The sequence below is a fragment of the Oreochromis aureus genome, linkage group 3 (genome assembly GCF_013358895.1).
Source record: "Oreochromis aureus strain Israel breed Guangdong linkage group 3, ZZ_aureus, whole genome shotgun sequence".
Taxonomy (NCBI): domain Eukaryota; kingdom Metazoa; phylum Chordata; class Actinopteri; order Cichliformes; family Cichlidae; genus Oreochromis; species Oreochromis aureus.
In genome coordinates, this window is record NC_052944.1 from 116,568,095 (window position 1) to 116,640,183 (window position 72,089).

The 72,089-nt window shown below is 39.8% G+C and overlaps 1 protein-coding gene, 1 long non-coding RNA gene and 1 pseudogene across 2 annotated transcripts; 2 read left to right on the forward strand and 1 right to left on the reverse strand.

Annotated features, from left to right (window-relative positions):
* Nucleotides 1-27,260: 27,260 nt before the first annotated feature.
* Nucleotides 27,261-37,138, forward strand: LOC120435115 (G2/M phase-specific E3 ubiquitin-protein ligase-like). Its single transcript, XM_039604085.1, has 10 exons — nucleotides 27,261-27,420; nucleotides 28,433-28,485; nucleotides 29,411-29,717; nucleotides 30,808-30,881; nucleotides 30,996-31,047; nucleotides 32,068-32,370; nucleotides 32,467-32,645; nucleotides 35,530-35,699; nucleotides 36,682-36,896; nucleotides 37,029-37,138. The coding sequence occupies exons 1-10, from the start codon at nucleotides 27,261-27,263 to the stop codon at nucleotides 37,136-37,138; spliced, it is 1,623 nt and encodes a 540-aa protein (XP_039460019.1).
* Nucleotides 37,139-43,886: 6,748 nt separating this feature from the next.
* On the forward strand, nucleotides 43,887-45,662 carry LOC120439034. The gene is made up of 3 exons (XR_005612331.1): nucleotides 43,887-44,294; nucleotides 45,013-45,170; nucleotides 45,604-45,662. It is a non-coding gene; the product is annotated as an uncharacterized LOC120439034 (long non-coding RNA).
* A 22,403-nt stretch (nucleotides 45,663-68,065) lies between these two features.
* On the reverse strand, nucleotides 68,066-71,386 carry LOC120435116 (annotated as a pseudogene).
* Nucleotides 71,387-72,089: the final 703 nt, after the last annotated feature.

Sequence of the window (72,089 nt, forward strand, 5' to 3'; positions counted from 1 at the left end):
CTCAGGATATCTACATCTATCCAAATTCAGTCATTACCATACATCCACACTAATGTATTCAAACTGTATTTATACTCTCGAAATAAGCAAAACCAACCTCTTATATACAGGCATTTAGCAAACAATAGTCATAAAGCTCAATACTCTCGAAACTGAAACCACCCTCTCTGCGCATCACCGCTGCTCATTTGCATTTACACACACCATCAGTGCACATCCAGCTGTGCACTGACACACAGAGACTGATCTTACTCATAGATCTCATATTTTTATATTACACAGAGACGTCTTATATTTACACTGCACAGATTTCTTAGGCCTCTACAACCTATATAATTTTGATAAATTTACCATAACCGACTCGAACGGGCAAACCCCAGGTTTTTTATGCGACCAATTCACCAGACCAGACTCGAACTGCTCTGTCCAGATTTTCTAGCCCTAACTTAATTTACCGGTAGCCAAAAAGCGCAAGAATAGGAGACTCGAACTCCTAGCAATTTTGGAGATTCCCCAGTTTTCCCCGCTGTCGACGGTACTATCCCCACTCTTCAGGGTAGGTCAAGGATAAACGTCTTTATCCAGGAGGGAGCGTTACCTCCGAGAAAAATGCGCTTCTTAACAGACGCCGCTGTCGTTCTAGAAGAATTTAGAGTAATTTGAAACAACAATCTAAGCCCAAAACAGGATTAAGATTGAGGCAGATCTACCTTTGTGGACATAGGGGACTCGAACCCACAAAATGACCATCACAAGATAGACCCAATGTCCAGCGGGACTTGAACCCACAAAATGACCAAATTTCCCTACTTTCTACGTGAGACTTGAACTCACTTCAACTCTTTTCCTTTTCTTTGGGACTTGAACCCAGTACTTTTACTTATCACTTATCATCATCATCATCATTCATATCATTACTTCAACCGGTAAACCTCATAAAAATTTCAGCCAACTCAAAACAGACATTCACCAGTAATTTTCAGTGAGTAGACTTCAATTTTGTCATATCCAATTCTAGCACATTTTGGAAAATTCAACAGGTATGTGCCTTACCTTTTCTTTAAGCCGGCTTGTCTCTCACTTCAGACCACTGACTCGTATCTGCCCATCTAATCACCACGGACCCTGGATCTCTCCATCTACACCAAACCTCCCTCTCTCTCACCCGGACGATGCCCCAAATGTTAGGGGTTCAAAAGTATTGAGAGAGGAATCTAAAAATAACCACAGATCCAGGCGTGTGCAATTTAGACGGCATTTTAATGAATACACATATGCGGAGCCAATACTGTTCAGATTCAGTATTGGACTAACTACAATCGTCAGCACAAAGACTTTATAGATGTGAGAATTGTACCACCCCTCTTCTGTTGTTAGGCAGATTTAAACAAAAAGCATCGTCACTCCAAAACCACAATGACTCTTCACATAGTCTAAAACAGAACATCTTCTTGGTCAACGCCAGGTGCTTCCTGTCAGCCTGCCTTCGTTGTCGCTTATCTTCTGGGACATCTGTTGCACTTCCTGTAAGCATCTAACAATATGCCGACAGAACTTGCACTTACAGCAAAAGTACATCTTAACTTTTCACCTACTCAAGTCAATATACTATGGTGTGTACGTGTGCGTGAGTGTGTGTGTGCCTGCTGTGTAGGCTATGTCTGTGTCATGACCTCTCTATTTGTGTCTGTATGTGTGTATATGTCTCGTCTGTCTGTGCGTGCACAGAATGTGCATCTGCTCTCTGCCCTGTACACAGAAACACTGAGATCATAGAAGCATTAAAACATTTACAATTATAGATTCAACCCAACCATTTAAAGTGGTTCTTCTTGGACCTGTAATAAAGACTATAACCATATATTTGAACATCTGAATGCATCTGGGCAGGCAACATCACTGTTAACATGAAACGGTAATGATGATTATAAAAGTAGCAGCAAATAATAGCAGGAAAATATTTCTCCTCCCAACAATAGTCATTCTTCTGATGTGCTGCACACTTGCAAATTGCTAAATGTCGCATCACATGAGGAGTTTCCTCCCATGTAAACAGATGTGTGCCATGATAAAACCTTCTCCACACACTAGAAACAAGAAACTAATTTCAACCGTTGTTACATCTTATTCACTTATTTTATAATACAGTTATTTTTCAAATCTAATATCAATCAACTAATTTGCACATCAGCTTATAATGCGCTAAATTGACAGGTCAACAGAAATGCACGTTCAAAAGATTATCACAAAAGAGAATTTCCTCCATACAGTAAATTACTTGTGTTGCATCAATCAAGCAGAAAGCATCTCACAATTTATTGTATTACCAACTAAATTTATTGTCTGGTCACTGCTTGGTCATACCAGACTCTCTCTGTGTCTTTATTTTTCCTTCTCTGTTTTCACAAACGCGTTTCACCTATTGTCCTGCAAGCTGGAGAGTTAAATGTCAGTAGTGGGTAAATTCAGCAGTTGATAACAAAACTATTAAGTTTTTCCTGTTTTAACACCAATGTGAGATATAGAGGCGCACATATAGTGTGTGCTCTAGTGTAAGCTGCTCTTCATTGCATGTATGTGTGTTAGTACGCTTGCATGCAGGGCCTCTGGGCCTGTCTCACCCAAAAGGGCATTTTCTTAACAGTTGCCTTTCACTCGCGTGTGTTAAGAAAGGCAAATGTGCTTGTAGCAGTTGTGAGATTATATTACATTATACCTGTAATCAAAATGAGTGAATCATGATACTGCTGTAGGCCACATCATACTTCTTGTGTAATCAGTATGTAGTTTTAGTTTGCATCACACTTCTTAGTTAAAAGAATGTGAAAATCATTAGATTTATTAGATAGGTTTGTATTATCCTATACTGCTGATTTACTGTGAGTGAGTTACACTGTTTCATGACATTTCATACTGCCGAGTTATGAAGAGAATATTGTATTCAGAGAGTAGGGGCCTCTCTCTTTTTTTTTTCTTTGTGATAGTAAAGAGAACAGAGCACATGCAACGGAGCGTCACCCCACCCTTGGTGGAAGCAGAAAAACAGGGAGCCAAGGTCATAACTCAGGCTCACAAAGAGTCAGAAAGAATGTGAATACTTAGTTTTTTGGCTGTGGCGCATTTTGTATGGCTTCTTTTCTTTGTTTAGTAGCTTTCTGCCTTCACCTGAGGGTGTGCCCTAAGCATGTGACTTCAGGTCTCCATAATTGGAGTTTATTTAAAGATAAATAAGATGATTTCATATACTGCTCGCAGATCATGCACTAGACGGTATGTTGCAGTATTAGCCTGCTTCAACACTTAAGCAAAACATCACTCTTTGTTTTATTATTATCATTATTATTATTATTATTATTATTATTATTATTATTATTATCCTGTCTCAAAACAGAAAATGAAATTGTAGTTGTTCTTGGCTGAGAAACACAAAACCTCTCTTTTTTTTCTCTTTTTTTTTCAAAACAAGAAACTAAGTTTTAATTTTTCAGCCTTGTCACATAAAACAAAACAGACAACCCAGCTCTCAGCTGGCTCTGGACTTATCATCATCAAGGACGCATGGTGAGAGCTACTTCAGAAGTTACAGTGCTCATCACTCAAGCAACATTTAAAAAAAGGAACAAAAAACAAAACTCAGCACACTGCACAGAGAACAACAACAAGACACAACTGAAGGTGTTGTTCTTGTTTGTTCTCCTTGAATTTTAGAATAAAGTTATTACATCTGCATTAGTAAATCATATGCCTAATCATTATGTGCCACTGTGATCCACAAGTATGATCACAAATTTATTTATTTTTCAACCCAACAAAACAAACAAACAAAAACAAAAAACAAATTGCCGATGGCATGAAGGCTTTACACACATGAGTCAGGACACAAAAAGAAAAAGAAAAAGCTGCTGCCAAAAACAAAGCAGAAGTGTGAGGAAAAAACTGAGCTCACAGACAGCTGCATGTGTGAGCTTTAATATGCAGCTTCTGCTCTAAAAAACAAATGAAAATAAAAAATGTGTAACTTGCTCATCAGCTTGGTAGTGTCCACATATTTAATTCATTTTATTCAGCTTCTCAAACCTGTAGCTTTAGCTGTTGTATACAGGGTTTGGCTTATTAGTTGTTAGTATAGGTTTGCTCTTCATCTTAACAAAGTCTCATCTAAGATGACAGGTTTACAAGCAGGTCAAGTGTCTCTATGCACCTGATTAGTGTAGTTATTTCCTTATTTTCTTCATCTCCTATATCATTGTACTGAGTTTGAGCAAACCTTAAGCTTGAATCAGACTACTTTTAACAATCTTCCACCTCACATCATAATTGACTGAGGTGCCTCTTCCTATTAATAGTATGTCATTATTAATGTTATCATTGTATTGTTTTTCCTTTTTATAACAGCAACAGTATATTACAATACACTACTTTACTACTAATATACAATAGTATATTAGTTTATATTTTATTATGTATCCATCACGGGTCTGTGTGAATCTGCAGCTTCACACCTTCCCAAGCTGGAGACATTTTCCTTGGCTGAACAATGACACAGCCTTAATATGCCTTATGCATCTCTCTTTTTATTTGATATATTTTGTGTGAATTATCTGGTTTCACGCATTCTATTCATTCAGCTTGGTTGTCTTCCCAATTTTGTTTCATTGCTTTAATTTAAGTTAACCTTAATTTAACCTTTTGTTTATTCCACTTCCTTCCTCTTTCCATGCTTTAAAATACTACAACTCTTGTGTATGCTTTGATTTCTTTAGCTTCCTTTTCAGTATTTATTTCTGCTTGGAGGGTTTCTTATAATTTAGTTAATGCATTTTCCTCCCACGTGGGACATTTAGTTTTCTTTGGATTTCTCCATCTATATGCACTAATTTGTCCGGCGCCTGGACATTTCTTTTCTAGCCACTGCTCGTCAGCAGTGAGTTTTGTTGTTTTATTACCCATTATTAGTTTATGCTTCTTTTAGCGCTTAGTAATACACACACACCTGCGGCGCTTTCACTGGCACGAGAACAGAGAGGTAGCTGACACGCCCTTCTACTTTCAAGCTATTCTTGAAAGCGGTGTCACCTTTACGTGATGAAACACGACCTTCCTCTCAGTTCACCAGTACTTCAGCGACCAACAGTAAACAAATTAGTGGAATAGTTCAGCCTCCTTATTGTGCTGTAAAAATCAACTTATTCCACCAACATAAACAAACAGTATAGAACAAACAATTTTTAGAGACGCGCGTTATCTTTAGCTACCAGTCCTCAAGACGAGCTTAATGCTTCCAGCCCTCTGGGCGAGCCTATTTTACCCTCTGCGGAGAGCTACCAATCCCTCTGGATGAGTTCTATTTTATTTCATGGCTTCCAGCCCCTCTTGGGTGAGCCTATTCTCTAAGTTTCGTTTTTCGCTTTTACGCAAACTTTCACTGTCTCAAAGTTTTCCGTCTTACCTTAGTGGTGGTTTCTTCAGATGCACCCGATCAGCCCCCGACGGTGCGGACCGCTTGTAAAACGTTGGCCAAGACCCGAATTCACGTCCTTGGACTTTATCACACACCTAGTGCGTGAGCTGTCGACAGACTTCAACGTGGGCTTCTCGCACCGACGGGATCTGGTGAGGTGCCTCTTATGGGAGCTGCTTTAAATAGCCCGTCCCATCCGGCTCGAAGGACCAAGAAATGTTAAGGAAAATCCCAAATGGCAAACTGCAAATATAAACAGAACACAATGAGACAGCGTAATAAATCACATGTACATGGGTGAACGTCTCGAGAGAGAGTCACACAGTGTACCTTTTTATTCGTGCATTTATAGTCACTGGTGCCCACACAACAGGGCGGCGTATTTTCGCTCTTCTCAGAAAAATGACTATACAACAGTATGTGGCTATCTTACTGGAACATTCCGTTCCTCTTTTTATCAAGACATGTTACACAGGCGTGCTCTCCCGCCCAGCAGGCCGTCCAAGGACGAGCTTCCGGCAAGCAATATGAATCACAAACAGCAATGCATTTAATAAAAATCTTTTTACATTTGCTCAGCTGCAGGCGGTTATTTAAATGTGTGTTTCCTACTTCACACTAACATAGTGGGACAAATCACGTGTGGCAGAAGGAGAACGGAGTAGGCAGTGCAGTGATGTGAAAATTAGATTAGATTAGATAAAACTTTATTAATTGCTGTCACAGTCCTGAGTTGTGTGACCCAGCGTGTTTTGGAGTTTTTACGTGCTTCTGAGTTTTTATGTGTTTTGGAGTTTTTACGTGTTTTGGGGTTTGTACGTGTTTTGTCTCTAGGGGCCACCGTAAATATACTTTTATTTATTCACTCCACATAAAATGTAATAAATAAATCATATAATACAAAAACCAACTAGTCACAGTTCAACTTTTAACTATTTAAATTTTCAGCTTTTTCATTTTAAACAAATTTAAAATGAAACAACACAAAACACTGCAAACCACAACACAATTAAATATAAATTAAAATATGAAAACAAAAAGAAGTTGCACATTCTCTCTCATATGGGCCTGCATGAATAAACTTTCTGAATCCTTTATCATCCGCAACTGAAAATAGTTGTGGATTATTACTATACTTTTCTAATGTGATGTTGTTGTCCCTGGCTCTCTCTCTCTCTCTCTCTCTCTCCCTCCCGCTCTGTTCCTGTGCTACTGCCAGTGTAACTACCGCCCCTCCCCCCTCTGCCCAGTGCAAAGCACAAGGCTCACATGCGGAGTGAAGCGGAAAAAAAGTGCAAGAGAGGGTGAGAGAAAGAAAAAAAACCCCACGGCTCGCGATAAGGAGCCGGCTCGCGTTGTTCACGTCAAAGATCCGGCTCTAAGAGCCATTTTGTTCATGACAGACACATCACTAGAACAAAACAGTGGTATTTACAGCGGGAAGAACGGTAAAAACGGCGTTTTCTACAGACAGCGCTAGCAAACACTCTTCGCTTGTGAGCGAATAAAGAAAAAGAAAAAACACCCCTTTACTATTGGTGTTAGAGTATAATGTAAGCCATACTTAACACAAACTACATTTTTTGGACTGGCACAAATAGTTTGTGTACCTTCTTATTTGATGCAGCACACCTGATTGTTCTGTAAATAGATTCAAATGGTTATATAATAAACACCTGAGCCCTTGTCTGCATTTTTAGGTAAATAGTACCATGTAACTTTGTTGTTTGCAAACTTGTGCATAAACCTGAAGTTCCCAGATACTTTATTAACAGTTTGTCTTCAGGAACTTTACTGTTTGTTCACCTCATGTTTGATTTCTTCACACAACAAACTGTGTGTGTTTGTATTTCCAGTCTCGCCATTAAAGTCAGTGTGTAAAGTTTTCCTGGCTAACATCAGCTGTGTGCAGCTTAGTTCTAGACAAACAGCACAAATCTGCCGCTTCATAGTTCACGGTAACGGACTCACAGCTGGACCAACGAGGCCGAGCGTATCCGGCATTCTGAGCTACGTTCGTGTTGTGTACTTATACGCTGTATCCCAATTCAGGGTCTGCAGCTTTGAATTTTATGCTGCAGTTATTGATCCATCATGTGTTCATTGATTGACACTTTGATGATGACTCCTGACATCAGAGATGTGAATGATGAAGATGGTTGAATGTGTGCTGCTTTGTTTTCATGAATCACATTAAAAACACACTTACACTTCCTCAGACCTGGTCTCAACCATTGGACTATAGCAGGCTCCACCCTGAAAGGTGGAGGGGGGTCAGACCAGCACCATCTCTTTCAGCATGTACACATGGCCCTTACATGGCTCTCATACACATACTGTTACACACTGATAAAGGAACAGTCCAACATTTTCACAAATACACTTCAATCCACACGTGGATCAAATGCTGATGATTTGGACTCATCCTGGATCTGTCAGCACACCACTGTATTGAATGAAATATGACTGATTCAAACTGTGACCTTCAATATCTTCATATTCCTCTTCTGTTTAGCTGGAGAGGTCACCTCCCTGCCTTTGCTGCCAGCTGTTTTTCTCCTCTTGGTGTCAGTGCGGTTACTGTACATGACCTCTGACCTCTGAGTGAGTGCTGCGTTGTTTTCATTTGTTTTAATGCCACCTGACAGTTTCTTTCTTTCTTATCTTTTTTCTTCTCGTAATTTTTATAACTAATGTATTAGTAATTGGACTCTGCAACCATGTTCTACCGTTTTGTGCTAGTTCTTGTCGTTTTTCTTAGTTTTTTTCTACTTTTTTCACCTGTGTCTGGGGACCCAGAGCAGGGATCCTTTGTTTACAGTAAGGATCAGCTGTTAGCGCTGCGTCCGGCAGTGGAACTGCCGGCGGACAGACTCGACATTCCCAGCTAGCTGAGGAAGAAAAGATGGGGGTGTTGTGCTGGGAAGGAGTGCCATCGCCCGAGAAGGAGACATTATCGACCATCTCTTCCTTCTGTAATCATTGGAAACGTAGGATCTTTGCCCAATAAGATGGATGAACTCACGTCGCTAACCTGGTCACAGAGGGAGTACCGGCAATGTAGCATCATGAACCAAGGGGAGGTGGTGAGTGACAGGAGAATGGCGGCTAAGCTGTCATCCCTGTTGGACAACATCTCCCACCCCATGCAAGAGACTCTGACAGCACTGAGCAGCTCCTTCAGTGACTCATGGCACCCACGTGTGTGGGACGGAGAGATTTCGCAGGTCTTTCCTCCCACTGCTGTCAGACTCCACAACAAAAAGCCTTCTGCAGCTGATCAAACCCACACATGTGCAATAAGACTGTTATATGTGCAATTCTTTTTCTGACAAGTTGTACTTTTGTATTTTCTTACTCAGTTGTATATAGCATTTGTATTTTATTTTATTCTATTGTATATAGTATTTTATTTTATTTTATTCTATTGGATTCCAGTGTTTTCTAATTTCTGCTACATAACTTTGCACTTTTGCTGTAACAAAACAAATTTCCCACCGGTGGGACTAATAAAGGTCATCTTATCTTATCTTATCTTATCTTATCTTATCTTATCTCATCTTCATGTTCTGATTTAACAGCAGATTTCTCCACATGCAATCAGAGAAATTTCTGCCTCTGTCACTCAAACAGTGGACCATATATTTGTTTTTGAATATTTCATGTTGAAACTATTAAGTGTATTTCCTCAGCAAACACTCCTCATGCTAGTGCACTGAATGGTTCTGCTGTCAGCTGACATCACTGAGAGTCACCTATCAGTCTCCTTCGGTCCTCTGAAAGTCTGAAAATTCATTTGTCATTAAGATTATTTCACCCCAACAGTAAGGAATATACTTTTTTCTCACATGTTCATCACTCGTACTCTCGTCGGGATTATTTTTTGGTCAGCAGCTCACTGCTGAGTGACATTTCAGACACTGAGATTCACCCTATAGCTGTCAGCGATCATGCTCCTGTATCTTTAACACTAATTTACAAGAATAATACTATGCCAAGTAAAAACTGGAGAATTAATACATCACTGCTTAAAGATGAAGACTTTATTAAATATTTTAAAAAGAGTGGACTTCATATTTAGACTTTAATGACATTCCGAATTTCAGCATCTGTTGTATGGGAAGCAGGAACGCTGTGATGAGAGGTAAAATAGTTTCTTTCTCATCACATAAAAGAAAAAAAACTAAAATATTCAGGAATTGAAAAAACCATCAAATCTCTAGAAGAAACCTACGTGTCACACCAAGATCAGGAAACATTGAACAAAAATCACGCAAAACAAAACTAGTATTAAATGAGATAATTGATAAAAAAAAAAAAAAAAAAAAAATTTTTAGTAGAAAGACTACGCTTACAAAATTATGAACATGGTAATAAATCCGGTGCATTTCTAGCACACCAGCTAAAAAAAATAAATAAAAAACAACCATATGTGCTGTTCAAGATTTATCTGGGAACACAATATATGACCCGAAACAAATAAACAACATTTTCAGGGATTTCTGTAAAATGTTGTATTCACCACAAATAAACCCATCTAAAAAGGAAATTGATCAGTTTTTGGACAGCATAACTCTTCCAAAATTATTAGACACTCAAGCAATGTCACTGGATTCGCCACTGACGCCAGATGAACCAGGCAGGGATGCCCACTCTCTCCTTCACTGTTTGCAATTTTTATTGAACCACTAGCAGCAGCAGTAAGACAGAATTCAGTAATTAAGTGCATAAAATGCAAGAACATGGAACATAAAATCAGCCTTTATGCGGATGATGTGTTATTTTTTCTCCAAAAGTCACAAACCAATATCTCTGGGGTGATTGAATTGATAAACTCTTTTGCAAGAATATCAGATTTCTCAATTAACTGTTCAAAATCTACAGTCCTTCCGATTAATTGCTCCTTCCATAATTCTTCTTCTACACCACTGCAATCGGAAATATAAAATATTTAGGTATTAATGTTTCTCCCAAGCTTGCAGATCTAACTAATTTAAACCAAAAATAAATTATTTATTCTCAATGATCCCAACTAAACCGCCACCAGATTGGTTCAGATCTCTAGATTCATTTATGTCCAAATTCCTTTGGAAAAATAAGCCCCACGTATAAGCTTAAAAACACTAAAAAAGACCAAGGGTAAAGGAGGATTAGAACTACCTAACTTTCAGCACTACTTCTTAGCCAACAGGCTTCAATTTATCTCAGGATGGCTAAAACATACCTTCTTAGTCTAAGGAGCTTGGAAAGAAAAGCATCTGGACTTCTTTGAGTTGCTTGAAGACGTTTCACCTCTCATCCGAGAAGCTTCTTCAGTTCTAAGGGTCAATGGTGGAGAGTCCCAGATTTAAACCCAGTGGGAGTTTCCCCAAAGAGGGACAAAGGACCCCTGATGATCCTCTACCTAATCACATGAGCCAAGGTGTGAAAGTGGGTGGGTCCCAATCAGCCAGGGTTTCGGGTGAGCTCATTGTGAAACCTGGCCCCACCCTATCATGTGATTTCCTGAGGTCAGATGGCCCAGGATGTGCGTGGGCATTAAGGCGTCTGGGAAGGGATCTCAAAACTGGATTATAGATGGCAGACAGTTGGTGTCGTAAACCACCGCCTCTGTTCAAAGATGGTCGCTCACAGTGGGCGTAAATGGCTTCTTTCACTCCTCTTTCAAACCATCTGTCCTCTCTGTCCAAAATGTGAACGTTGGCATCCTCGAAGGAGTGACCTTTGTCCTTTAGATGCAGATGAACTGCTGAGGCTTTTCTTTCCAAGCTCCTTAGACTACGATGACCTGGATGACTGAGAACCTTCACAGACACATACCTTCTTAGACGAACCTTGGCTAGATGTAGAACAAGCACTCTGCAATAATCTAGAGATTTCAGGTCTACCATTTATCAGCTCAAACATCCAATGTCATGAAAGCTTCAAAAGCGTCAACATCAGCTGTTCTCTGACAGCATGGTGGGAGTTTCTAAAATTGATGGAGTCTTCATTAATCCCATGCAAACGTACACCTATCTGGAACAACCCTGACATATTACAAAACAATAATATGATAAACTTTCCAGATTGGAGTCGTAAAGGAATCAAATACTTAGAACATATATTAGAAGGAACAGAATTTATTCCATTTGACAGACTAGTTACACAATATGGGATCAACAAGAAAAGCTTTTTAGAATATCAACAAATGAAATCCATAGTAAAAAAGAAATTTAAACCCGGTCAAGTCTAACTACAAACACCACCAAGTGTGGTACAATTTCTTACTCTTCAATTTTCCTGTTGACTCCTGGGGGAGCATAGGTCCGCAACAACACCACGCTAACTGACTCTGTTCTGGGCTTCTCTCTTCAGCTGGGTCCACGTCATTCCGGCTGCCTTCACTTCACTCTCGACAGATCTTCTCCACGTCTGTTTGGGTCTCTCCACTTTCCTTTTCCCTTGTGGGTTCCAGTCCAGTGCTTGCCTTGCGACGTTGTCGAGTGGTTTTCGAAGTATGTGGCCTATCCAGCCCCATTTTCTCTTCTTGATGTCTTGACCGACCGGGTTCTGGCTGGTTCTCTTCCACAGGTCTGTGTTTGAGATCTTCTCAGGCCATCTGATGTTGAGGATGTGTCGCAAGCACTTGTTGATGAAAATCTGTATCTTGCTGGTAGTGGTCTTGGTCACCCGTCACGTCTTGGACCAATACAGAAGGACTGCTTTCACATTGCTGTTGAAGATGCAGATCTTGCTGCGCTGAGATAAGGCTTTGGAGTTCCAGATGGGTCACAGGGTGTTGAATGCAAGCCTTGCTTTATTGATCCGGCTCCTAACGTCTTCATCTGCGCCACCATCGCTGTTGACTATGCTTCCTAGGTAGCAGGAAGCGGTTGGTTTCACCAAGTCTTCTCCCTGTAGCTGCAGTGGATGTTCTTGTTGGTTGTTCAACCGCATCACCTTCGTTTTCTGACGTTGATCTTCAGGCCGATCTTTTCTGCCTCCTCAGCTAGCCAGGTAAGCTTGGACTGTGCATGTTGCTGCTTATGGGACAGAAGGCTGGTGTCGTCTGCAAAATCCAGGTCATCCAGCTGTTTGGTGAGGGTCCACTGGATACCGGTGTTGCTGCTCTCTGTGGTTCTTCCCATGATCCAGTCCATGACGATCAGGAAGATTGTCGGTGACAGCATGCAGCCTTGCCTCACTCCGGTTTTCACTGCGAAGTGGTTGGTCAGTTTTCCATTGTGGATGATCTGGCAGGACGAGTCTTCATAAAGCTGTTGGATGATGTTGATCAGCTTCTGCGAAATTCCGTAGTGCTGCATCAGTTACCACATGGTCTCCTGTCGACGCTGTTAAAGGCTTTTTCAAAGTTGATGAAGGTTGTTTACAAGGGAGACTGCCATTCGATAGACTGCTAGATGATGAGCAGCAGAGTGGCGATGTGGTCTGTACATGATCTGTCTTGTCTAAATCCTGCCTGCTCTGATCTCAGTCTCTTGCCCAATGCCTCCTTCAGTCTCTCTAAGATGATTCTGGTCAACACCTTGCTTGGTATGGACAGCAGCATAATTCCTCGCCAGTTGCCACACTGGGATAGGTCGCCTTTCTTGGGGAGCTTCACCAGGTACCCAAGCTTCCAGTCAGCAGGCACTTGCTCCTGTTCCCATATGTTCACTAGGAGCGGATGTAGCATCTCCGCTGCTGCTGCCTCGTCTGCCTTGAGAGCTTCTGGAGGGATGCCGTCAGGCCCTGGTGCCTTTCCATTTTTCAAGGACTTGATGGCCTTGGTGATCTCTGCCTTGGTTGGTGGATTGGTGTTTATACAGAGGGGCTCTTCTGCTGCTGGTGGTCGATTCAGGATCTCTTCAAAATCTTCCAACCATCTTCTTCTTTGCTCTTCGTCACTTGTGCTGGTTTTCCTATTCTTGTCCTTCACTGGCTTACTTGGGTTGAAACTCTTTCCTGACAAGGTCCGGGTGATTTCACACGCTCTCTTCATATTGTTCTGCTTGACTGCTGTTTCAGCCTCTTCTGTCATACTGTGCACAAATGGTCTTTTGTCCCGTCTGGCACTCTCGTTCACTTCTCGGTTCACCTCCCAATATTGCGCTCTGAGGTCTGTTTTCTCCTGTTGATCTTGACATCTGTTAATTTTCTGCTTCACCTCCTTCTTCTTCTCTATCTTCTCCCATGTCTCTTTTGTCATCCACTCTTTCTGCTCCCTCTCCTTCTTCCCCAGTACAAACGGCCTTCCAGGTCTTCTTTATTTCTGTCCAGTGGTTCTCTATTGTCTCTTCGACCAGATCCCCCAACGCCTCGAACCTGTTCCTGACTTCACAGTTGAAATCTTTTACTTTCTTGCCGTCTTTCAAAAACTGTATGTTGAACTTATGGTGTGGTCTTCCTGAAGAGTCGCAGATGGATCTCAACTTGGTCTTCAGTGTTGCCACTAGCAGCTGATGGTCTGAGGCTGCATCTGTGCCATACCTTACTCTGACGTCCAGCATACTTCGTCTCCACTTGCAGTTGATGGTGAAGTGGTCGATCTGGTTGTCAGTCTTCCCATCTGGTGAAGTCCAAGTGGTCTTATGGATCTTCCTGTGTGGGTAGATGGTGCCACCTATGACTAGGTTATTGAAGGAACAGAAGTCTGTGAACAGCTCTCCGTTCTCGTTGCAGGTGTCTATGCCGTGTCTGCCCATGATGAGTTCTCTGTCTGTGTTGCCGCCTCCCACCTTCATGTTCAAGTCGCCCATAACGATCTTTACGGGGGCGACCGTGGCTCAGGGGGTTGGGAAGGGCACCTGTAACCGGAAGGTCGCCGGTTCGATCCCCGGCCTCTCTGTCCTGGTCGTTGTGTCCTTGGGCAAGACACTTCACCTACCGCCTACTGGTGTTGGCCAGAGGGGCCGATGGCGCGATATGGCAGCCTCGCTTCTGTCAGTCTGCCCCAGGGCAGCTGTGGCTACAACCGTAGCTTGCCTCCACCAGTGTGTGAATGTGAGCGTGAATGAATAATGTCATTGTAAAGCGCTTTGGGTGCCTTGAAAAGCGCTATATAAATCCAATGCATTATTATTATTATTATTTATGCCTCTTCGTGGAGTCCGGTCGAAAAGGGATTGCAAGGAACTGTAAAAATCTTCTTTTTCTTCTGCTTGTGCTGCATTAGTGGGTGCATAGCATTGGATGATGGTGATCTTCCTGCCCTTGGAGTTGAACCTGGCTATCAATAGTCTTGGTGAGATGGGTTCCCATGCCATCAGCGCCCTCGTAGCCTCTGGCGCCAACAGTAGCGCGACTCCTTGGGTGTGATCGTGGTCCACGTCCTCGTGCCCGGAGTAGATTATGGTTTCACCTGAAGACAGTCTGGTCTGGCCGCTTCCATTACATCGGGTCTCACATAGTCCAAGATCCTTGATGCTGTATGTTCTCATCTCACTGGGCATCTTCCTTGGAGGACTCAACCGGGGGTTGCGGTCATGGCCTATTAAGGGCTCTGTTGGCTCTTAGGTGATGGTTTCCTCGTGGCTGCATGCAGCGGGGCGAGGGGAGGGTCTGTGCTGATGGACGTGGGTTACTGGCTTGCCCCTGGGTGGGTCCGGGATGGGCGTGGGGTTCTGGGGGTGCTGGGGCACTGGCTGGGCCTTGGGGGCTTGGGTCCTGGTTGGTGTGTCGCCGGGGTTGTGGGCGGGTGGGTGTCTTGGGGCCCAGCCCAGGCGCAGGGTGCCGCCAGTGCATCGAGCCACCTGGGGGGCTCTTCAACTGGTGGGGGAGGCTGTTACATCTTGCAGGAGGTCTCCTCTCTTCAAGAACTCAGAGATATAGGAGAGGTGGAGGAAGATCTCAGCCTGGGCATCTATTGTCTTGTGTAGTCTGGAAGACGTACTTAATTACTGTATTCTGTCTAACTGAATCCAGTACCATTGCTTGAGTGTCTAATAATTTTGGAAGAGTTATGCTGTCCAAAAACTGATCAATTTCCTTTTTAGATGGGTTTATTTGTGGTGAATACAATGTTTTATAGAAATCCCTGAAAATGTTGTTTATTTGTTCCGGGTCATATATTGTGTTCCCAGATAAATCTTGAACAGCACATATAGTTGTTTTTTATTTATTTATTTTTTTAGCTGGTTTGCTAGAAATGCACCGGATTTATTACCATGTTCATAATTTTGTAAGCGTAGTCTTTCTACTAAGAATTTTTTTTTTTTTTTTTTTTTTTATCAATTATCTCATTTAATTCTAGTTTTGTTTTTCGTATTTTGTTCAATGTTTCCTGATCTTGGTGTGACACGTAGGTTTCTTCTAGAGATTTGATGGTTTTTCAATTCCTGAATATTTTAGTTTTTTCTTTCTTTTTATGTGTGATGAGAAAGAAACTATTTTACCTCTCATCACAGCTTTCCTGCTTCCCATAGAACAGATGCTGAAGTTCGGAATGTCATTAAAGTCTAAATATGAAGTCCACTCTTTTTTTTTTTTTTTTTTTTTTTTTTTATCAATTATCTCATTTAATTCTAGTTTTGTTTTTCGTATTTTGTTCAATGTTTCCTGATCTTGGTGTGACACGTAGGTTTCTTCTAGAGATTTGATGGTTTTTTCAATTCCTGAATATTTTAGTTTTTTTCTTTCTTTTTATGTGATGAGAAAGAAACTATTTTACCTCTCATCACAGCTTTCCCTGCTTCCCATAGAACAGATGCTGAAGTTCCGGGAATGTCATTAAAGTCTAAATATGAAGTCCACTCTTTTTTAATTTTTTTTTTTTTTTTTTTTGTCCCATTTGGTTCTTAAGCCGTCAGAATTGTTGTCTGAAGACCAACAAGGATACCAAATGGATTTATTTTGCCAAATGGATCATCATGGCATTGCCGTATTGGTCCATTTGATCAAACTTTGTTATTTTTATTTATTTTATTTTCAGTTGTTACAGATGGGACAGACATGACTGGGGGATAGGAAAGGGAGAAAGAAAGAGAGGAAGGAAAAGAAAAACAGAAGGAAAAGGGACAGTGAGAAAGGGCACTTACAAAGACAAAGAGAAAGGAAAAAAAAAACTCCTGGATCACCTGTTGAGAGAAAAAGGAGAAGACAAGCAAAAAAAAAAACAAAAAAAAAAACAAAGCAACATACTAAACACAACACCATCACGTTAATCTAGCTAAGTGTGAACAGCAGTAAATACTAAATATTGAAAGTTGTTGTGCAGCACACAGGACAGACAGCGCACAATGTGCTTTGAAGTAGCAGCTAAGAAAGGTGTGGTTTGTCTACGAACAGTGAACACCCGTGTGTACACCTGTGTGGATCAACGCTTGTATACAAAAAGGTATCCCCATGTAACGGTCTGCTAGAGGGTGTGGAGGCCCATAGCCCCATCCCCCAGGGCATGAAGCAGGCATGGAGGAGATCCAGGCTCCAGACATCCAGAGGCCCCAGAGTGCGAGAGCCCAAGGAGGACCACTGGAGGGGCATCCGTGCCACCTTCCTGGGAAGGGCTGAGGAGATCCCCAGACGAGGGGTCACCCAGTAGCCACGGAGCAGAAGCCAGAGGGGCTGCACCGGCGTGCCCGCCGGCTCTGCCGGCAGCCAGCTGTGCCAGAGTGAACCGAGTTGCAGGCCCGGGGGCCGGGGCCCGAGGCCCCTTTGCTCGGAAGAGGCCTGACCGAGCGACAGGCACCAGGCCCCGCCAATTAGCCACCGGGAGTGAGCTGGTGCATACCTGAGCGCCCAGCCCCGGACACCAAGAACCACCAATGCACCAACCCCTGAGGGCATCAGTTACCAGCAGGGAGTGTGGTGAGGGGAGATAGGCCTCCACACTTGGAGGGCCTGGGAGTACCCAGGAGGTGGAGTCTAAGACCCGACCTGACATATAGACACAGACAAACAGGCACACACAGACATAAACATGCTTTCCCACCCTCATGCACACATATACAAACACTCAGCACTCACCCAACGTAGGGACAGACATACATAGACATGTACACACAATCATACTCCCCAAACATACTCTATGCCCCGGGTCCAGGTACCCTCGCCCCCAGAGGGGGAAACGGCACCCAGACCCAAGATATGTGACCCTTTCCCCCGGGGTGGAGGCAAGCAGACCGCCCAGGCTCCGCAGCAGCAGGGAGGCCAATCGGACGGCCAACACCTCCTCCCAGCCCCCGCCCGATGGCTAGTAGAGAACGGGGTGTGTGAAGACCCCATACCTCCCTCCTCCCGCTCATGTGTAGTGTTGCTGCGTGTTGTTCTAAAGTGCATTTAAAACAAGGGAGGGCATGGTGCTGCTGCCAGAGAGCAGCAGGTGTTAGCACGGCCCCTCCCGAGAACCCTCAATGTCTACATGGATTTAAAATTGAGAGGTGGGCACCGGCGCCAGAGGTAGGGTTGAATACACAGACCGTCCTCTGGACGCCGTTAACCTGGTCACCCTCAAGGCCCTACATATATATATATATATATATATGTGTGTGTGTGTTATGAGAGTGTGAATAATGTGGATGTCTAAGTTGTGAAATAAAATTGAGGCGCAGGTGGCCAGAAGGGGACAGAGGGGGGAATGCCTCCCTGCACCCTGGTGACACACCCGCCTCCTTAGGGCCAGCTCCCGGCTGACCCCAGTAGGCACCCCGTCCTCTAGTACCCACCAAGGCAAGGGAGCCCAGGCCCATCCAGACCGGGGCCTATGGCAGCAGCACCGCTAAGCCCTACAGGACCTGGGGAAGCCCACCCCACCCCACCGCAGAGAGAAACTATACCCACCCCAACATTCAATCATCTCCAGACTACACAAGACAACAGACACCCAGGTTAGGTTTATTCTCCACCTCTCCTGTGTCTTTCCCCCACCTGCAGAGTGGACTTCTGCTAGGACTTCTGCTTTTTAAAATATTTAATAAAGTCTTCATCTTTAAGCAGTGATGTATTAATTCTCCAGTTTTACTTGGCATAGTATTATTCTTGTAAATTAGTGTTAAAGATACAGGAGCATGATCGCTGACAGCTATAGGGTGAATCTCAGTGTCTGAAATGTCACTCAGCAGTGAGCTGCTGACCAAAAATAATCCCAACGAGTAGGAGTGATGAACATGTGAGAAAAAAGTATATTCCTTACTGTTGGGGTGAAGTAATCTTAATGACAAATGAATTTTCAGACTTTCAGAGGACCGAAGGAGACTGACAGGTGACTCTCAGTGATGTCAGCTGACAGCAGAACCATTCAGTGCACTAGCATGAGAAGTGTTTGCTGAGGAAATACACTTAATAGTTTCAACATGAAATATTCAAAACAAATATATGGTCCACTGTTTGAGTGACAGAGGCAGAAATTTCTGTGTTTGCATGTGGAGAAATCTGCTGTTAAATCAGAACATGAAGATGAGATGAGATAAGATAAGATAAGATAAGATAAGATGACCTTTATTAGTCCCACAGGTGGGAAATTTGTTTTGTTACAGCAAAAGTGCAAAGTTATGCAGCAGAAATTAGAAAACACTGGAATCCAATAGAATAAAATAAAATACTATATACAATAGAATAAAATAAAATACAAATGCTATATACAACTGAGTAAGAAAATACAAAAGTACAACTTGTCAGAAAAAGAATTGCACATTGTTAAGGTTCAAAAATATATTGAGAGAGGGAATCTAAAAATAACACAGATCCAGGCGTGTGCAATTTAGACGGCATTTTAATGACACGTGTGAGTTCAACAACCCAATCAGTATTGAACTGTCTTGCCCAAATCAACACAAAGACTTTATAGATGTGAGAATTGTACCACCCCCTCTTCTGTTACTAGGCAGATTTAAACAAAGCATACGTCAGCCCAAACCACAATGACTCTTAACATAGTCTAAACAGAACATCTTCTTCGAGTCAACGCCAGGTGCTTCCTGTCAGCCCGCCTTCGTTGTCGCTTATCTTCTGGGACATCTGTTGCACTTCCTGTAAGCATCTAACAATCTGCCGACAGAACTTGCACTTACAGCAAAAGTACATCTTAACTTTTCACCTACTCAAGTCAATCTACTATGGTGTGTGCGTGTGTGTGAGTGTGTGTGTGTGCCTGCTGTGTAGGCTATGTCTCGTCTGTCTGTGCAGCAGATGCTCTCTGAACCTTAGTTGACCTTAACTCAAGCAACCAGGCTCAAGCCATCTTGTGTGTAATGATCTTAACTTCTCTTTAACTTTGCAGTTAAACTCTGGTTTCAGTTTCACTTCTGCAAAAGCATGCAACTTCAAAAGCCTATAACTTCCTGTCAGCCTGCAGTCCCATATATTTGAACATCTGAGTGCCTCTGAATGCAACATCACTATTAACATGAAATGGTAATGATGATTATAAAAATAGCAGCAAATAATAGCAGGAAAATATTTCTCCTCTCAATATTCCCACTCTCGACCTCTGGCACACCAGAGGTCGCAATACATTATGTTGGGTCACTCCTTGGCCCATTCCGCTGGTTCCCTGTCCACCCATGACGTCATGGACATTGGGATCACTGTTCTTAGCTCTGACCCTCTCTAGTTCTCTTTATTCAAACCTGATTCAACCTAATATTACTCAAAACATGAACCTCATTTTGTATTTGGTTTTTGACTTTTATTTTTATATCTTAATCAACCGTACTCAGCATTTGTAAAACTCTTACAAGCACTGCCTTTAAGAGGATCAAAGGAAGCATGTCTCTGCTTATGCTTCCTGTTGGTTCCTTATCTGATTATCAGCATCCTATGCACAAAACTGTAGCTGCTGCAAGTGCCTCTCACCTAAAGTCACCTCTCCCAAGAAAATATATCAAGAGAATCATTATACCTGCTTATTCTATTCTACTTATTCTACTTATTCTACTAAAGGATAAAAAACAACCATTTTACTCACTAAGTGTAAGCACATTATCAATAGCTCCTAAATAAATTACATCATAGCTAAAAGCTGAACTCTAACTGTATTTTAGAACTCACATTTCCTGTGTTTACCCTGTTTTAATATATCATTTTATTTCATTTTGCTGCTCTTATTGTAATGGTACATTCTAATTATATTTTATCAGTCATTATATTTTATCAGTCTTAACCAAAATACATAAGCTTTCCCCCCTTTGGTCCTGGTTTAAAGCAAAAACTTAGTCACTTCAACAAGCATTTATTATTTTGTAACTACATTTTATAGAAGAGGACTAGTTTAGAGCTGCATGTGTTATCTCAATATTTTACATGTCACCCCATTTAGTTACAACCAAACTCCTATTCAGTTCCTCATTCTGTCATTTGTTATTGGGTCAACTCAAATTCAGTTAAAAGCTAAAGGAATTTCAGGCCCTAGGCCTCAAATCCATACTGTCCTGTGTGTTGATGAACTCTATATGTCTGTAAGCGTGTGCAGCCTTCAATGCTCTGTCATCTTGCACAATAAATTGCTCGGACATCGCGCCGAACAAAGCTTCTGACCTTCAGTTATTGACTTGAGCAACATTTCTTTAATGAGCACAAAATGCAATGTGTATGAAATCATTCCTGTGTATATAATCTTCAATACTATTCATTTGGGTCAGTAACACTTCTAACATCCTCATCAAAAGCTCTCCTTTATCCTAGAAATAAATCTATTTACTATCCGTTTCTAAAGCCTACATTATAACAACATTCTAACATTATGTCACTGTGACCACTTATCCTAAAAATCAAAAAGAAATCCCACATTTTCTACTCATAAAATGTTCACTATTTTCCCCAAAGCATATCCTTTATTCCCACAGTTTCCCTTTAAGTTTTATATACAGCAGCGTATGAACACCAGCATTTTATCTTCTAAACCGAATTCAGTTCATTTTAATCCTTTCTTTAGAATTAACCATCTCTGCCCCAGTTTTACCATATTTGAATTCTCAAAAACCCAATAGTTAAAATCATACTAAAACCCATTTCAAATTAAACAATTTAAATCTTACATCCCTCTCTTTTTTTGACACATCTCATGTGGCAAAAAACTCAACATGCTTCACCCAAGCTTAGGAAAGTAAAAGGGAAAAAAAGTTAGTCATATCATCTCTCCAAACACTTCAGCCATCTTCCTCTCCGGTATTTTGCTCCAGCCCTGAAAACCTGTGTTTAAGGAACAAAATCAATTTAATTATTATGTCAAATCTTCTCAAACTCGCTGCTCCATCGAATCTGGATCCTTGGAATTTCCTGGAAACAAAACCTGTAGTTTACATTTCCTACTCAACTCTCCCTTTTTGATCCCGTCTATGTCATAACAAAAATAAACTTAAACAGAACAGTTATTAATCATGAGTTACCCCAGTTAATGGTAACTTGAATTTCATCAAACAACGTTTCCCTTTTAGCATTTAGCATTCTATAATGTAATAACATAATCCAACCCCAGTAAATAATTACCTCAAAGTAAACATCAACATCCCAAAATCAGCATCCCCAGATTTAAGTCTCCCACTTGTCCTTTCATTTATTTCACATTCACACATGATGTTTTTGCTGATACTGCAGCCTTCCGCGCACGTCAGATGCTCCACATCAGCAAAATGAGCCCAATCATTTGTTTTATTTCGTTTTCCTTTTTAGGAAAATAGTTCTCTATACTTTTGACTGGATTGAATCGCTACAATCCCTTTTTTTAGACAGAGACTTCGCCGCCCATCAGTTTCCTTCTCAGCCAATTTATAATCGATAACGCCCACCTGATTTTCGTACTTGATAATTTTGTCAGCGCCGTCCGTTCACTCTCTTCCAGGCCTGCTTAGAACAAAAATGAAAAAAGAGAGCTGATTATTAGCTCATCAAAGTACAAAACAAAATCACCTGACAGGTTTTTTCCTGAGTGCACTTACTACTACAAAAATTTTTTGGGGCCCCTCTCAGACATATCCATGTCTTAATCAAACACCCTCTCTGGAAATAAAACAACAGCCTCCAAAATCTGAAACAATCTTAAATTTCACCCGTTCAACACACCGAACACCTCGTCAAAAGATCAAAGACCGTTTGCACAATGTCTCCCTTCCTCACTCTGCCATGTTTCCGTTCAGCACAAGATAAAAACCAATTTCAACAACGTATCCTCCATAAATTATAAATTTCCTGTCCAAATCTGCCCCTCTGAACAGACCTGACCACCGTAATCAAATATCCTGATACTTTACCATTATATATTTCTCCCAACACTCTTCAACAGCCACCGCTCTCTCTTGAACTGAACTGAAAGCCTCCGACTCACACGCACACAGGAAGTGTCTTTGCTCCAGCAAATTTGCATAGTGGCTGACAGCTCAACAGCCAACTTGACAAGGGAAATGCCTGTTTAAACCTTATCACATTATTTAATTATTTTCATTTTCTTTCTATACTAATCACTTACTTTGATCACCCAGTACAAGAGCACTCCTACAGCTGCTTTTGAGTTATTCCACAACTCTATTTTATCCAAGTGTTTTAAGGGTATTTTTCTTCAACATTCACACCATTTTAACACTCATGAAATTAACAAGCTGATTGAATTACATTTTTTGTGTGTTCTTAGCCCGGTTTTAATCACTATCTGTGCATTACTCTTCATGAGCTTATCTCTGTAGGGTTAGTGCATTTTCTGTTTGTATGTGTGATTTTTTATAAATGTTTCTTTGTGATCCTTGTGATCTTGTAAATGTTCCTTTTGCAGTGTTTCACACTCCTTTTGACAGGGTGTGTTTTCTCTCTTTGACTCATCACTGGTCATCGTTAATGACATTTCCCCTTCGTCTGTGCCCAGTGGCCTTACCTGTTAAGTCCCGTCTCCTCCAGTGACTCCAAGGTCACTCCGGGACTTAGGTTCAAGCAATCGTGACTGCGCCTTGCCTTAGGTTGTCCCAGGGTTTCGAGGTGGGATCTTACCCGTCATGGGCTGTCCAGCCTTCCATGCCCGCCTACTACAGGGGCCAACTGGGCAAGGGTGTTATCAGGTCTGGGGGACACACTGGTTCTTGAAATTAAAGGAGTGTAAACTGCTTTCTTTATTTCATGTATGTATTAACTTTCCAACAATAATTTCACATGTAACAATTCGTGTACGTGCGTTTTCAATTCATTAATGTAATTGTTAGTTCATGTATTTATTTCTCTCGGTCTGTCTCTTTTCTAAAACCTGTAATTAATATAATTTTATTACTTTATTACTTTTTCTTAAAACATGCATTCGCTTCATCTTCTTAGAATTTAACTCTGTCTATTTCTCTGGGTGCTCCCCTGACATCATCAGTCACACACACACCTTCCTGTTTCTGCAGGCAACAGGCAGACTCTGTCTCCCTTTAAATTTCACAGTCTACAAACAATCAGTAATTCTACTAAATCTTGATCCAAAAACAATACACTTTCATTTCATTCACACACATTTAACTAGAGCTCTTTCAAACATCAGGACAATTAACACTCCTTCACACACAGGACCATTCTTTAGGTCAGTTTTATAACATCAGTCACCCAATAATCTCTTAACTGGGTTTACCAAGTGTATATACTTATGTGTTTTCAATCGGAAAAAATAAACTCAACCTGTCATACCATCACTCATGCATTTCTTGAATTAAAAGCACTTTCAAACTTTAAAACATCCTACTTCACATCCCAAAAGAAATATATTTCATACACCTTTAAATGTTCTAACCTCTTTCAGACGCCATAAATCATCTCACACACACTGCCTTTTCTCTCACTCAGAGAACTCACGCAGAGTCACTCAAATCAAATACTGACAGCATTCACACAGTTAAAATCACACAAAATACGCTTTCATACGAGTATTTTGGACATGCCTTCCATGATCAGAAAGAGCAAGTCAAAAGAAAAAAGAAACTGAAACCTCTCATCATTCTCACAGCTTCTCACCACACACACCTAACTGAAAAATAAAACACACCAGCATTTCTGGCTCAAGATATATACATCTATCAAAATTCAGTCCTTACCATACATCCACACTAATGTATTCACACTCTCTTTATACTCTCGTAATACGCAAAACCAGCCTCTTAATTACAGGCAAACAATAGTTATAAAGCTCCATACACTCGAAACTGAAGCCACCCTCTCTGCGCGTCACCGCTGCTCATTTGCATTTACACACACCATCAGTGCACATCCGGCTGTGCATTACTGACACAGAGACTGATCTTACTCATAGATCTCATATTTTATATTACAGACGTCTTTAATTACAACTGCACAGATTTTTTAGGCCTTGTCGCTCCTACAAATTTCGAAAAATATAACATAACGGCTCCAACCGATCAGTCCCAGACTTTTTGTGCTCAATTCACCAGGGCAGTCCCAGACTGTCCTGTCCAGATTTCTAAACCTAACATAATTTGCCAGCATACCCAATAAGCGCAAAAATAGAGGACTTGAACCTCTAGCAATTTTGGAAATTCCCCAGTTTTCCCCGGCTTGTCGTGCCGTACTATCCCATTAGTCGCCGCTAGGTCAAGGATAAACGTCTTTATCCAGGAGGGAGCGTTACCTCCGAGAAAATGCGCTTCTTAACAGACGCCGCTGTCGTCCTAGAAAAATTTATAATAATTTGAAACAACAATCTACACCCGGATCAGGATTAAGATTGAGGCAGATCTCCCGTTGTGGACATAAGGGACTTGAACCCACGAACTGACCATCACACGTAGATCAAATGACCAACGGGGCTTCACCCCACACAATGACCAAATTCCCTATCATTCTAAGTTCACTTAGCAGTCCAACTGCCTTAACTCTCTTCATTCCTTTATTCTCATTAACTCAGTACTGTCACTTATAAACTTCCATTTCATTATCATTACTTCAACCTTCAACTTTTCACCAAAATCAAAGCAGACATCTACCAGTAGTTTCAGTGAGTAGACTTCAATTTTGTCATATCCAATTCTAGCACATTTTGGAAAATTCAACAGGTATGTGCCTTACCTTTGTTTAAGCCGGCTTGTCTCTCACTTCAGACCACTGACTTGTATCTGCCCATCCAATCACCACGGACCCTGGATCTCTCCATCTACACCAAAACTCCCTCTCTCTCACCCGGACGAAGACCCCCAAATGTTAAGGTTCAAAAATATATTGAGAGAGGGAATCTAAAAATAACACAGATCCAGGCGTGTGCAATTTAGACGGCATTTTAATGACACGTGTGAGTTCAACAACCCAATCAGTATTGAACTGTCTTGCCCAAATCAACACAAAGACTTTATAGATGTGAGAATTGTACCACCCCCTCTTCTGTTACTAGGCAGATTTAAACAAAGCATACGTCAGCCCAAACCACAATGACTCTTAACATAGTCTAAACAGAACATCTTCTTCGAGTCAACGCCAGGTGCTTCCTGTCAGCCCGCCTTCGTTGTCGCTTATCTTCTGGGACATCTGTTGCACTTCCTGTAAGCATCTAACAATCTGCCGACAGAACTTGCACTTACAGCAAAAGTACATCTTAACTTTTCACCTACTCAAGTCAATCTACTATGGTGTGTACGTGTGTGCGTGAGTGTGTGTGTGCCTGCTGTGTAGGCTATGTCTCGTCTGTCTGTGCGCAGATGCTCTCTGAACCTTAGTTGACCTTAACTCAAGCAACCAGGCTCAAGCCATCTTGTGTGTAATGATCTTAACTTCTCTTTAACTTTGCAGTTAAACTCTGGTTTCAGTTTCACTTCTGCAAAAGCATGCAACTTCAAAAGCCTATAACTTCCTGTCAGCCTGCAGTCCCATATATTTGAACATCTGAGTGCCTCTGAATGCAACATCACTATTAACATGAAATGGTAATGATGATTATAAAAATAGCAGCAAATAATAGCAGGAAAATATTTCTCCTCTCAATAACATATAACAGTCTTATTGCACATGTGTGGATTTGATCAGCTGCAGAAGTCTTTGTTGTGGAGTCTGACAGCAGTGGGGAGGAAAGACCTGCGAAATCTCTCCGTCCCACACCGTGGGTGCCGCAGTCACTGAAGGAGCTGCTCAGTGCTGTCAGAGTCTCTTGCATGGGGTGGGAGATGTTGTCCAACAGGGATGACAGCTTAGCCGCCATTCTCCTGTCACTCACCACCTCCACTGGGTTCATGATGCTACATTGCCGGTACTCCCTCTGTGACCAGGTTAGTACGGTGGCCCTGAAGTGCAAACCACAAAAACAAATCACAAAACGCACAACAAATTGAAAAGCGCAAGAACAAATTGAAAAGCGCAACAACAAATTGAAAAGCGCAAAAACAAATCACTTAATGCAAAAACAAATTGAAAAGCGCTACAACAAATCACTTAACGCAAAAACAAATTGAAAAGCTCAAAAACAAATAGAAAAGCGCAACAACAAAAACCAAACCGGAAGAGGTAGGTACCAATGCTGCAACAACAGGCATCACTGATTGGATGATGGATCCAGTAGCCTTTTGAACCGGAAGTTGTTCTGCTGAACGTGGTTATGAGAAAGAGCAGTCAACATGTTTTGTCCAAGTTGTGGAAAAAAGTTGGTAGAGCAGTCACCAAACCTTTGCAGCGGCTGTGGCAAAAGACTTCAAGACTCTATCACAGACCCTCTACAACCATCCAGTGAGTTAAAATCAAATTCAAAGGCTTCTATTGCTCATGGACATATGAGCTTACTGACGCTAGCACTTTTGTCGCTAGCACTTTTGTCGCTAATAGCTGTTAATTGAAAGGTTTTAGGGTTTTAGGTAACGCAATTCTTTTATTAGTAATGGAATAATTTAACTAACTACAGTTTCCATCGTTTTGACGCTGTTACCAATACAGAATGTTAAATGATGTGCATTACTACGAATTGACGGTGTTCCGTCAGATAGTGTTTCACCGTCACGATCTGTTTCCCCTGCTTCTCCGCGTTGCTCACGCGGCAAAAATCGCGTGTCCTCGCTACAAGCTCGCTCCCGAACTGTACTCGCAGCTCTCTGCTCGTACACATGGGAGCAACGGCACCCGTGGAAAGTCAAAATTCCTGTTTTTGCGCAGCATTTCGCCACTATTACCTCTGCTACGGTCCTCAGTCCTCAATCCAAAATAAGGGGTGGTGGATCGATAGTATTGTGTACATGACGACAGGCAGACAGATTTAACAATAAACAAATAATAATGATGCCAAGCATTTAAAAAAACCATTTTGTAGAATACAATAATCTGTTTATTTCTTTGCAAAAAAAGGGGAAAATAAAGTGGAGTTAAAAGTAGCACCGATGTTCATTCACACGAGAAAATATTAAAGCATAATTAAGAAACATGTATGAATATTGGGGGAGGGGCAAAGCACTGTGCAGTTAATCAAAATAAAATGGCATGATCTGATTACAATGTACAAATTACTAGAGAGAAACATTCTCTCTATAATATTCTGGGGAAACACTGGCTCCTTGATAGGTGTCTTAACACCTGTCACATACTGTTCCCCCTGTAATAATCAGGGGAAACGCTATATGACATGTGTTTTAACACCCGTCACATAGGGGAAACAGATCGTGACGGGAAACACAATCTGACGGAACAACTGAATAAATTACCACTCCATAAGTGCTAACTAGGCTAGCTATTTAAGAGTATTTCAGTTTGCAACTCAGTAACATTTTGTGAAACCACTAATTATATGTAAAATAACGTTCGCAGCACTGATAATCACCACTGCGTGTTTGTAGATTTAAACTCACAAGTAGGCATTTATATTATATTATATTGTATTATTTCGGATTTAATCAAGCCCGCTCATTAGGCTAAATGAGCCAGGTAAATTAAAATCCCTTTTCCCACTATATCCGTAACTCAATAGTGTATCTCCTATAGATGTTACTAGCATCCTCGGGAGCTATTTTTATCAATGAAAATTATTCAGTGTTGTCTCAATCAGCATACTGTGTGAAATATTATATTTTGCCTGTGTGTACAGTATGTGTATGTAACATTTTCTTTTGTTTCCTTTAGCATCGCAGAACAAGCCCAACCTGCCCGACTCCAACTTACAGCACCTTTATGGAGTACAGGAAAAAGAAAAATGAGGAGAGGCAAAAACTTTCTAGTGGTAGAATGGGATTAAAGAAGACTGCAAAATCAAAAGTTCAGGTAGTTTGTTATAAGCTGATGTTAACTGGTTAATTACGTTCCATTATTATTCCTTAGGGGTGTTGTGTAAGTTTGATAAGATAAGATAAGATAAGATAAGATAACCTTTATTAGTCCCACACGTGGGAAATTTGTTTTGTCACAGCAGGAAGGGGACAGTGCAAAAGTTATGAAGGAAAAATTAGAATAAGATAAAATAAGAATAAATACAGTACACAACTGTACAGAATAGAATAAAATAAAATACTATATACAGTAGAATAAAATAGAATAAAATATACAATAAGATAAAAATAGAATACAAATGCTATATACAACTGAGTAAAAATACAACGATGCCAGAAAGGATTATTGCACATTAGTGTTATTGCACATGTGTTGATGTAGAAAAGCTACAAACAAAATACAATAAAGAATTTGGCAGCTGCTGATTATGCAGGTTGTCCCAAAGAAAGCGGTCTGGAATTTTTATTGCAGGTGCTAAAAGTCTGCCTGCTTAGCACATTTTGTGTCTTACTACATTCCTCATGATGCACCTCAGTATTGTAGTTCTTGTTGTGAGCGTGTTTGGTTTGTTTCAAGTGCTGCACAGCAGATAGGTGAGGTGGCTGTGTAACGTGTTCACTTTTGTGAATCAATAATGTGTGTGCTTACCATGTAAGTACTGCAATATAAGAAGGATGTTGGTGTGACTTTTATTGTGTTATTTGCTATTGGGTTTATTACTACGAAGCTAGTTCTAACTGTTCATATGTAAATGTGTATATTATAGGTTATTGTTTGCATAATGCAGCTTTGATTAATCTTAGCTTCTCATCATCCCTGTGTTTTTCCTTGCAGATAAATATTGGCTTGATGTCCATTAAGAAAGATGGTTTGAGGCCATATCGTGGAAAAAATATTGCGTTAAGAATTGACCCTGACAGCTCTGCCACAAGTCTCCTCAGTGAAGCTGTTAAAAAAATGAGGGACTTTAACAAAGACTTGAGAGATGGACCATTCCTCCTCTTGTATCCTGATGGCACAGAGGTGATTAATATCCCTGGGACCAATAGTCCATTTACTCTTGGGGCTTATAAGGCTGAAATTGGCAAGCCTTATCAAAGGATTACGCTTTTCATCTGTATAAAAAGCGACTTTGAAGAAGGTAGGTTGGCAGTGTTTTTTGTGGATTTAAACATACATTGTATTATTTTTAACAGTTGTAAAGTTTTAAATAGGAATTTCATTTTGCTACCATTAAGCACCCAAGTCAATATTATACATAAATTATTGGGGTGAGGAAGTTTAGTTTTTCTTTTTCAACCTGGATCTAATTTTTAATATACATTTACTCACCCAGGCAAGTTTGGAGCCACTTTTAGTCCTTTGGGCAAAGTTTATATCCATTTGCAAACAGCGTATATCTATATAATTGGAGCTCATAGTGCAACTGAAGTGCAGCCTCTAAAAATGCATTATCTGCATAACGTAATGCCTGCCAAAAATAAGGTCTAGACGGCATTAACAAAAACAAACTTACAGTTTTATCTACTTCCAAGAAACATTAAATCCGGAAATTTTTGTACCTGAGTCAGATTTCATCTATGCTCTCTATTATTTTGCATTCATCCATTATTAACTTTGGAGATTTGTAGTTTTCAAAACCCATGAAAATCCATCTTGTGCGGCTCCAAATAAACTGTCTGCCTAGACTCCAATGTTGGTGTGGACCAATCGTTTGTTAGCATTGTGCTTCTGGGTGGGCACATTGGTGGGTCTTCAGGTATGACAATAGCAGCATGTGCCTAAGCAAAACAAACATGGCTGTGCTGGTGGGCGCTTGCTTGTAGAAGCCGCTATTAAATCTGTTTTAAGACAACCAGAGACAATTTGTTTTTGAAAAATGAGCAAAGGTAAGATATTTGTGCATTTTCTGATGTTAACAATTTGTGTGCTTTTCTCCTGACTGGGTTTAGCAAATTATTTACTGTGATTGGCAAAAGACAAATCGTGGTAGGCAGGCATTTGCTGGCGCATCCCACAATCAGCTCAAAATAACATGCCAGATGGCCCCTCCCTTTTCAGACACTTTTTTATTGTAGCAGTTGCAGATCTATGTGTATCCCCGACTCGACACAGGGCAGTGCTAAACATAGAGCTGCCACATGCCAGGTTATATTAGGTTATATTGAGTGAGTCTTAATTTATAACTTAGTAACAATTCAGTAGACTTACTTTGTTTTCCTGTTTTGTAGCTGCTGAAATGTCTGACTCTGACTCAGAGGTTGTTGTTAGACGTCCCACTGAGTTTGAGCTTGCTGATACACTGGTAAGTAGAATTCAAAACACATTTCATTGATCTTTTAATTTTATTAATCCTTTTCCCTACTATTTTAACTTAGCTCATTAATACTCTCTATTTGAATGTCCGTGTTTATTTCAGCCATGGGAACCACAGGATGAAAGCAGTCCTTACCAAAAGTTGCAGAAAATGAGTAAGGGATATTTTCAGATCATTTTGTTTCTTTTACAGTATTTGCATACACTATTTATGATTGAGATGTACACTTATTCAGTTCTTGCATTGCTTGTTTGCTATTTAGATGTTTGTTTCGTTTTAAAGTGTCAACATATTTTTTTTATGGTCAAGAAAGTTAAATGCTTTTCTTTGTCCTTTAGGAAATTGTGCTGGGGATTGTGTTCAAACAGAATGAAGCACTACAGGTAATTAACTATTTTTATTACTTGTATAGCATTTTATCAAAGCCATAAGACCCAAAAGCTCTTCACACATTATTCAGTCTTTCACCCAAAAACACACATTCACATAATGGTGATGACAAGCTACATTGTAGCCACAGCTACACAGTGTGTGTGTATGAGAGAGAGAAGCGGTTTGGGGCTCGTAGGACCTGAGTAATGCACTGAGTAAAGCACTAAACAACTACAAGTCATTTAACATCTGCCCTGTAATATTAAAATACATTTAACTGTTTTTTTGTCATTCATTTTTATTCATTTTCAGGTTATAGATCTGGATGAACCAGGCAGCAGTAGTGAATGTGTCGCTGTTAAGAACTCATGCTACAGGTGTGTTGCGTCTCATGAGTCCATGAGTTTCCACAACATAATAGACATGATATACATTTTATGAATGTATTTTAAACCTTTACATTTCACTCTTGACAGAAATGTCGAATTTTATATTTTTGCAAAACTGGAACTATGTGCTTAGTCATTATTGTTATTGCATATATACTGTATACATAATGTTTTTGCTCCACAGAAACTACACAGAGTTGTTCGAACCAATTGTGATTGAGGATGAGGATGTTGCACCTTGTAAAACCAAAGATCTGCCCCGGAAGAACCTGAGTTAATAATTTATGCATTTATATCAAATTAACTTCCATTTGGTTCTGTATATAATAATTTCATGCAAAATATGATCATTGGGTAATGATGTGTATATACAATTTGTTTTTAATATGTTTATTTTTCTTTTAGAGACACAGACGTGCAGGCACATGAAATTATTGCTGATTTGGCGCTGGCAATTGACCACAAGAAAGTCAGTAGATTCAATATATCGAGGTCGGATGTATGGGATGGAGCTATTCGAGGATTTCGACGAGACACGTACTCTGACAACAACGACTTGTTTATCAAGTTTAATGATGATGCTGGCTGCTTTGAAGAAGGTTTGGATATGGGTGGCCCAAGGCGTGAATTCCTGGCGCTTCTTATGAGCCATCTGAGAAATCGCCCCATCTTTGATGGACCTCCTGATCATCGTTATCTTGTATATCACTCAAGAGGTGGATCCTCTTATGTATTTTCGCTTTTAACTTATTTATCATTAACACATATTAGATTGAGATCTACCTTTGAAAATGTTGTGCCCTGTATAACAGCTGCCATGGAAGATAAGTATTTCTTAGCAGGAAAGATGATAGCTGTATCTATTGTAAATGGAGGACCACCACCACATTTCCTCTCAAAGAACCTGGTCAACCGCATGATAGGAGATCCATTTTTCAGCGCCACTATAGAAGATGTAAAAGATGAGGAGATGGGAAAAGTACTGCACCAGGTACAACATGACCTTGGTTGGTTGGAAAGGATTTTTTTTTTTACATACAGGTCCAGTATTTTAAAAATAATCCACCTGGATTAATCCTGATGGATTGGATTTTTTCTAAATTGGATCTGGTTTGGGGTATTTAAAAGCAGATTTTATCTTGAAGATTCAAATCCGAATTTACAAATACAATCCTTTGCTATTAGTAGAATATTACTTCCTGGTGTGGATTTCAAAAACATAGACCCAAATCTGGATTATTTTGATCCTTTAAAGCAGGGTTAAAATGATTCCACCTCAAAAAGGTGGATTTTAGATTGATCTGGTGTTCTAGGAATATGAATTTCAGGATGAATTGTTGTTACTGACATATTTTACCAAAACCTCAGAAAAAACTGCATTATATTGAGTAAATATCATAGGTTACTGTTTAAAATCTAATTTCCAGTTTTAAAATGAAATGCAAAAGGGCCACATGTAGTAACCTTGTTCAAATGGTGGCTTCAATCATTTCTTCCATTCTTAAGATTTAAATTTGTAAACCAAAGTTTCAACATTGTTTTGAAGAAATGTTCAGTTTCATCAATCTTTCACACACATCATAGCTGGACTGGCCATCGGGCATACCGGGCATTGCCGGTGGGCGCTGGCGATTTTTTTTTTTTATGGGCGATGGATTTATATTTTTTTTTTAGGAAGGGTAATGAAAGCTGTTGGATTGGCCAATTGGTCATGATCGACTCTGGGCTGGACCAATTACAGCCGAGGAGGCGGATGCACCCTTCCCTTGTTTAGCAATCTTATAGACGAACTAAAGAAAATGGAGAACAAAAAAGGAAAGGAGGTGTTTATGAAAATATCACTAAATCTGCCATTTATTAATTTTAATATTAATTAATGATCATGTCTCACCTCTAGTGTTCTTGGTCTTAATTTAAGGTTTCTACCATGTGTTGTAGATAGTTCAGGAGGTTAACTCGACCAAGCAGTCTTTTTGTTTCCGCTATGTACTGTTTAAAATCCAGAATAGGGAGGATGGTGTAGGTTTAAGTTTATTAGATTGATACATATATACCAACAAGGCAGTGTACATCAAAGCAGCTGTTTTCATGCAAAGGCTTTATGGTTTTTCCTATAGCGATTGACAGATCACGTGACTTTCGCGCATTGCATGCTGGTAACTCGTGGCAAAACAAGTACCACATCAAACGCAAGCATTTGCATCACCGCAAAACGTTCATTCTCCGGTTCCAATACCTTCTTGGTTTTTCTTTGCCGCACAAAAAAGGAATGTACAAAACGAAGGAGAATAATGCCGGACCGTACAAAGACAGACTCGACGAAAAGGCAAAGAAAAGATACGAGGAGAAAATCAAAGGAGTGAGAGGGTCAGACCCTTACGAGCACACAGAGTGGACAAAAGACGTTAGCGTGCTGCCCAACTTTCACCACGCTCAGATTTATAATTATACGGTTCTTGGAGTGAGTGCATACACTCATGAAGTTTAGTAACTTCAGGTCACTGCAACAAGCCCAGGTACAGTTTACCGACAGATGGGTACAGGACCTTGAAATGCACCGTGTAGAACGAAAGACCATCGTACAAACAAAGGTAAGTTTACCAGTCTCACAAATCCTCGTCATAAATACACATTCGTTAACCGTTTATTAATATAACCTTTGAGCTCAACGGTAATTAATTAGTAGTGGAAATAATTTCTGGTAGGCATTACAGAAATGTAGCAGTGACAATAATATTGTTTGCTGTAATCGCACTGGACAATTAGTGATACAAAACAACTGTTTTATCCTGTGAATAAAAGTATATGTTTTTGTCAATGTACCATGGTAATAACAGAAGCGAAACGCAATATTGTATCAGGACAATTCACTGTTTATGCACAATAAACAAAGGAGCATAGCGCGACAATTTCTGTTTAGCGCCAGACTTGCTTGTAACCTATATCACCAATTATGTTATGAAAAGTGACGTATTAACTACTACAAAACACTGACCTTTGTGGGAATGCTTGGAGCAGACTAACATGTGAGAGTGTTCTGAGACGTTATATTTGGTATATCCAGACCATCCGTTGGCTCTTACTTCGGAAACATGGCTTAAAAAAATTCTCTTCAACGACGTAAAAAAAAAAAAACGATCTCTTTACCCGTCGGCTTCCCGTGGCTGTCATGCGACCGGCTATTGCAGTTAATAATACAACAGCTTCTTGCCATTTTTTGGGTTTCTTTTTATCGCTGTGTAACTGAGTTCAATTGAAAGCCTGCGTGCGCTAGTACTTCTTGCCACGAGTTCCCAGAATCCTTTGCGGTTTTACCCTGAATGACGTCACATTTTCAATCTCTATCCTGGTGGCCCGGTCTCTAGTCAAAATGCCGGGCGATTTTTTTGTCCCAGTCCAGCCCTGACACACATTAAGAGTAATTGATGATATGAAAAAAATCAAATTTTAAATAAATAACATGCAGATTTTGTAGATACTAAATGCAAATGCAAAGAGGATCAGGATCATTTCTATCTAATCCTGCAATGTTTGAAATACTGGGTTATCAATCTCAGGTTTGTGGATTTGAATCCAAGGATTTGGATAATTATTACATTATTAAGATCTTTTGTATCCTTCGTTTCTATTCACACTAACAATAGTTTTAAAAGATAGTATTTACGAAGTTCATTATTTCTCAGGTGAACCTTTTTGTAGAATTTCTTCTAGTCCGAGAAAGGTCTGTGATGTTAATTTACATTGGTAGTTTTGGCTGCTCTTTCAAAATAGGTGGAAAAAGGATACGCATGTGTATGTCTGTGTGCATTTACATATATTCTATATTTTATATATTTTTCTTTTTGCTCTGAATTAAAAAAAATTCCCATTTATAGGTTCTAGAAGCAGAATCAGATGAAGTTTTGCAAAATTTAATTTTGCAAAACAGTACTATCTTCCAAACTGCTGGATGCCTCAGAAGTGTTAAAACTTGTGAAAAGCAAGGTTTCGTGGAGGAGTATCTCAAATGGTACATCATTGAGAAAAATGAAAGTGCCATTCAAAGGTAATTAGTGACTTGTCTGACATGTATTATTCAAAATATAATTCATGTAAAAATAATGCTAAATTCTAATCATATTACTCATTGTGAACAAACATACAGAGTATCTGAGTCATAAATCTGCTTTTTCTAATATTTTTCAAATATTGAAATTGTATATAAATTACCATTTTGTAAAAAAAACTGTCAAAGTACTTTTTACTGGTTTTGCTTTCATAGTAGTAAAACATAGTTCAGATGTAGCATGAATCATTGAAACATGAAACATTTATATCAAAGTCACTGATCTGCTTGAAAACATCTTCACACACCCTTTTTGCTGCTGAAAGAAGAAAGAGTCCTCTTTGTTGTGGTGGTTTTAGAATTCACATTGTCACAGAACAAAATATTCTGTGAGCCTTCAAAAATCAATAAAAATGCTGAATATCTCTGATACTGAGGGGGTATGAAATCGGCACAGTTTATCCAATTTTATTTTTTATTTATTGCATGCTCAGAAATGTTTGTCATATTGTATGTTTGCATAAACCACCACAGCAATTTCCTAATGTTGTAACTCTTCATACATTTGGTGGAAATTTTTCCAAGTCTAATTTAATATGCATTATAAACATATATTTACAACAGGTTTTCTTTTTAAAATGTTGACAATTTTATATATAGTTATGTATATTTTCTACACACTATTGATTGTTAAGACCACAGATAGTCAGTCATAGTACATGTTTATTTTTCAGTTATTTATAGACATGATCCCTTTTTTGATACTTTTAGTGTCACAACAAAAATGTTCAAATCCAGATGAACTCTTTGTTATAGCTTCTTAAAGGACAATGTATTGACACTTTTTATTTTTAATTTGTCTTAATACTTTTGACTAAAGTTCTATCTATGGGCAATTACCGGTACACACATTGCTGCAAACTGTGCAATAATTCATTTTTATGCTTTAAACCAATTAAAACAGGTTGTTTATTCTTAACAGATTTAAAGATGGACTGGACAGTCTTCATTTTTTCACTGCAGTCCAGCAGTATCCAAGTGTTCTGGCCCCATTGTTATACCTGACTTACAAGACCCTGACTGCATCAGATCTGGAGAATATATTCAGACCAAGTATCAGCCCAGCAGGAAGCAACAGGCGGCAGAAGGAAGCGCTAACACTTGGCTTTTGGGCAGATTATCTGCTTGATTGTGAAGGTTTTAATGAATGCTTTTTTCTTTGCTTTTAAAATTTTATTGATTAGAAATTGTTTTATTAAAGGAGAAATAAGGTGATTCCCTGGAATGCATAGTCAAAAATGAACTACAGTGTTTACTTTCTTCTTTCAGAGAAAGTGACAGCTGTGTCACTGGAAGAATTATTAATGTATGCAAAAACGCTTGACTGCACTTCCACCAGCTGGGATGACACCACCTCCATGCCTAAAGTTTTCGAGTGATTCACCTTTTCATGTTGCCAACACCTGTGCAAATGCACTGAAGCTACCACTCTCTGAATCATACAGAATCTTTAAGGCAAATATGGACTTTGGAATACAAAATTCCCTGGATTTGGAAATTTTTAAATCACACGTCTTAAGTGTCATGACAGTTATTAATGTTCACTGAGTGATTTAAATAAATTGTTACAGAAGATTTCATTGACTCGGTATCTCAGGGATTTTTAAATTATTTTTTGAGAGGTCACCCATTATTGAAACTCTGCTGCTCTTGGCACATTTGAAAGTTTAAATTGTGGTTCAACATTGAGTGTTTTAATTCTAATCAGTTGCTGTATATCAAATGATATTAACAATATAAGTTTCACTTTAGCAAGAGGAACATACACTAAAAACAGGAGTTCAGTAGTTAGTGTCTAAAATCCAGCTACATTCTTCAGGGCTAGATACAGTTCTGTGGCTGACTCCCAGTCTTGTGGCTGCTCCAGTCTGTTTTGTTGTACAGTGTGGTGTAGATATTCCTCAATGTTTGGGTCACCACACAATTCAATAGCTTGCCTCCCCTCGGGAAATACATCCAGTTCTCTCTCCTCAACAGCAAATCCACAGTCCCTTGAACCATATCTGCAAAAGGAAATTGAATTAAGGTTTTTATGGTTTAAAATGCCAAATTCGTTTGTTTACAATATATAACTGTATGGTAGCATTGACTGTTCATAAAAAATATAATGCTATCATAATTAGTTGTGTAATTAAAACTGTCATCCAGCAAAATTGTTGTAGAGCAATTTAATATTCAACATAACGTTTTATTTTTGAACAAGTGTAGATTGGAAAACTGAAGGTTACGGTTATTTAATTTTGTAGGACAAAGCAATAAATAAATGTAGCTGTTTTTTGCTACAAAGTGTAGAAATCTGACAGTTTTCTTCCTTTTACCTGAAACTGCAAAGTTCATTAAAATTTTTAATATGCTGCAATCATCTCTTAATATTGTTTTTTTTCAGATAGCACAAAATTACACTTCAACTAACACTTCAAAACAGATGATAATGATTGTAATACAAGGGTGAGTGCATGCTTCTAAGATAAATTACGATTGCAAGGCAAGTATGATCAGATTAGTAGACCAATAGACAAAATAATTGTGACGGTCAACTTATGCTTTCACACTAAATTTTTTTTAATGCAAAAGCTTAATTTATTCAGTGAAGATGTGAATTACCTGTGAGGCAAGAGATAGAGCTCATTTGGAATTCCCCCAGGACATGATGCAAGTCTGCTTGGACGGATCCTGTGTTTGTTCCAGAGATCTTTGCATTCATCCAGGTCTTTCTGTAGTACATTGATGAAGCAGAATCTCAACAAGCATTGGTGTTCGTGGCTTCCATTAAAGTTTCCAGAATCTCTTAGGTCTCCAAACAGGTCCATCCAAAACTGAGACCTGGGAATACATTAAGAAAACATCTTTGTTATTTTATAGTGGTTTAGGAAAGGTCCTTCCTATTCTAATTCGATCCATGCCAGAAATGACTCAAAATGATGCATATTTCTATTCAATAGAATTGACACCTGTGGTAGCCAATGGAAACGACTAATTTTTACCACATAATTAATTATGGTAATTAATTAGCCGACTTGATTTTGGTTTTAAAATAAATGGGTTCAACAAATCGTTTTAAACAAATGTTTTCAAAAATTTATAAAAACCACTGCTTATCAGTTTCCACTCTACCAGGCACACTGTACCCACCTTCCTCTTCTAATAAAAGACCACCATGACTTGATGCGTTGATTCCCTGTTGACGATCCGTAATTGTGGCTTAAGGAACCGGCGTAATGATCCGCATGCGCGTGACGGAGGGTACACTGAATAGCAGCCATTGTCCCATTCTCTGTCCCGAGGTCTGTTCGTAATCTCATTGGTATAACACCAAGACTCTTGACACAGTTTATAAAATTATGAGCAACGACGGCTGGATTGTTGTTTGATGCTCCACACACAAGCCACATCATTCTTCTTGAAAACCCATCAATACATCCTGACAGGGCAAAGCCAAAGGGTTTCAGTTTGTCATAACCATCTACATGCCATATGTAGTTGGGTACCATGGAGTGATACGTGCATCTTGTAAACCTCCTGCGAGTTCTAGAAACGATTCCTTGAGGATTCAGCTGTCTTAGCAACACCATAACTACACTACGTTTAACATGTAGCTTGTGTTTTTGTTTGAGAACTTGCCACATGGTCCGATAGCCAAACAATTGTCCTGGTCCTCGAAGCTCATTTAAAATGGCACGCCTCACCTCAGGTAGAGGAGAGTAGTTGCCACGTCTATACAGTCCTGCTTCTTTTAAATGCGTCTTCAGTGTACGTAAAGTAATTGAAATTTCGTGGTTAGTCTTGAGCATATCCAGAATAACTTCGTATGTATGCCCTGAATCAAAATATTCCCGAATAGCGGAAGCAACGTGTGGATCACTCGTAACGTTCATGTTTGTAAAAATGCGTTCGGCAGAACAACTTCCGGTTCAAAAGGCTACCGGATCCATCATCCAATCAGTGATGCCTGTTGTTGCAGCATTGGTACCTACCTCTTCCGGTTTGGTTTTTGTTGTTGCGCTTTTCAATTTGTTTTTGCGCTTTTCAATTTGTTGTGCGTTTTGTGATTTGTTTTTACGTTTAGTGAATTTGTTTTTGCACTTTTCAATTTGTTTTTGCGTTTAGTGAATTTGTTTTCGCGCTTTTCAATTTGTTTTTGCGTTAAGTGATTTGTTTTTGCGCTTTTCAATTTGTTTTTGCGCTTTTCAATTTGTTGTGCGTTTTGTGATTTGTTTTTGCGCTTTTCAATTTGTTGTGCGTTTTGTGATTTGTTTTTGCATTAAGTGATTTGTTTTTGCGTTAAGTGATTTGTTGTTGCGCTTTTCAATTTGTTTTGCGCTTTTCAATTTGTTGTGCGTTTTGTGATTTGTTTTTGTGGTTTGCACTTCAGGGCCACCGTAGGTTAGCGACATGAGTTCATCCATCTTATTGGGCAAAGATCTTACGTTTCCAATGATTACAGAAGGAAGAGATGGTCGATAATGTCTCCTTCTCGGGCGATGGCGCTCCTTCCCAGCACGACACCCCTGTCTTTTCTTCCTCAGCAAGCTGGGAATGTCGAGTCTGTCCGCCGGCAGTTCCACTGCCGGACGCAGCGCTAACAGCTGATCCTTACTGTAAACAAAGGATCCCTGCTCTAGGTCCCCAGACACGGGTGAAAAAAGTAGAAAAAAACTAAGAAAAACGACAAGAACTAGCACAAAACGGTAGAACATGGTTGCAGAGTCCAATTACTAATACATTAGTTATAAAAATTACGAGAAGAAAAAAGATAAGAAAGAAAGAAACTGTCAGGTGGCATTAAAACAAATGAAAACAACGCAGCACTCACTCAGAGGTCAGAGGTCATGTACAGTAACCGCACTGACACCAAGAGGAGAAAAACAGCTGGCAGCAAAGGCAGGGAGGTGACCTCTCCAGCTAAACAGAAGAGGAATATGAAGATATTGAAGGTCACAGTTTGAATCAGTCATATTTCATTCAATACAGTGGTGTGCTGACAGATCCAGGATGAGTCCAAATCATCAGCATTTGATCCACGTATGGATTGAAGTGTATTTGTGAAAATGTTGGACTGTTCCTTTATCAGTGTGTAACAGTATGTGTATGAGAGCCATGTAAGGGCCATGTGTACATGCTGAAAGAGATGGTGCTGGTCTGACCCCTCCACCTTTCAGGGTGGAGCCTGCTATAGTCCAATGGTTGAGACCAGGTCTGAGGAAGTGTAAGTGTGTTTTCAATGGGATTCATGAAAACAAAGCAGCACACATTCAACCATCTTCATCATTCACATCTCTGATGTCAGGAGTCATCATCAAAGTGTCAATCAATGAACACATGATGGATCAATAACTGCAGCATAAAATTCAAAGCTGCAGACCCTGAATTGGGATACAGCGTATAAGTACACAACACGAACGTAGCTCAGAATGCCGGATACGCTCGGCCTCGTTGGTCCAGCTGTGAGTCCGTTACCGTGAACTATGAAGCGGCAGATTTGTGTTGTTTGTCTAGAACTAAGCTGCACACAGCTGATGTTAGCCAGGAAAACATTACACACTGACTTCCAGTCTATAGATCCATTCAGTCTTTCTATCTTCACCTATACAGTAAAGACTGAGAGCAGAGATGAAACCAACGTCACTGCAACCCCCCCTGGCTTCTGCTCCGCGGCTGCTGAGTGACCCCTCATCTGGGGCTCTCCTCAGCTCTTTCTGGGATAGTGGCGCGGCTGCCCCTCTGTTGGTCTTCCTTGGTCTCTTGTGTTCTGAGGGCCTCTGGATGTCTGGAGTTTTGATCTCCTCCATACCTGCTTCATGCCCTGGAGGACGGGGCTGTGGCCCCCCCACACCCTCTAGCAGATCAGTACATGAAGGAACCTTTTAAATACAAGCGTGTTCATGTTCACAGGTGTGCACACGGGTGCTCACACACACAAACTACATCCTTTTTGGCTCCTACCTCAAAGCACACTGTGCGCTGTCGATCTTACGTGCTGCACAATAACGTTTAATATTTAGTATTTACTGTTATATTCCCATAGATCATCATGATGTTGTTTATTATATTGCTCTCTTTTTTCTTCTGCTTGTTTTCTCTTTTTTCTTTCTCAACAGGTGATCCAGGTGATCGATATATGTATTTTTTGTCTGCTTATTTTGTTGTTTTTTGCCCTTTATCCCTGTCCCTCTTCTCCGCTGTTTTTCTTTCCCTGTTTCTTTCTCCCCTTTCTTTCCCCCAGTCAAGTCTGTCCCATATTTAGCAAAGTGAAAATAAAATAAAATAAACAATAAAAGGTGAATCAAATAGACCATTACAGCAAGGCTGGGATGGTCCATTTGGTAAAGTAAATCCGTTGGGCATCTTTCTTCGCCTTTAGACAATAATTCTGATGGCAAAAGAGCCAAACGGGACAGGCAAAAAAAAAAAAAAGAAGATTACTTCCAGTCTGAGTTATTGTCACAATACTGACAACTCAATGAAGACAAACTGGAAAGTAGAAAATCATTCATTTACAATATTTATTCTATTCCATCAAGATAGAACAATAAATGTTAAATTGTTAAATAAACATTAAATTGTGAGATCTTTTGCCGTGGTAATTCAAATTTAAATATGTAAAGAAGATAGGAAACACCATTAGTAGTGTCAAAAAACAATCAAATAATGTTTTAAATATTAAAAAACAACAACAACAAAGAAATAACAATGTTGTCTCTAAAACTGCACCAAAGAGTAAAACAGTGAAATCCATATTATTAAACATTATCTGTCTCTCTTCTAAGTCATGTGAGTACATGAATTAATAACTGACCAAGAAATCTATTTACTCTGCCTTACAGAAACCTGGTTACAGCAGGTTGATTGTTAGTTTGAATGAATCAACACTCCCAACTTATTTAATCGAGGTGGGTGTCTTAGCTTATCCACCCTAGCTGGAAAACTGAAAAACAGTCTTATTTGTTATCATCCAACACGTTCTCACTCGTCAAATGTGTGACGCATGGTCAGGCTCCCTCTGCTTCACTTATCGACGCGCAGGGTACCCCCCTCGCATCGAGAATTGACGTGCAGGGTCCTCCTATTGAATACTATAGCGCACCCTAAACGTTGTTTATTGACGACAAGAGATTGCCGCGGAAGAGCCTGTTGTCCGTATATTTATATGCTGTATTTCCGAAATCACATTGTAGTGACGTGTACTGAACACAATATATTATATAATGTAAACAACTACCTGAGAAACATCAGATACAGCAGATAAATTAATTATAGGCCATTACTTTTGTATCGTTTATTGCATTTATGGAGGGAGAGGTGTATGCTGGGTAATGGCACAGCTAGCGACCGGGTGACTTTATTCACCCGCTTCGGATGTTATCAGTCCATACAATGGGCGTTATTAGCAGAAATCAGTCCCATAGATATGGGCCATCCACCTGCTAGATTGTTCAGAAGGTTGTTATCATCCATCCAGATGGAGGATCACTAACAGAAGCGTGGAAGACTCCAGAATCCACTCTGGCTGGAATCCGGTGGATACAGCAGTGTTACAGGTAAGGCCATTTAACCGGACGGCATTTATAGAATGACTATTAAAAGTCAGTGAGTGTCAATAATGTTAATGTGGTTATGTTAGTAATACACCGAGTGCTAATATAACAGCTTTAAGATGCATTTGTAGATATTATTACGTTTTACCGTCTTTATGGTGCTAGCTTAAAGTTACGGTGTAAACGTTAGCTTATATTGTAGTAAAGCTGTTACTGTTTAAACGATGTTAGCACAGAAATATTAGCTTCTGTCATGACTGATGAAGTTACTAGTTAATAAAGTTTCCAGTAAAGTGATTAATCGCAGCCACAGATTGACAGTAAATATCTCGATTAGCTTCAATGTATCTGTAATAAATATGTGCAAGTTTCAGTGCTTCGTTTAAACTGTATGATACTTATACTGACCCAGGGTCAGTGTAAAATACAATTATGGCTGTGTGAACAAAGCCTGGCTCCTTTAATCCTGCATGACAAACCTCAGGATGCAGGTTCTTATGACTCTTTCCTGCTGGCACACCTGTCACACCTGAGAGTCAGCTAGAAACTTACAGTGACCTGGACATCATGCAAAGACTGCCAGACTCTGTAATACTGTAAATGATCAGTGACTCAGGTTAACACTAAACTTTAAACAGTCCCTCTGTGTCTCTGTGTGTGCTGAACATTTAGGATTGAGTCAGGCTGCATTGACTGTGGGACTTTAATGTGTTAAAAGCAGGTTGAAGACGGCTCAGAAACATTTGAAGATTAAAATTTAGCATTATGGCTGCTCGTGGTGTGTAAAGCCTCTACTCAGCTGTATTTTTGTTACTAATTTATGTTTGTTGTTGTTTAACACAGATTTCAGAAGAGCAAAGATGAGCACTGTTGCTTAATCCTTAATAGTTTAAGTGGATTGGAAATAAAAAAATTCCAGATTTTTCTTCCACAGAAGTTTCATTCGTCAGTGTGAAGAGGGAGCTGCAGTGAGGACACAGCCTGGTCACTGAGGTCAGAGGTCAGAATCTGAAACAGCTCAGGTTTATATTCTAGGGTTTATAAAAAAAATCGAAATGTATTTATAAAGAAGTCTTTAAATAATATTTTAATTAATAGTCATAATTATGATTATTATTAGAAATATCAAACATTTAAGTGGATTTTCTGTCACACGTATTGTCTTAGCCCTGCGATAACTGGCAGCCTGTCTTTGTCCTGTATCAGCTGGGATAGGCTTCACCCTCCCGCGACCTTGAATTGGATACATTGTATTCCAATTATGTAATCTGATCATTTACAAACTCAAGGTATCCAATCAAAATGTAAGTAATAATGATAAAAATGGGAAAGCAGAAATAAGTGTGACATGAATGTAAATGTGTTAGCTGACATAGAGGACAGCTACATGTAGTCTGAAAAACCTTTGTTGTCAAGTTTGCAGGTCTATCACGAGACATTCTAAGTCTCTAACTCAGTGAAGCATTATTGGTCCCGTCTGTTTGGATAAATATAGTAAGTTGATGTTTGTCCATTTATTGACACATTTTCTTAAGTGCTTATCCAGTTCAGGATCACAGTGGAGCTGCAGCTGGATATGTTCAGTAAAGAAACCTTACAAAAGTTAACAATATACCTGCATCTCTGTACGTTGTTGTCCACAGGATGAGAAAATCGAACTGGAAGACTGTGGAACATGTTAATAAATGTTTGTGTGTTTATGCCTGTGTCTTTCACAGGAGGCGCTGAAAGGTTTCCCTAATAGTTCCTGGTGAATCAAAGCAGGACCATAAAGGTTGCTGGACTGCATGATGGCCTTACCCCTGAGCAGTCATCCTGTTAAAGGAGGAACCAGTTAGAAGCTGTTTTCAAAGTAGCTGAGCAGATTTCATCTCAAGTAAACGATTAACTGTTTGTTTGTTTGTTCTGCCACTTAAAGAGCATTTAAGGACGTCTTTTGAGTGTCCAGTTGAATTAATTCTACTGGCTCTCATGGTCATTTGTGATTATGGACATATTTTTCATGTTCATCCAGCTATTTAGTAAATTCTATCTATTTAGTAATATCTGTCAGCTATAAAATATAATATAAATATAAAAATATCTAAATATCTCCTGCCCTTTATATTTTAATGATGTAAGACCAGATCTCTGTTATTGTGTTATATTAGCATTCCTCACATATCAATGAGATGCTGTACAGTACAATCTTAGTGACACAGCAGAGGGATAACGACGGCTATTCAACATCGTTACACAACACATTCGAGCTGCATGATGCAGACAAAGTGACTAACTCATCTTTTTGTGGTTTATTGTCTTCAAACCAGCAGACAAAGCTGATGGCAGAAGATGTTTGGAGAAGAACTTCAGGCCGTGGACTGAAAAGGTATTTTTTTCTTGTTATCAAAAGACATTTGGAGTGACGGCTTCTACAACTGTGCTGATGTAAAGCTTACAGCCTAAGAAGTCACAGTGTTGATATTCAGCACAAAGAGAAAAGCTCACTAGTTTGAATTTATTTACAATCATAGTTTTTATAAATTCTGACTGTAAACAGCTTTTACATCTTTGATATTGTTTGACACTCGATATCTATATTTAATTTAAAGGTTTCTTTGTCCCAATGAGCCATTTACACTGACCAGTTCAGTTTAACTGTAACACATTCATTATTTAGATCCAACATTTCTAAGAGAAATAACTGAATGTAAAAAATGGCAGCCCTCAGGCCAGGTTTAATTGATAGAGATATATGCATGCATTATGAAATTTATGTATCCCAGATAATTGTTATTCATCTAGTCCTGGCAGACCCACCCCTTCCTCCCAAGTTAACTGCAACCCAAAAGAACTAGTGGGGCTATTTACACACTCACAACCAGTGTGGGGTAAAAAGAGCCATCAAAAACCTGTCAGCCTGCACAGATACAGATGTGCTAAAAGCTATAAGAGTTAGAAGCTCTGCTTATGGAGAAACTTTCTAAGCCTAACAGGGGACAGGTACTCCTGCCCAAATAACATGATATAACCCCACATACAGCCCAGACATAAAGTGAACCAAGTCATTTAGTTAAAGACAGCATGGGACCAAATGCATGTAACCAGCCTGCACCAACCTGACATTTCTTCCTCCTGAATTAAATGGATGGATGGATGAAAGTTAAATGACTACAAACCTAAAGCCGCTAGTTCCCACACTGGAGTTCCCCGACACTGTGTTTTAACTATATTTAGCTTGTATCAACAGTTGTAACAGGCTAAGCTACGTGAGACACTGCATTGAGCGATTGTTTCTATCTGAATGGTTTCAGCTCATATGTTCTGCTTTTTCCTTTCAGTAGCTCAAAGCAGCTCGTGCTCTGTCTGCTTCCATTCTGATGGCAAGAAGAAGAAGAAGAAGAAGAAGAAGAAGAAGAAGAAGACTTCAGCGAAGTGGCGTTCATGGTCTCAGTGGACAGTCATGGTCACACACTACATGTGGTTTTAAAAGCAACATTGTTCACCACAACAATGGAGATGTGTAATATTAGTGCAGCTACAGTTTGTTCTTGAACATCAGTTCTGTTTTCTACTTTGACCACTTAGACCAAAAAAGTGTTGTTTTCAGATTCTTTCTTTTAAATCTATAAAGCACCTGCTCATTTTTATTACAATTAGTTTCACATAAATGTTAGTGTTTCCTTTATGATCTTTTAATGCTTACACTAGACTGTACACGTCTACATTTGAGACATTTCTGTTACCTATGTATGAGACTGGGCTGCTTGACTACGATTTGGAAATGGATGCAAAATCGTGCTATTGTTTGTTATTTAATATGATTCAATTCAATAAAACTTTATTGATCCTGAAGGTTGACCCCGAGGAAATTTGGGTTAAGGCCAACACAGGAGGTGTCTGACTAAGCAAAGATTAGTCCGATCCCATTTCTACCTGTTTCTACTGTTTCAACTGTAACTGTCAGGATATATATTTATTCCAGCTCTCATAGGGCAAAGGAATGACTCAGACGTGTCAAATGTTCTTTGACTTGATACACAATTTGAAGTTCACAATTTTCTTACAAATAAAACTATAATGACAAACATGAACAGCTGTGCCTATTTCTGAGACATGAGTTTTTTGAATGTGTTCATATTTAGACATTTGTATGCTGAAACTGTAATGGTGAACCTGAGGTGATGGTCAGCAGAAGGCAAATATATATAAATATAAAACAATATTGAATTAATGTCTTTACCCTCTGCAGCCTGTGGACGCTGTGCACACAATCACCTTATTCACTGTAGTAAACACGCTAGCTCACGTGACTGACTGTCTCCATGGTTACATCGTATATTATTAGCTATGTAAACAGCTTCCAAAGATGCCGCCATAGCTCTCTGCAGCTGTAACACTTTCACGCTTTGCAAATCATTTCACGTTTTTGATAGTTATGAAGACAGAATATGTTTTTAAAGTCATGCTAGGCTGTTGCTATGGTGGTTGCTGTGGACTAGGGTGGACCGCGCGTCCGATTCCTGTTATTAGCTGTCCGCCGTAGGAAGGCTGCGTTCCATTTAGAAGTAGCGCCAGTCTGCCGTAACTCCAACTCAAACCCCGCTTTGTTCTGTAATTAAAGGGCTTTTATAGCTGTTCATGACACGCACGCACACACACATAAAACACTTTGCCTCACCATGAGAATGCAACTTTACTAAAACCTTTAAAGTATCTGATATAGGATAGAAAAATGAAGCAACCAGAGATTTAATGATGAAGACTCTGGGTTCTGTAGTTCACGTTTTACAGTCCTGAATGATTCACTGCATATCCATATAATTTATTGAAGAGGAGTTTAGAATGCACTTTACATTTAGACTGTTGCTGTTTAATTTTTTACATTGTTACTGTGTTATGTCATGAATAAGGTTTACCTGCTGGGGGTTTGATGGATCAGCTGGACAATACAGTCAAAGACAGACTTCATCCATCATACGCAAGAATCCTAGTTGGACTTTTGTTTTCACTCATATTTTAGAACCAAATATTGAAAACAACTGTGACAGACTGGATACCTGGTCAGGGTGTACATTACCTTTCACTCAAGCATCCCAGGACAGAGCCCTGCCCCACCATGAGCCTGGGTGGATACATGGTTATAATATAAAATGACTGATACTGAATATGAATATTTCATGAAAATCAAATTATAATATGAATTCCTAGGTGTTTGTTATATCCAGCAAGAGATTGATTACATATGTCTCAATTGCTAACCCTAACCCTAGCTCAACAGACCACAATGCCCTGAACTGTCAGTATTATTACATGCTGTGAACATAAGTAGCTTTGATCACAGTTTATGTTGTAAAAGAGAAGGAATATTGAAAAAAGATCAACATTGTGATGTTATTTCTTCCAAACTGACCAGAAACATGCTTGTCAGACTCTCACAGCACAGGATCAGACTCACCGTTTTCCTTCCCACTGTCGCCAAAGTGCTTGCTCATAGGGGGTCATATGATTGTTGGGTTTTTCTCTGTATTTATTATTGTGCTATCTACTGTACAATATAAAGCGCCTTGAGGCGACTTTTGTTGTGATTTGGCGCTATATAAATACAATTGAATTGAATTGAATTGAATTGAATTGAATTGACCGTGCATGACGGCTCAGGCCAATAATGTTTGTTAGATTGTCAGTTGTTTAGTGCTTCTCTACAGTTAGGGTCACCGTCTCTATTTCAGTATAATTAATATGCAGAAAACACTAAAAGTTGATTGTCTTCCAATATTCTAGCATAATTAAAAAACTTTGACTTTGTTAGTACATATTGTTACAGTCCTAATGCCAATATGATTCTTCATAACGCCTGCTTTGAAATACTGAACTTTAAAATTGACCTGATGAAAGATAATTTACAGTCTGTCAGGATAATTCTGACTATAAGATCACTGTATTCATCTGAATCCTTCTGCAATGTGCTGTGAATGAATGGTGATGCAACTGACTGTGGGAAAGCTGTTAATAAATGAATCTGTGACACATGCAACACATTCACAGAGGAAGAGGACACAAAGGGAGGACACGCAGAGGCTGTGTTAAAGTCAGAAATCCAAACCTTTAGTCAAAAACAGGCGGCGGTTACAAACAGGAAGACAAGCAGTCCATCAAACAGTCTACAGGGTCAAACATACAGAGAATTCAAACAGCAGTAAAAATAACTGAACACTGAAAACTTAAAGCAATGTGAGATGAAACAAAAGGAAGCAGCGCAGTATATTCACTGAATTATCATCAATTATAAAAGAGAAAAGCAACGATTTCTAAGGATTATTTGCTTAATTGCGGGTAGAGTGTGGCTGGTAAAGATGGAAACATACAGAATGTAAACTGTGTGAGTTTGGTGAACTTTGTTAGTAACAAATGAGGTAAAAAACAAAACAAAACAGACAAAACACAGAAAGAGGCTCTCAGTATTCATTAATAATTAGAAAGCATCTAAACATTCTGGTCGTGGATTTTTACAGTCTTAGTTCGATTATAATCATCATGATCAATGGCGAGGTCCTGAGGTGGGCGAGGCTGTCTCTGGTGATGTCACCATGAAGGAACAGCATCTGGCACGTGTTGATGAAACATCCCAGTACACTGGTGTAGTTTCCTCTCCAGCTGTTGGACATTTGACACTTCAACATTAAGGGGAAGAAGAAGAAACAGTGTTAGGTCAGGTGACCACATGGTTTCTAAAATAACTGACAGGAAGTAACCAGGCCATTAGAAATGGATGGCATGTGTATAGAGTTGCTGTAGTTAGGTAACTCTACTTACCAAAAGCAGAAGCACACAGATGGCAGATCAGATGCTGAATGTTGCAGGAACATGCTCATGTGTGGTGTGGTTATTCAGTGCTGGTCCTGCAGGTTAGACAGTCCAAGACTGATATCCTGCCCATCTGAGAGTTTGAAAACACACATGCAAAGATTTATTTTGTGTTACAGTCAAAGTTGGATGTTCGTTTTTGTCCTTTAAAAATGTTTGTGTATTTGAAAGCACTAACATTTAAGGATGACTCAGATCGTCCCCTTTAAAGGGGAGACAAGTGTATCCACTGATCCACATCACTTTACCTGGATGATGACTCTCTCTCCCTCACCCAGAAACACTCCTAATATAACCAAGCAAATAAATAATATTGAAGATTTACTTACATCATTACAAAACATCAAAACATCTCCTTTGATTCCATTTCTCCATTCCTGCTGAACATCAGGCAACAAATATCCCAGTAAATCACAGTAAAATGTAAAGCACATATTTTCTCTGCTTTGTCTAAACTCTGCAGAGCCTCTGTCAAGAAAAACATATCTGTAAGCATAAAACAAATATACATTTCATAACACGTCACTGGACAAACCTCGGTCAGTTGATTTCCTCTGTGCAGTGCAGACGAGCATCAGTCAGCAAGTCAAGGTGGTGAGAAGGACTCGTGTCCTTTGTGACTCTGCTGGTTCTTCTGAGGAAACACCACCGTCTCTCCACACCGTCACCATCTGTGAGCACAAACTGCTGCTCTGCTCTGTCAGCATGTAGGAAATCAGATATCACACACACAAGGGTGAAGAAACATTAGAGCTCAACTTTGGATACTTTAGATCTAAACAGATCAAAGTAGCTCTTAGATAGATAGATAGATCGATCTATGTGCATATATCTGTATCAGTTTTAATAATAATTTGACACCTGTATTGAAAATACCATATTGTATTCATACAGAATCAGTTTGGTATCATTGTCTGTCTGTTCACTGATTGCTGAAACTATCTATCTATATATAAAAAAAAAAAAAAAAACACCCAGCACGCCCCTGCGGGCGGTTTATCCTTCAAGCTCGGGTCCTCTACCAGAGGCCTGGGAGCTTGAGGGTCCCTCTTGCAGTATCTTAGCTGTTCCCAGGACTGCGCTCTTCTGGACAGAGATCTCCGATGTTGTTCCCGGGATCTGCTGGAGCCACTCGCCTAGCTTGGGAGTCACCGCACCTAGTGCTCTGATTACCACGGGACCACCGTTACCTTCACCCTCCACATCCTCTCGAGCTCTTCTCTGAGCCCTTGGTATTTCTCCAGCTTCTCGTGTTCCTTCTTCCTGATATTGCTGTCATTCGAACCGCTACATCGATCACTACAGCCGTCTTCTTCTGTTTGTCTACCACCACTATGTCCGGTTGGTTAGCCACCACCATTTTGTCCGTCTGTATCTGGAAGTCCCACAGGGTCTTAGCTCGGTCATTCTCCACCACCCTTGGGGCATCTCCTATTTTGACCTTGGGACTTCCAGGTTATACTCGGCACAGATGTTCCTGTACACTATGCCAGCCACTTGGTTATGGCGTTCCATGTATGCCTTGCCTGCTAGCATCTTGCACCCTGCTGTTATGTGCTGGATTGTCTCTGGGGCATCTTTACACAGCCTGCACCTGGGGTCTTGCCTGGTGTGATAGACCCCAGCCTCTATGGATCTTGTACTCAGAGCTTGTTCTTGTGCTGCCATGATTAGTGCCTCTGTGCTGTCTTTCAGTCCAGCTTTGTCCAGCCACTGGTAGGATTTCTGGATATCAGCCACCTCCTCTATCTGCCGGTGGTACATACCATGCAGGGGCCTGTCCTTCTATGATGGTTCCTCGTCTCCCTCCTCTTTCTTGGGTTTCTGCTGCCTGAGGTATTCACTGAGCACTCGGTCAGTTGGGGCCATCTTCCCAATGTATTCTTGGATGTTCGTTGTCTCATCCTGGACTGTGGTGCTGACACTCACCAGTCCGCGGCCCCCTTCCTTCCGCTTAGCGTACAGCCTCAGGGTGCTGGACTTGGGGTGAAACCCTCCATGCATGGTAAGGAGCTTTCTTGTCTTTATGTCAGTGGCTTCTATCTCCTCCTTTGGCCAGCCTATTACCCCAGCAGGGTACCTGATCACGGGCAGGGCGTAGGTGTTGATGGCCCGGATCTTGTTCTTACCATTCAGCTGACTCCTCAGGACTTGCCTGACCCTCTGCAGGTACTTAGTGGTTGCAGCTTTCCTAGCGGCCTCTTCATGGTTCCCATTTGCTTGCGGGATCCCCAGGTACTTGTAACTGTGTCTTTCATTGAATAAGTTCGGCTAGTTGTTAGCAAACACATCATAACAGACCTTCTGCCGTCCGACCGCAACAGTGTAATCATCCCCCGTAGTTGTCCAAATCATGAAGATCCCTGATCATTACAACCTTGGCTTCTTCTGGTGTTCCGTTGAGCTTTATCATCACTTTGCAATTTCTCGTCCATGTTGCTTGGATTTTTCTTTCTTTACGCATGATACGGGCTTGTCTGGCAATATCGGCGTTCTTTTTCGTGAGATGTTCATTCACATATACTCCACTCCCTTTCAGTTGTCTGGACTGCCTCAGTAGCTCAATTTTGTGTTTTCGATTCACAAGTTTTACTACTATTGCTGGAGGTGCCCTGACATTCTTTCTGGGGAGGGTATAACACGCTGCGATGTTGTTGCTATGCAGGGGAAGTTTTTTACTCGCAAAAAACTCCACTACCTAACGCTCTAATGTTTGTTGCTCCTCCACCGGGGGCTCATCTCCGCCAGACCTCTCACCACTAACCATCTCAGTAACTCTTGCGTAGCTCCTGTGTTTGGTTTCCAAACCGGTAATAATCACGTCCTCCAATCGTTCATGCTGTTCTAAATCCTCCACTCTCCTTTCTAAGAGCTGGATTGTTTTATCCTTTTCCTTAATCAAGCTTTTTAATTCTTTGATTTGGTCCATTAAAGTCCTTAACATTCATTGTTGCTTAACTATTCTTTCGACGTCTGTTGACAACGAGTTAAGCGACAGCTTAATCTCCTCCAAATCTTCTTCAATTTTTCTCATCTTTGCCATTTTCTCCTTTTTGTTTGTTTGTGTTTTGTTTCAAGCTAAATAAATTTGACTTAGAATTAATCGCACAACCTATTCTGAGACGCCAATCTGGCTGTAGCTGCGTTCGCCATCTTGCCTTGCCTTCAAGTTCACAGCATAGACATCATGTGTCTGGACACATCTTGTTTTAACATATGGCATAGAAACTGAACATTTAACAGTGTTTCCTGAAAACCCTCTCCTGTCTGATCGTTTCCTGTTAACATTTACATTTACAATAATTGATTACACAGCAGTGGAGAGTAGACTTTATCACAGTAGATGTCTTTCTGAAAGCGCTATAACTATGTTTAAGAATATAATCCACCCACTGTTATCATCTTCAATGCCCTGTACCAACACAGAGCAGAGCAGCTACCTGAACGCTACCCCAACAGAGGTCGATCATCTTGTTAATAATTTTACCTCCTCACTACGTACGACTCTGGATACTGTAGCTCCCGTGAAAACTAAGGCCTCAAATCAGAAGTACCTGACTCCGTGGTATAATTCTTAAACACGTAGCTTAAAGCAGATAACTCGTAAGCTGGAGAGGAAATGGTTTTAAGGCACAGACCTTCAAGCTGGCTGTAGTTAAACCTTTACTCAAAAAGCCATCTCTAGACCCAGCAGTCTTAGCTAATTATAGGCCAATCTCCAACCTTCCTTTCATATCAAACATCCTTGAAAGAGTAGTTGTCAAACAGCTAACAGATCATCTGCAGAGGAATGGCTTATTTGAAGAGTTTCAGTCAGGTTTCAGAGCTCATCACAGCACAGAAACAGCTTTAGTGAAGGTTACAAATGATCTTGTTATGGCCTCTGACAGTGGACTCATCTCTGTGCTTGTCCTGCTAGACCTCAGTGCTGCATTTGAAACTGTCGACCATAATATCCTATTAGAGTGATTAGAACATCCTGCAGGTATTACAGGTACTGCGCTGCAGTGGTTTGTATCATATCTACCTAATAGACTCCAATTTGTACATGTAAATGGAGAGTCCTCTTCATACACTATGGTTAATTATGGAGTTCCACAGGGTTCAGTGCTAGGGCCAATTCTGTTTACATTATACATGCTTCCCCTTGGCCAGGGGTGTCCAAACTCTGGCCCGCAGGCCATCTGCGGCCTGCGGTCCATTTTTTATTGGCCCTCAAGTAATTTTATAAATAGAATAGAATATGGCCCGCACTTCAACTTTTACTTGAGTGTGTTGCACTTCTTAGTTTTAACACCAGGGGGAGCTACTTTTGATCAAAGCAGTTGCTCCACCAAAAAGGACAATCACAGAAGAAATTTACCCCTAAGTTCCTAAACATGGCAGAACCAAAGAAGCGAAAGGTAGAAAGTGAATGCAGAAAATTTCAGACACGGTGGGAGAGTGAATATTTCTTCAAAGAATTCAAGACAAAGTGTGTCTGTTTGATCTGCACTGAAACTGTGGCAGTTATGAAAGACGTCATAATGAAACCAAACATCAGGCCTATGCATCCTACACTGGTGCTGAGCGAGAGCAGAAATTAAATGGTAGCTGTCCTGCATGGTCAGCAACAGTATTTTTTTTTCATGCTCAAAAGGTCCAGGAAAAGGCTCCAATAGCAGCTATGAGGTCGCCCAACTCATCGCAAGACATGGCAAGCCTTTTCAGATGGAGACCTCATAAAACACGGCCTCGTTAAAGTCACCGAAATAATGTGCGCGGAAAAAGTGCAGGACTTCAACAACGTCAGCATGTCCAGAAATACAGTTGTGCCACGTATTGAAGAGTCGTCAGCCAACATTAAACTGCAACTGTCTGATAAAGCTGTGCTTTTGATTTTTACTCCATCGCATGCGATGAGAGCACCGATGCCACAGACACCGCACAGCTGCTAATTGTTTTGCGGGGAGTGGACGAGAGCACGAGCGCTTTAGGTGAGTAAAAAATATATTCCACAGTACCCGTGTGTTAATGTGCAGGTACACATGCTTCAAATATCAATAATGCGCATCAATTCTGTCACTACCCTGCTTTTGCGCACCACTTTCTTATATGCGTTTTTCTTGTTAACACACAGAGTACACACCGCTGTGCACAGCGCACGCACACACAGAGTCAGCTGATCTCATCTGATGCAGATCTGCTCCTTGATCAAGTGACATTTGTCTGGATCTTTGGCACGAGTGGCGATCAGCACCACAGCTGGATGGCCCGATTTACATACCCAGCGCAGCTGATACTCAACAGAATAATTTACTGAAATTATATGGACTCCTGTTATTAAGTCCAGTTCAGTCTGGTAATGCTCATAACGATTTCAAATGAACGTTAATACATGTGTTGCTAAGCTAATAACTTAAATAACAAGCTTGAAATGTACCCGTTCCATTTTCCCCTTTATTGTTTTTTCTCTGTGCTGGAAATCTGAGGCTGCTGTTCTGAGAATGAGCTACCCAAGCTTTTTCTGAATAAATCAATAAAGATCCATTTATGGAAAGCTGTGATGAAGGCAGTTTTGTCTTTAATTATATTCAACAATATAACACATTTGACCACTTTTAAGTGATTTTTCTAACTTTAATACACTAAAGTTAAGGTTATATACCTAATTTCTACTAAGTGGCCTAGCCCCTCCTATATTTTTATGTATGTGGCCCTCAGTGAAAAAAGTTTGGACACCCCTGCCCTAGGCAGCATCATTAGAAGACATAGCATAAATTTTCACTGCTATGCAGATGACACGCAGCTCTATCTATCCATGAAGCCAGGTAACACACACCAATTAGTTAAACTGCAGGAATGTCTTAAAGACATAAAAACCTGGATGATCTCTAACTTTCTGCTTCTTAATTCAGATCAAACTGAGGTTATTTTACTCGGCCCTGAAAATCTTAGAAATATGGTATCTAAGCAGATTCTTACTCTGGATGGCATTACCTTGGCCTCCAGTAATGCTGTGAGGAACTGTGGAATTACAGGGATTATTTTACATAACCATCATCTTATCATTGCAGTAATTATCATTTCATCAAAGTGTTTATTGAAGCTGCTGGCATTATGTTATAATTTATATTATAGGGGTTATCATAATCAAATATTAACATGTTTATTACAGGTGCAGTTATAACTACTTTAAAATGATTGAGTTAAATATATATGTCATAACTCATATGCTGAGTATATTGTTACAGTAAAATAGTAGCTGAGCAAAGGCCTGAATGTATTCAGCTTCTTGTGGTATTTGAGTTTGCTTAGTTACAGGTGACGGAAGGATGTCCAGTCCATGGTGACCTCAAAGGCCTTAGATCATCACCATATTTGGAAGAGTATGCCACAAGGAGGAACTTCTGTGTTTGCATTTAATTCTTAAAATACATGAATGTTCTGTACATGCAAATTATTTGCTTGTAAACGCAAGAAGGGGCGTTACAATACCCTGATGTTATAAAAGCAATTTAGAGTGTATTTTGGGCAGAGATGTACAACTGTTTTGCAGTTTACACCTCTCCACGCTGCGTGCATTAAAATCAATTGTTTGAACGACCTCTTCTGGACTATCATTGTTTTACTCTCATCCTCAATTTCGAACCCGTAACATTTGGTGCATTGGCCGAGGTTGAGTAGAGAGAGTGGGAGGTTGAGACTGAGAGGGTCCAAGGTGCTCAAACAGGCAGACACGAGTCAGTGGTCGAAGTGAGTGGACATAAGCCGGCTTATTCAAAGGTAAGGCACTACCTGTTGAATTATTTCCAAACAGTGCTGAATTGGTTCTGACAAAATTGAAAGTCTACTCACTGAAAATTACTGGTAAAGGTCTGTTTTGATTTTGGTGAAAATCTCATGAGAATTGAAGTTAAAGTAATGATAATGTAAGGTTAAGTGACAGTACTGATTAAAGGAAATGCAGTTGGACTGCTAAGGAAAGAGAATTTAAAGTAGTTGGACTACTGAATTTAGGAAATAGGTCATTTGAAATCTGTATATGGTCATACAGTTATAATTGAATATAAAGCTGGGCTTGGACATCAATATAGTCGGTTTTGTGGTTTCACAGGATGTCTTTAAAACACGATTAAATTTCTGTAGGACGGAACTGTGGGAAGTTCTAGGAAGTGCATCGCCCAGAGGTAACGCTTGCCGGAGTCGGGGACGCTTAGACTCCGTCCTCTATGAGGGATAGTCAGTTGGTCACTGTGGAGCTTGGGGTACTCCAGAATAACTAGTGGTTGGACCACTTTGCCGTTTGGAACGGTTTATGCACTTTTTTGGGCAGTAAAGCTTGGAGCTTGGGCGTTGGACGCTTTTAAATTTATTTAGGATATTTAGGATTAGAGCAGATACAGTTTGGAACTGAGACTGTCATTGATGATCAAAAACTTGGAGTTTGTCCCTTGGAGGGTTAATTCAAATTTTGTCTAAATTATGTAGGTTGTGCAATTTAAGGCCTTGTAAATATTATTTAATTTATCAGACGTCTCTGTGTTATAATTTCTATGTTTGTATATAGGCTCTGTCTGCCACGGGCACTGCAGCAGGCTGGTTATTTTGAGAGTGTGTCTGTGTCTATGTAAATGAGATGCCTGTGACTTATTTAGAGTGACATTTCCTGTTTACTAATGAGTGGCTAATGACTGACTGCAGAGCCAGGGTTAAGGACGACTTCAATCTGTGTTTTAAGGGAAGAAATGCAGTTTATGTTTATTATATTTGTGTGACTGTTGTTGATTATGATAAGTATTTCATGATAACTGTAGAATATGAGTATGGGGTTTGCTTGACACGTGTCTGTACTAGGTAAAACTGTGTAAGACTGATAGGAAGTTTATAGAGACTGCTACACATGGCTGATGCCTGTATTTAAGACGCTGGTTTTGTTCATTACAAGACTGTAAGTAAAGTTTTATTTCTTGCCATGACTGTATGAATTTTGCTGGGTTTTGAGATAGGATACATAAACTGTTGATACTTAAGACCGTTATCTGGGTTCTAAGAACTGAAATTGAATTTGAGATAATTTAATTAAAAAAGATGTCTGTGTTTATGTGTGTTTTGGGGTGTCAAGTAAGATGTTTTAGGATTTTTAGATGGGTTCTGTTTCAGTTTGAGATAATATATACAGTTACATTTTCTGTGTGTGTGTTGTTGAGTGACAACATGCGCAGTTTAAATTAGGCGCTGCTCCTTCCTCTTTTTAGTTTCAAAACACAAAGGCTGTTAGATTAAAAATTACTGTGAGTAACGGTTTGACTTTTGACTAGGGAAATAATATGCTTACTTTTGGGTCTATGAAGATATTTGACCTTGACTGATGTTATGAGAGGTTGAGTTTATTTTTCTGTTTAAAAACACGTAAGTATATGCACTTAGTACACCCACTCAAGAAATGATTGTGTGACTGATGCTACAAAACTGACCTAAAGAATGGTGATGTGTGTGGAGAAGTCTTAGTTGTCCTGATGTGTGAAAGACCGCTATTAAAATGTGTGTGAGTGAAATGAAGGCATATTGCTTTTAGATAAAGATTTAGTAGAATTACTGATTATTTGTAGACTGTGAAATTAAAAGGAAGTCTCTGCAGAAGCTGTAGAAACAGGAAACCGTGTGTGTGTCTGGGACAGGAAATGCATGCCCATAAAAGGGGAGCTCACGGTGACAAGTGTGCACCCAGAGTAGAGAGAGAGAGTTAACTCTGGGCAGATGAAGCAAAAGGGAGGTTTTAAGATAAAAATGAATATGAGACTAATTATATGCTTTAGTGTGCCAATACAGGTGGACTTTTCTCAACATTGGAACCTTGAGTTCAGCAGCAGAACAGTAGATTAACAGAATTGGGAGAAAATAAGCCAGTCTTTGGCTCGAAATTGTGCAGCTTGAGCTCTCACTTTGTCCTTGACCCCGAGAAGAAACGCAAAGGACAGTCAATTTCCTGATGAAGACCGATAGAACATCGTGGACGTGAAGAAGTAACGGAAGCTAAAAGACAGTGCAGGCGAAAGCAGTAACACTGACAACGACTGATGAGTCCAGCAGCATGAAAGACAGCACGAGATGCAACATGCATGCTGGTGAAGAACAGCGTGATATGTCTGCTTGAAGGCACTGACTGTCATATTTGCCAAGCTTGGAGCAATCTTGGAAGAAAAGACTGGAAAGATGAATGGAGAAGAAAACAGAGCAAATGAAAATAAGACTGAAGGAAGAGGAAATACTGAAAGATCAAAACAGAGAAGAAACAGACTGTGTTTGTTGGAGCTTTGAAGCCCGAACAGGACATTGTGCAGAGAGGACCAGTGAGAGATGAAGCTGGACGAGTTTGACTGCGAGAATATAGGATATAATTGGACTGAAATTGAAGCGGGAACTCATGATTGTTTAGTGATGTTCACCATATCACGTTTTAAAAGAGGTAAACACAAAATGAAAACACACATACACAAATTGTTACATGCAAAATTATCTTTGAAATGAATCGGAAGTGAGATAGTTTGAATCTAAAGCTCAGTGAAAAGATGCATAAATTAAATATGAATACATAAAAATGCAATGAAGAGCACAATATAGGATGCAATGAAGATGCAGCTTACACTTAATTAAGATGGGAAGCAGAGCTTTCAGTTGCTCTGCTCCCAGGCTGTGGAACTCTCTACCCCCAGAAATAAGAAACATTGGTTCTCTCCCCCAGTTTAAATCCCAACTCAAAACTCTGCTGTTCAAATCTGCATATTCACTGTGAATCCACTGTTGGTTGATTTTAGCTTTTGCTTTTGTTTTATTGTTCTTATTCTGCCATTGTTTTACTATGTGTTTTATCCTATTGTAAAGTGTCCTTGGGTGACTTGAAAGGCGCTTATAAATAAAATTTATTATTATTATTATTATTATTATTATGATCACATGCCCTGCAATGAAGAAAGCAGCTTACACTCAATTAACATGAAATGCAACGAGGAAAACGCTTACATTCATATTCATGACACAAACATGACATAATTGGTATTTGTGACAGGAGAAAGAGAAAAGGGGGTCGTTCAACCACTCGTGATAATAATGAAAATGTCTTAGTTTTGTTATTTTTAGGAGCAAAGCAGACCCGGACCAGTTCTCCACGGCACCAGTCGGAAGGAAATTCTAGGTTAACATCAATGGATATGTTAAGGCAAGTTTCTGGTTGAATTGTTCACAGGATGATGTGTCCAGGAACCTGAAAAGCAAGCCCTAGCTCCTGGCTGAAGACTAGGAGGGATTTTATTCAAGGTGGGAAATTAAAATTTGGGCTAGTAATTCGGGAAAGAGAAAACTGACTGCTTAATTGGAGAATTGGGAAGGAGTTTGAAAGACTGCGAAGCCATAGATGCAAAAATAACACACACAAACAGAAAATGCATTAACTTTACAAAGACAAGCTCATGAAGCTTGATGCATAGAGATTGATTAAAAAACCTGGCTAGGAACATAAGCATATGCAATGAAGATCAGCTTGCTACTTGTATGAGTGAGAGAATGGTGTGAATGTTTAATAAAATAGACTTAAAGCTTGAAGTTGAAGTTGACTCAAAGGAGTTATATGACAGGGGAGTGAGTTATGGAAAAAAAAAAAAAAAAAAAGATAAGTGATTAAAGTAGTTTAAAAAGGGTGACTTAGGAGTGCTGTTGCACTGATTGATCAAAGTAAGTGATTAGTATAGAAAGAAAATGAAAGTAATTGAATAATGTGTTAAGGTTTAAACACGTATTTCTCTTGTCAAGTTAACTTGTTGAGATGTCACTCAGTATGCAAATTAGCTGGAGGGAGCAGTGTCAGAGGAGCTTCCTGTGTGTGTGTGATTGAGGCCTTAAGGAAGGGAAGCAAAGTAGACGGTTCAGAGGTGCAGATTTGGACAAGAAATTTATAATTTAGTGTTGACACATTGTTATAACGTGTTTATATTTTAGGCTGAATCTGAGTATGGTAAAGTGCTTAAAGGGGGATATTGTTGTGTAAAACGGTGCAGCTTTGACGAGGTTTTCAGTGCGTTGAATGGGTGAAATTTAAGATTGTTTCAGATTTTTTGGGGCTGTTGTTTTCATTTTAATAGAGGCAGTTTTGATAAACATGGACATATCTAAAAGGGCCCATAGTTTTTGTAACAGTGCACTTAGAAAAAACCTGTCAGGTGATTTTGTTTTGTACTTTGATGAGCTAACAATCAGCTCTCTTTTTTTTTTCATTTTTGCTCTAAGCAGGCCTGGAAGAGAGTGAACTGACGGCGCGGACAAATTACCAAGTAAGGATTGCAGCGAGTCAATCCAGTCAAAAGTATAGAGAACTATTTTCCTAAAAAGGAAAACGAGATAAAACAAATGATTGAGCTCATTTTGCTGATGTGGAGCATCTGATGACGTGCGCAGAAGGCTGCAGTATCAGCAAAAATATCATGTGTGAATGCATGTGAGTGAATGCGAGTGATCGGACCAAGAGGGAAATAAATAAAAGGTTGACAAACAGGAGGAGGAAGACTTAATTCTGGGGATGTTGATGTTTGTTTTGAGAAAATTATTTACTGGGGTTGGATTATGTTATTACATTATAGAATGCCAAATGCTAAAAGGGAAACATTGTTTGAGGTAACTCAAGTTACCATTAACTGAGGTAACACATGATTAATAACTGTTTTGTTTAAGTTTATTTTGTGTTGTAACACAGGTTGGATCATAAGTGGGGAAATTGAGTATGAAATGTGAACTTCTGGTTAACACACAGGTTTTTGTTTCTAGGACGTTCCAAGGATGCAGGCTATGGATGGAGCCAAGAAAAGATTTGACATGATGATTAATTTGATTTCATTCCTTAAACACAGGTTTGAAGGTCCGGAGCATGTACCTAATATGATATGACTAACCTTTTCTTTTAATTCCCTAACCTGAGTGAAGGATTTTGAGTTTGTAACACATGAGATGTGTCACAAAAAGGGGGGAGTTACAGGATTTAAGGTTTAATTTGAAATGGGTTTTAGGATTACTTGATGATGTTTAGGTTTTTTGATAATTTAGGTATGGTAAAACTGAGGCAGAAAGTGTTATTTTCAGGTTATTTTTGATGTCTAGAATAAGAGGTTATAATTTAGGCGTGCACATACAGATATGCCAAAGGAAAATTGTATATATGTGATTAGCTACATGAAATGTGCTCTTTTAGGGTTACTAAGCAAATGTCTACGTGACTTTTTACCTAATAACCTTTCTGATGATAAACTTCTTTACCGACTAGCAGCTTGCTCTCTTATAGAGCATACAGACTTAGGAAAGGGGAACCTCAGCTCTGAGTTCTGAGAATAACTCTAGTATCTTTGTAAGTTCATAGGAAACGTCGAGACAGCCATATAGGGCAAATGTGGTAGAGTTTGTAATTAAATGTGGGCTTGAAAAGAGGAAGCAAATTTGGTACAGGACGTGCTTGAGATGATCAGATGAAAGAAGGGGAAGGTCAGGAATAGTTTAGATTAGGATTGAAAAATTAAATTGGGTGAAAGGGGGGTGTAGCAAGTAGATTCAGGGCAGCTCACAGCCCGGCGTAAACGCAAGGTGCTGTCACACAGCTTAAGTTATTTGTTTGATTTATTTTATGACAAAATAATAAGGAAACATTGAAAATATACAACACGTTGAGGAGACAGATAGGGTTGGCCAATCGAAAGGTTTTGTTTGTTTAGCATAATCTCTTTTGTTATATTTTAGTGTTTAACATGGAACATGCCTCTCTGGAGCTTCTCTCCTGATGCTACCCCACCAAAGACGCTTATCCATAGAGACTATGTCAGCTCCCAAACAGACAACAACAAACCAAGACTAGCAATAAACAATCTAAATATAAATAATAACAAATAAAGAACAATACAGAATCCAAATCTGAACCGAAGAATAAAATAGTGAAATGTGGATTATTAAATATTAGGTTTCTCTCTTAAAAGTCTCTGTTAGCTGACGCTGCTCATTATCTTGTTTTATGTACTTTAATAATGAAGGCTTGTAGAGTAAGGCCACCTTTTACTCACAAACAAGTGCTCAGCCAGACTGAAAAACAGGAAGCTGTAGTGCACAAGGCATATTAATAAATATAGACACAAAAAGAGGAACTCCCCATATAAACAACGTTGAAAATGTGTGAAGTATAAAGTACCGAAATAACACTATATAAGTCACAGCTGATGATTGTAATGTTAGAGAGCTCTTGCAACTGGCGTCTGAGCTGTGCAGAGGTCTCTCTTAAGACAGGTACTTATGTAGGTTAGCATGAGGTTGAGTCCAACAGAAGCAAGGCACCCTAAATGTGCACAGCATGCAGCAGGGGTGGCCAAAATAATATAGGAAACAGCACATGTAGGGAGAGAACACTCACTAAAAGTTCTGACTACACATAGTGTGGTGGCTTATGTGAACTCGCAGGCGTTCACTATGACATCATTAGCACAACAGAGACTGAGTGAAGTTTTAGACGCTCCAAATCTGACATTTACACATGAAGGAATCAATATGGCAGATTTAATGGGATTAGGAGGACCTAATTATTGTACTAAGAAAGCAGAACTTGAAGGGAAAGTCAGGGAAGATTTAAAAGCAGAACCTGTTGGGATTGGGGATTTAGAGATTTTTATTGCTATCATATAATCTGCCTTAGGATGACTGCATTAATAACATGTTGTACAGTATTATTTTATGTTTGTTATAACAGTGATGTCTCTATTTACAGGTTGAGTTCATTTTATACACAGTGCATAAGTGTGCTTGTTTAGAGTTGATGTTCCGTCTAAAAGGGTTTTAAGCTTCACTGGTGAGAGTGTCCAGGTGATACATGTTGAGGGAAGATGAGAACATAGCAGGTGAATTGCATGCATGCTTACAAACACACATGATTTATATATAGGCCAGGCCAAAGGCCTGGACTTGATGTAGCTTTTAACTTTACAGCTCCTAACTTGCAGGAATGGCGTGGAGTGTAATGAATGAATGCAAAACATGCTTACAGACACAAACATGACAGGGGTTTATTTTACAGGGTAAAGGTGGACCACAGGTTGCTTTGTTTCTGCTTAGCAACTACTGAGGTAAAAGGTGTTAAAGATAAATATGCAATAAGCGAACAGGAAACACGTGAGGGTGAGCCGGGTGAAACAAAATGTTGTAGATAACTTGTCTAACGGGCATTAACAGTAACCTTTGCATGTTATGTATATGCTTGAGGCCAAAAGAGGCGTAAATCCAGATAGAAAACTTTGAAGTGTGCTTTTTAGCGGAGAGTCAGGCTGACATGGGGATGGTGTGTATTTTACTGGGGTTGTGTTTAATAAAACTAAAAGCGTTGCTCACACACATAAAGAGTATTGAGATTGAATAAAGTTAATATAATGGATAGAGCCCAGAACATGATAATATATAAGTGAAATCAAATGCAATGTGTGATTTCACTTTTATTGGGAAAATAATTAGCCAAGAAATGTGTATTGAACTCTCCACATACATTGACACTGCGCAACTAGGAGTGGGCCATGGAATCAAGAAACTGTTACATATCTGTATTAAACTAGCCAACATAGACTCACCACAAAATGATGTAGGATGTTGCCCTGCAGCGGGGGCAGAAAATAATTTGCAAATCAGGGATGTTATGTTGATTATAATATGCTTACCTACGTAGACACACACAGAAGGGAAGAATTTCAAAACAAAACAAAAAACAACTTCCCTTATCCTGTCAAGCACAGGAGTAAAATAAAAATCCCTTTGGGCTCTGTTAAAATTTCTTTAGTAAAAGTGTAAAAGGCCAAACCTAAGAGGTTGGGCAACCCGGAAAGTCCCTCCAGTATCAGGAGTTAATAGTCAGGAAACATTCTTCACTTTAACGCCTTTTTCTGAAAAAACCACTGACTCATAGATGCAGATAGACATACAAGTGCACATACATCCAGATGTGCATTTAGACATTAAAAGTGTAGAGGCATGTACAAACAGATTGGCAAACCGGTACAGAGTCTAACTGAAGAGCTTAACAAAGCAGACGTGGCAGTAGGGTTTATCATTTTGCCTGATATGATATTGTGAACCAACTTTGAATAATGACAGGAACCTTAGATGAACACAGTAGGTTAGTAAGGTGTAGCAGAGAGAGGGTCAGAGCGAAGGTAGTGGACCTGGGAATGGTGTAGTGACGTCTTTGGAAGACGTCAAAAGAGGGAATTGTGGAATTACAGGGATTATTTTACATAACCATCATCTTATCATTGCAGTAATTATCATTTCATCAAAGTGTTTATTGAAGCTGCTGGCATTATGTTATAATTTATATTATAGGGGTTATCATAATCAAATATTAACATGTTTATTACAGGTGCAGTTATAACTACTTTAAAATGATTGAGTTAAATATATATGTATCATAACTCATATGCTGAGTATATTGTTACAGTAAAATAGTAGCTGAGCAAAGGCCTGAATGTATTCAGCTTCTTGTGGTATTTGAGTTTGCTTAGTTACAGGTGACGGAAGGATGTCCAGTCCATGGTGACCTCAAAGGCCTTAGATCATCACCATATTTGGAAGAGTATGCCACAAGGAGGAACTTCTGTGTTTGCATTTAATTCTTAAAATACATGAATGTTCTGTACATGCAAATTATTTGCTTGTAAACGCAAGAAGGGGCGTTACAATACCCTGATGTTATAAAAGCAATTTAGAGTGTATTTTGGGCAGAGATGTACAACTGTTTTGCAGTTTACACCTCTCCACGCTGCGTGCATTAAAATCAATTGTTTGAACGACCTCTTCTGGACTATCATTGTTTTACTCTCATCCTCAATTTCGAACCCGTAACAGAACCTTGGAGTCATTTTTGACCAGGACATGTCCTTCAACGCACATATTAAACAAATATGTAAGACTGCTTTCTTCCATTTGCGCAACATCTCTAAAATTAGAAATATCCTGTCTCAGAGTGACGCTGAAAAACTAGTTCATGCATTTATTACTTCCAGGCTGGACTACTGTAATTCTTTATTATCAGGATGTCCTAAAAACTCGCTGAAAAGTCTTCAGCTGATCCAAAATGCTGCAGCAAGAGTCCTGACAGGGACTAGAAAGAGAGAGCATATTTCTCCTGTTTTGGCTTCCCTTCATTGGCTTCCTGTTAAATCCAGAATTGAATTCAAAATCCTGCTCCTCACATACAAGGTCTTAAATAATCAGGCCCCATCTTATCTTAATGACCTTGTAGTACCATATCACCCTATTAGAGCACTTCTCTCTCGCTCTGCAGGCCTACTTGTTGTTCCTAGAGTATTTAAAAGTAGAATGGGAGGCAGAGCCTTCAGTTTTCAGGCCCCTCTTCTGTGGAACCAGCTTCCAGTTTGGATTCGGAGACAGACACTATCTCTACTTTCAAGATTAGGCTTAAAACTTTCCTTTTGCTAAAGCATATAGTTAGGGCTGGACCAGGTGACCCTGAATCCTCCCTTAGTTATGCTGCAATAGACGTGAGGCTGCCGGGATTCCCATGATGCATTGAGTTTTCCTTTCCAGTCACCTTTCTCACTCACTATGTGTTAATAGACCTCTCTGCATCGAATCATATCTGTTATTAATCTCTGTCTCTCTTCCACAGCATGTCTTTATCCTGTCTTCCTTCTCTCACCCCAACCGGTCGCAGCAGATGGCCCCGCCCCTCCCTGAGCCTGGCTCTGCCGGAGGTTTCTTCCTGTTAAAAGGGAGTTTTTCCTTCCCACTGTCGCCAAAGTGCTTGCTCATAGGGGGTCATACGATTGTTGGGTTTTTCTCTATACCTATTATTATAGGATATACTGTACAATATAAAGCGCCTTGAGGCGACTTTTTTGTTTTGATTTACGCTATATAAATAAAATTGAATTGAATTAAAAACTGAACTCAGCTTTCCAAAAATGTGGTTAATCACAGTTAATTCATGATTTAACAAGAGAGGCCATTATTTTTTCCACACAGATCAGGTAGGTTGGGATAACCTTTCTGTCTTTAATCAATGAAATCACTTAAAAACTGTGTTTTGTTTTTCTTGTGTTTTCTAAAACATACATGTGATAAATATGCAAAACACTAAGAAATCAGAAAAAACATTTTTTCACACCGTGTGTGATAGGTGCCACTGGGAGAGTTCATTTATCTGGAATGAGAGGTGGAGATGTGATAAAATGAGTGCACAAGTGTCACAGCTTCATGACTCAAAGCTGTGCATGCAGTGCTAAAAGGCTGGCTCTGTCCCATCAGTCTATACTCAGTCCTCACTCTGAGCATTTAGAGCTGAGCCTCACATCTTTCTTGTCCTGGTACTTTATGAGATTGGAGCAGAACTGAGCTGAACTTCATGGCGTGTTGGAGAGAGGAGGAGAATCCTGATCCAAGATGCATAAATGGATGCAGTTTGTTTCCTTTTTATACTCGACAAAGCAGGTTCCAGTGTTTTACCCTTTAAGTCATATTTTTACACAAAGATTAGTACAAACCAAAAACACCTCTGCATGTCTCATCAGCAGCGCGCGCGCGCACACACACACACACACACAGACACACAAACACACACAGTAGCATTCATGTTTCTTTCTCTTATTTCCGTGGATGTCACTAGGCAACCTTTACTGAAGGACTTCCAAGAGCACGTTTTGCTTTTTTAATGTTCTGCCCACTCTAAGTTGACTTGCAGCATTTTGTTTTTGTCTAAAACACACAACAGCTGAGCTGAGATAGAAATACGGCATAACAGAGGCCAGTCTGAGGGCTGCATTCACAGCACTGTATTTTCCGTTCCAATTATCATTAAAAATGAAGCATTTTGTTAATGAAGCATTAAATAATACTGGAGCTGTTAACACAAAAATACAAACATTTGAGCAGAGAAAGTCTCTTTATTAAAATGCAGGTTTTAACTTGAGCGATGACCTCAGGACCAACCACACTTTCTTCAGACTGTGAGACGAGGAATAAAAGTTAGTCCTTTCATTTTCATTGAAATTTTGAAAATTAAATAAATGTGTGTGAAAGGTGTACTTGTGTGTTATTACAGCTTCTTACCTGCAGCTCACGGGACAAAAATGTATTGGGTCTCAGCCTGGTCACCTGAGAGAAACATATGGTAGAAAAACACTGAAGTGTAATTTCTCTGTGTGTCCAACACATTTAAACATCAGATTTTCTGAACTGTTCAGTATGATGTACGAATCCTCTGAAGAGCAAAGTGTGTCAGTGTGCTGCTCGAGTAAAGCTTAGAGTTGTACTTGGTTGGTAGTAGTCATAGATCTTGACCACGGCTGGCTTCAGGTTGTCCACTGGGAGCTCCTGGATGATGTCTAAGCTGTGGTTGATGGGTGTGTCCTTTGATAACTGGACGAGACAGAAACAATCGCAGACACAGTTTGTACCAAAGATCATCATCTGGTGTCCCCACGGTGACTTTCACTTACCTCCTCTAAGTACACCAGAACATGATCTTCCTTCTGTTCAACACGACTCACCAGGAGGCCATGTTTGAGCTGAGAGGAGATGACATTGTTTTTATTATCATCATCACAATTATCACATGAGACACACTTGCTGGTAGAACATGTCTAATTACTCACACTCTTCAAAGACTCGGGGTCTGGGGAAAATCCAGAGAGCATTTTGATATCCAGGATGACCATGTTTGTAGTTTTCTCCTTTCCACTGTACCTGTGTTTGAACAGTGTGATTATACTGACCTGTGTGCACACTTGCTTTTCATCTACCAGCAGTTCCTCCACACGGGTAAAGAGCACTCCTCTAACCTGTCACATACTTACAGCGATTGTATTTGCACAGTGAATTTGGGTCTAGCAGATTCACTGGTGGTGTTGACGTCTAGTTGTACTTTCACACTGAGAGTGGTGATATCAGTAGGTGTCGGGATGTTGTAGTGGACAGAAATCTGAGAAACAAACTTGGGTCAGGTCCACAGAATTAATCATACCTCAATCCACCCTGCTGTCACTTTTCTACACCACGACATATATTTGCACACATACTTGTCCTTTTATAGTCATGCCTATATCGCTATATGTATCTATTTATCTTATTATTTATCTGTGATATCTCTGTTTCTACACTCATTTTATACGAGTGATTGATGTTTGTTGTGCATTTGATGCTATCACATCTCGGTTTCCCTCTGAGATGAATAAAGTTTCTCTGATTCTGATACAGACAGAAAGTGAGTTTATTAATTTTTGCTCAATTCTCTAATTTAGTGTAAAATAGAATTGTACTAGGTTTCTTCCTGTTAAAAGGGAGTTTTTCCTTCCCACTGTCGCCAAAGTGCTTGCTCATAGGGGGTCATATGATTGTTGGGTTTTTCTCTGTATCTATTATTGTACGATCTACTGTACAATATAAAACGCCTTGAGACGACTGTTTTTGTGATTTGGCACTATATAAATAAAATTGAATTGAATTGAATGAAAACACATTTATGACATCTGAAAATGCTAATCTTCTTTACCATTTTATAAGGACAAAGAAAGCCTTTGTTTGACACCAACCAGGACCTGGTCACATGATGCTGTCACTGACCTGCACTGAAGCACATGCAGCTTCACCTCCAGCCTGTATTTTCCTGACACGTCCTGCAGCGCCTCCTCCTGGTAGAGCAGTTTGTTGCCCTGATTGACATCAAATGTCAGCTGACTGCTGGGAGCCTGAACTGTCACTGTGCTCCAACCTTCAGGACTGAACACCAGAGTGGAGTAGAGAGCCAGAGCCTGAAGAGCCACCACTGTGTCCTACAGGATGGATTCATTGTGGTTAACACACACAGCAGCTGTCATTTGTAAGATAAGATAAGATAAGATCAGATAAGATGACCTTTATTAGTCCCACAAGTGGGAAATTTGTTTTGTTACAGCAAAAGTGCAAGGTTATGTAGCAGAAATTAGAAAACACTGGAATGCAATAAAATAAAATACTATATACAATAGAATAAAATAGAATAGAATAGAATAATATATACAATAGAATAAAATAGAAATACAAATGCTATATACAACTGAGTAAGAAAATACAAAAGTACAACTTCGTCAGAAGAATTGTAAGAGAATTGCACATATAGCAGTCTTATTGCACGTGTGAGGGTTTGATCAGCTGCAAAACTCTTTATTGTGGAGTCTGACAGCAGTGGGGAGGAAAGACCTGGCTTCAGAGTGTGGTCAAGACAGCACAAAAGATCATCGGCTGCCCTCTCCCCTCCCTGATGGACATTTATTCCTCCCGCTGCCTCAGCAGAGCAGCAAACATTATCAAGGACAGCTCCCACCCTGGCTTCAACATACCCAGCCTGCTTCCCTCAGGGAAGCGCTACAGGTGCATCAGCACAAAAACCCACAGACTCAAAAACAGTTTCTTCCCCAAAGCCATAACCACCCCGAACTCACACATGCACCGATAACACAGCCCCCCACTTCCCACTTCCTCTATGGACCACCACTATTTATACCAATTCCATGTGCAATAACTCAACTGTACATACATAACACTATTTATTACATATTACTTACGGCTTGTAAATTGTACATTTTATATATATATATATATATATATACACAGCTTCTTCCATATGTTAATACTGTCCATATGTATATAGCACTGCAGAACTGTACCCCCCCCCCCAGCATGTTTACACTGAGTAGGAGATGCTCTGTATCTCATTGTACAACTGTATAGTGACAATAAAGGCATTCTATTCTATTCTATTCTAAATGCTCCTAAAAAGTGCAGGTATATTACTACTCCTGTTAAAGCAGAAATAGGACATTTGGGAATTAATCTCACAAAGGAGCAAAAACTGAATCAGTCGTTTAACGTGGAGAAGAAACTAAAAGAATGCAAGGCGAAACTGAACTCTGGGCTTCAAAGAGATTCATTAATTTTAGGGAGAATTTATTGAACAAAACTGGAAAGTTTACCAAGATGTATCAGTCCAACACACGCTAATGCCATTCCAGATAAATGAACAGACGCTATTAATCAAATAAACTTTAATTTTATCTGCAGAAATAAACCTCACTACATGAAAAAGAAACATTTGATCCAAGGTACTATAACTGGACTGTTGACTTTGACCGCCTTAAAAATAAACTGGTTGAGATCCTGGATGAAATACAGGAACTTGAAGAATACTTGAAGACGATGGCCTCCCATGACCCCCAGCCTCATCTACACTGAGATGCAGACATTTGAAAACACACAGCAGACAACTGAATAATAGTCCAACACAACAGTCTGTGTACAGACACACACTGAGCTTTCATATAGTCAAAGGAGTCAATCAAACACAGCTAGTTGAGTCATTTCTTGTGTGAGTCTAAAGTGAATCTAGTATTTGAAAGTCCACTTCCTGTATTTGTTGTTGAAGACTTCTTCAGCTTCTTCTCAAGGACATCAGCTGCTTGTTTGGCAGCAGAGGCAGTTAAGAAGCTTCCTGAAAAACACTGAACAGTGAGTTCACTGTGGCATATGACAAATTCAGCTTTCTATGTGCAAATGTGTCTGTGTGTGTTTCTCTCTTCTACACCTCTCGATCTTCAATAAACCTACAGCAGGATTAAAAGGAGCCTGAAGACTTCGTGCACAATAAAGGATAAAAATGAGATATATTCATACTCATATTATTATCTATATTTGATCTGAGTGTTTTGATGCTGGGATGTTTTGATATAATGTATTCATCACTTAATGTCACGGTTCTGGCTCTTTCTGACCCAGCTTTTTGAGTTCTTGTAATTTTATATTATGGCTTATGTTTTGAGTCCTTTGTTGAACTATGTTTGTTATTTCCCTAGGTTTCAGTTATGGTTATCATAGGTTTAGTTCTTAGGTTTTGTAATATGGCTTCCCATGTTCC

Excerpts from the sequence above, each read along its gene's own strand:
- LOC120435115 (XM_039604085.1), top strand. The coding sequence starts at position 27,261 with ATGTTAAATGATGTGCATTACTACGAATTGACGGTGTTCCGTCAGATA. Across the intron at positions 28,486-29,410 it reads ACTTACAGCACCTTTATGGA|ATAAATATTGGCTTGATGTC; the intron begins GTACAGGAAAAA and ends TTTTCCTTGCAG. Across the intron at positions 32,371-32,466 it reads TCTTGTATATCACTCAAGAG|CTGCCATGGAAGATAAGTAT; the intron begins GTGGATCCTCTT and ends CCTGTATAACAG.